The sequence below is a fragment of the Populus euphratica genome, unplaced genomic scaffold (assembly GCF_000495115.2).
Source record: "Populus euphratica unplaced genomic scaffold, PopEup_1.0 scaffold104.1, whole genome shotgun sequence".
Lineage (NCBI taxonomy): Eukaryota > Viridiplantae > Streptophyta > Magnoliopsida > Malpighiales > Salicaceae > Populus > Populus euphratica.
Window position 1 is genome coordinate 569,811 of NW_011499915.1, and position 62,463 is coordinate 632,273.

Sequence of the window (62,463 nt, forward strand, 5' to 3'; positions counted from 1 at the left end):
GGAAATCTAAAATAAAAAAATAAGATAATAAGGGATACAACTAAATAGTCTAGTTTATGATACATTTAGGATTTTAAAAAGATGAAGACCTGTATAGCTACTAAAATTTTTAAATAAAAACTTTAATTAAAAAACCAAACAGTAAAAAATGAGGTTAAAAATTATATTCTAATTTAGTGTCTTAGACCTGAATATTAGATAATTAGATGCTATCTAGTTTGACTAGTACAAACTTTTATAGAAAAGGCTAATGACACGATGTTGAATTTTTTTTTTTTATTAAGCCAAATCATTTTTGAAGGTTATGATTTAGGTCTTTAAGCAAACATACTAAATATCCAAACCAATTCAAGAATCAACCCAAAGAGACTGTGTTATTGTCTCAATCTCCTTGTAGCAAAAAAAGCAAAAAGCTTCCTTTTAATTATTGATCCTCCTCTTAGCTAAATTTTTTTTTGTACTGAGACTACCATTTAGAAGGAGCCATATGAATATATCCACTTTTAAAAGGGCATGCCCTTTCCAAAGTAGAACAGGGGAGGGATAATCCTATAAAGTAGAGAGTTTGTCATCAAAATGGAAACCTAAGTAAATTGAGTAGACACCAGAGCTATGTAATTTTCATATCTTTTTACCTTCCTTATAATAGAAGATTGGACCACGCTTTACCTCTGCAATTAAGCTCTTCCGCAAGCAGAGCTTGCAAGGGTGAAAAGATTTTATTTAAGACATGTTAAGTGAAGTATTAGTTGAGTGACACGATCAAAAAATTGATGTCTTATCCCAAGTGTAAGAGTGCCAAAATAATAAATAACTTGACAAGATCGGAGTCGAATTACAAGGAGGTAAACTATATAAAATTATAAACAACAAATGAAAAAGAAGTTAAAGAGAAATTTTAAGATGTGATATTGATGTGAGTATTAATTAAAGATAAAAGAAATTTTCAAGGTTAGAAGATCCACTAATAGTATTATAAATAAGTATAGTATAAATTTTTTTTATTAATTAATTGGAAACCACACACAAATGAGATTTCAATAAGATAATTTATCCTTAATAGTTCATTATAAATTTTTAACATGATCATATTAATTATCTTATTTTAGTAGTACTATACTTTTAAATTTTGTCATGAATTCATGATGTTAACTTATGTTAACAACAAATCAAGTTTCTTTCATAGTACAAGTGTCGGTTATACCATACAGTAGACTATAAAAGTATCAAGGATTTGTTGTATCATGGGTTATACAATACAAATCTAGATTAATCATTTAACAAGTAAGGTATTAAGAATTAGTTAGATAAAAAGGTAAGATATGCTAATAACAAACTTTCTTAGATATAAATATTAAAGTCTATATTGAGTTTATATTATACATATTCTAACACCATTAATAAAATCTTTTCACCTTGACATAATAAACTTAACTACATGATTAGTACTTAAAAGTGCATTTTTATCATGGTTTTATATCATCATTTTGCACTTGAAGTATCAATAACTCCTTAACTAAAATATGTTTTATAATAATGTATCTAATAATATAAGATACCTATAATTTGTGGTAAATGTTTATTTTTAATGCAGGCCTATCACATAAATGAAAGGATTGATTGATGACTTGAAGAACTTAAATTGCAAGGATAAAGAGATGGCCAAACTTAGAAAAGAGATGTCGGTGCAATCCAAACCGGAACACTGTTCGGTAATTGGGTCATATCTAGAGCTATATATCTCAGATTTAGGTCCAATTTATATGGATGAAAAGGTAAGAAATAGGCCTACAACTTTCATATGGAGCCCAAGATCTAAAAAGGCCATTATCAAGTCCAAATTATAGCAACAACAAAGAAGCCCGAATCTGTCTTCCAGCCCGAGCACTGTTCAGTATTTTGGCCATATCTGGAGTTCTAGAAGTCCAAATGAGCTGAAATTTTTAACAAGAAAGTTGAGACAATTGCCTACAACTTTCATGTTTGTAACTGGCTCCAATTTTGACGTTATCAATGACGTTTTGGGCAGACAAGAGAAGATAAGGATTGTCACCAAGTCAAAAGTTGGTCACCCACTTATCAATTAGTCATCAAATCAATACTTCCTAATTTTGGCCTATAAAAGGAGGCATTTGCCATGCATTTAGGCATCTTGGTTTCCAGATCAAGATTATGCTCTTCCTTTCTCTCTTTGTATTTTTTTGTAATGTTTATGCTTTACTTTCATTAATATTAAGTTTATGCCTTTCATTTCCTTTCCTTTACTTAGTGAACTTTTATGTTCTTATTTTGTTTATCTATTTTGCTTTCTTTCATTATGTCTAGCTAAGTTAATTATGTCAAGGTGAAAAGGTTACACTAATGGTGTGAGAATAAGTATAATGTAAACTTAATATGGACTTTAATGTTTGATACTAACATGTTTTATATTTGTTATCTTGTTCACTCTTTAATACTTTGCTTGTTAAATGACTAATCTTGATTTATGTTATATAACACTTGGTACAACAAATGCTTGGCACTTTCATAGCCCATAATGTATGGTATAACCGACACCTGAGCTATGAAAGGAACTTGATTTGTTGTTAACATAAGTTATAATCATGAATGCTTGACGAGATTTACAAGTATTAGCATTAATTGAATAAGATGACTAATGTAATCATGTTAACAATATATAATCTGATTGGAACCTCCTTTGTGTGTGGTTTCCATTTCAATAATAAGAGTTTATACTATACTTGTTTGATATACCATTAGTGGAACCTCTAACCTTGACATTTGTTATTATTATTGTTTAATCCTTACATTAATTTTCCACCTCCAAGTTCTCATCATCATCTTCTTCTTCTCTTTCTTTATTATTATTATTATTACTACTACTACTATTATTATTATTACTACTACTATTATTATTATTATTACTATTATTATTATTATTATTAATATTATTAGTATTATTATTAGTATTATTATTATTATTATTGTTATTATTATTATTGTTATTGTTGTTGTTGTTATTGTTATTGTTATTGTATTATTGTTATTTATAATTTGTACAAATAACCTCCCTGTGGTTCGACCCCGGTCTTGCCGGGTTATTTATTACTTCGACACTCCTGCACTTGGGAGAAGACAACAATCTTTTCGTCGTGTCACTACACATTATAAAGAAGAGAAATATAAATAAACTAGATAAGAACAAAGTTATGATGAAAAGTATAAATAATATATTCATAAAAAAAAACTTAAAGATTACAAAAATATAAAAAAGAGAGAGCAAGAATATGATATTAATATGAAAACTAAGATGCTTAAATGTATAGCAAATGCATTGTTTTATAGGTCAAAATTCAAAACTATTGATTTGATGACTAATTGTTGAGTGGGTGACTATTTCTTGACTTTATGACAATCTTTATTTTTTTTTGAATAAAATATCATTGATAACATCATAATTTAACAAGATAGTGTTTATGAAAATAGAAAATTGTTTTCGCTTTCTAACAAAACAAATCAGTGTATTTGGACTTCTAGAACTCAAGATATAGGCTGAATACTGAATAATATCTAGGCTGTAGGAAAGATTTCAATCTTCGTTATTGCTACAATTTAAAGTTGAAAACGACCTTTTTAAATCTTGGACTCTTCATAAAAGTTTTAAGCTTATGTTTTAGCTTTTCATCCATATAAAACAGACTTAAATCCAAGTTCTACATCTCTATTTATGATCCAATAACCTAATGATATTCCAATTTGAATTCAACCAACATTTGTTTTCTAAACTTAACCCTCTCTTTGTCTTCTTAATTTTAGTAGTTAAACTCATTAATCAATCATTCAATTTATGTGATAGACTTGTATTTAAGATAAAAATTTACTATAAATTCAATGTATCTTATATTATCAAACTTGTTATTATAAAATATGTTTTAGTTAATGAGTTATTAATACTTCAAATACAAAATAATGATATAAAACCTTGATAAAAATATATTTTTAAGTATTAGTCATTGGGCTACATACATTTGTAAGGCTTATTGATTATTGTAGGGAGAGGTTATAAAGTCTGGGAAACAGAAGCTGGAGAGGGGTTGCAAAGCCTAGCCAATATTTCTCCCATCGCCCACCTTGAACCTGACATTGGATTGGAGAGGAATGACTATGCCTTGATTTGAGAAAATCTACGATACCATGCCACACCAAGTTGGAGATAAAGAACTTGTAAACACAGAAAAATCATTTGCAAAATGAGATCGATATTTTTAAAGGATGAGATCTTGTTAACCTCCTGGCACTTATTTATCAAGATTTCAGAGCCATTTGAAAAGCAAAGCCAAAATTTTATTATTGAGAGATTCCAATATGAGAGATCGCCAAAGGATTTACTCTTAATTACTTTGTGCCAAGCCACTTAACAGATGCCATGAGAATTTAAGGTACCTTTTTAGAGAAAAGAATTGTTGATAGAAGAGATGACTTTGGTAATGCCCTTTAGCATAGGAAAAACAAACATGTAGTACAGAGATAGAGAATTTAAAATTGATTTTTATCATACTTATCTTTCTAGCTATACTAAAAAACTTCCCTTTCCATGTGCTTAGCTTTGCTCTGATTGTGAACAACACTGGTTTTCAAGTGGAGAGCTTACTTGGATTGGCATCAAAAGATAACCTAAGATATCTGACCATAAAAGTAATTCAGTGTGGTTTGAAATGCCAAAAAACATCATTTTGGTGATTTTTTAATCATTTGAAATCACATTAAAAGATTTAGATTTATAAACTAAACAAACATTATCTCCAATTCATATGATTCATAACATGTTATTTGAAGTTTGAAAACAAAAACCATAATTTTAACTATTTTACATGCCTTTTTGAATAACATCTGATTAGTATTTTAAAATTAAAAAATAAAAACAATGGAAACAAAAACATATTTGATTAAAAAGATAAAAATAGATCTAGCAATATTCCGTTTCATTTTATTGATAAAAAATATGATAGAAGTTTATGGATTAACGAGTTTTTTTGTCTTTATTTGGAACAACTCGTGAAAAGAATGACCATAGAAGGGGTCATGACCTATAATCTTTAGGCTCATCCAAATTTTAAGACCATACGTATGTGAGTCTAGCGAGATATCAGACTCATCATCTTTCATGGATTTAACCAAGCGCTAAGTCTAGAGGTCAGTGGGATGCGCTGAGCTTGCACTCTTTTTAACTCTAAAAGTATTTTTAGCTTTATAGTAAGATCATAAGTATTTTATCTTAACAATAAAAAGATATTTTACTTATATGTGAACTAGTTTTTCTTTCATGAAGGAGACCTTAAGGGCTATAAAATGAACCAATGTAACCTTATCTAGCGGATAAATTCAGTTTTTCTCTACTACAAATGTCACACACACACAAACATATGACTTTCTTCTAAAAGAAAGCTATTTTTTTCTCTCTTATGATACTTATTTAATTATTAGAGAGTTTTTAAACTCAAAAAAATAGATTTTTTTTAAATATCAAACATGATTTATCAAAAAAAAATAGACTAAATTGTCAAAATAATAAGATTAACAAATTTATGCAACACATATCTTGTACTTTAAACCCATGAGATATAATTGAGTTTCATCGTAAGTTTTTTATAAATAATTTTTGATGAAATTATTTTTTTCTTGTATTTTTATTATAAAACAGTAAATAAACCTCCACAGTCGAGATAGTCTCCAAAGCATCTTTTAGAATTCCAAGGACTTCTCCAATGGAAAAGCAATACGAGGAGCTTAAAAAACTATAAAAGTAGCTTTTTATTTCTTAATTTTGGATCTTTAAAGTAATAACTATATGGGATGCTATTTTTTTTTTTCAAAATAAATAGTCATTCTTATACATAAAATAAAGGAAAAAATTAAACTAACTTTTCTCTTTAAACTTCACTTGTTTTTTCCTCATTCTATGTAAAATCTAAAATAGTTTATTAAAATGCATTTTTCCTTCGGACCATCTTACAATGTTTGTTTATTTACCATGATATTAAATTATTTTCAAGAACAGGCTTGCTTCATGAAGTGTCTTAAAATTCAAACCTCAACAGTAAACCGATGATCCGTACATGCCAATGTACCCCCACATTCTCTGACAAAATTATGCTGTCGGAGTGTGCAAATGGATGCAGGTTTCTAAAGTCATACATGTACTTGATGTTATTGACCGAAAATCTTGCTTTACCCCTATGGAACGGATCTTTATTGAATAATCTACTCCATTCAATAATTTAAATTATTATTAAATAATATTTTAAAATATAGTTTATTTTATTTTTTAATATATCATTTTAAGTAAAATTTTTGCTGTGTAAATTTCTACATATTTTATTATTTTATATTTAATTTTTATTAAATATTAAATAATAAAATTTAAATTTATGACCATTTTATTATTATTATTATCAAGACTTAATGCTATATTAAAAGGATAACTTAATTTAATAATTTAATTATTATATGAAATTTTAAAATATAATTTATATTATTTTTAATTATAAACAGGGGAAGAATAGAGAAATTTGTGCAGCTAAACAGGCAAATCACCCTTGCATTAAACCTTGCTTCTCTCAGGTGTTAACAACTAACATCTGTGAGGAAAACCAGACCTTATACATCTCAAACCTATGCATTCTTTTCATGGGTTCTAAGTTAGTAATTAATTTGACATAAGAACCCAGCAGGGTTTCCAAGAGAGAATACATGAAAAAAAAAACAGGATCTCGAATCACAATTGAGAATAGATGTTAAAAAAAGAGAAGCTAAATATAGTGTAGCTTCATCTTAAGCCATCTTCTCCAAGCAAGCATGCACCGCCATCACCCTACTGATCATCTTTTCACCTGAGCATTGATGTTAGAGATCGAAAAACTACTTCTTCACAAGGGATAGTAAGGCCCATATCATGATCAAAGCCAAATTCTTCTTCTGCTCTTTGAAGCAAGGACTGAAACTCAGGGTGGCTCAAAAATGAGATTGGAACAATGTATCTACTTCTGTTTTCACCAACATACACAGCAAAGTGCCCTTTTGGCACGTCAAGAGGGAGGCCATCATCATCATAGCCATGTTTCTTGCCTAAACTCGAGCATCTCTTGAGGATTTGCTTGAGGACTGCTGTTTGAGGTAGTTTGTGTGATTTTCTAATAGCCATTTGGAGTTTGAGAGAAGGTGTGGTGAGAAAGGGTTAGTCTTAAGAGAGATAACAGTGTGTACTTGTAGTAAAAGGTGACGGTGGTGATGGGAGGATTGCGGGTGATAGGGGTATTTATGAAGAAGTCAAGGGGGAGAGAAAAAGAGAGACGGTGTGAGATAGATAGGAAGAGGGGTCATGTGGAGTGTGGGGGATAAGGACATGCCACGGGCGTTTTGGGGTATGTGTACGTGAAGCAAGGACATGATGGGAGCAAGCTTACTGGGTTTGCAATTCTATGTTGGCCTTCCTAATGACATTAAGGACCCCCCTCTCGCTCTCAGCTTTAATTTTCAACTTGCCTTGTTGAAAAAAGGAAAAAAAATTATAAGAACTTGCATTTAATTAGATGGAAGAGGTTTAATCTGCTTGTGCTTCTCTTATTTTCATATTTTTCAGCATTTTAGCTTGAAGTTCAGTCCTTCATGCAAATTGTTAGCAACCCTTTCAACTCACCTCCACTTCGCAATTGATTGCTATCTTTTACGCTCTTTCAAGTTCACAAAAACCCAGCTCATTTTGCCTTGTAGTTTTCATTTCCATTTCTGGTGAGAACTCACATATATCATCTTCGAGGAATCTCCATCTTCTCAACTGCTTCGTCCACAATACCTTGGTCTTATGTCCTTGGTTCACTTAAGACAAGATAATGTATCGAGAATAGGGCTACTCGGTTTTTCAGTCTCTACCTAGCTATAAAAGTCTTCATCCTCAGTCTTCGCTATAAAAAACATCTCTATCTATAAGATTAATGTTTATTAATCTCTCTCTCTCTCTCTCTCTCACACACACACACACCCCTGAAATCACGTACACACAATAAGCGTACTGGAGAGTACAAGCCTGTTGACGCTTTGGTTTCTTGTGGTTGCAGGGCTTGTGATTCAGTGGAGCGTGGACCAAAACAACATCTCCTACACAGTACAGTTCGTGCGTCCAAATAGTCGAAAACCTATGTGTATATCACCGCAAGCTATTCAGTTTTTTTGACCTTTGCAGCTTTACCCGCATATTGTAGCATGACACCTGTAACGGGGTTAAACATGTAAGAGGGTATGCGGATGAAAACAATGCTGGAACGACACAGTGGACAGTGATATATAGCTTGTTCTTTGACAGAATCAATAACAGGGGTTAACGATAAGTGATAGATAGTTAAGTTAGATAATATTTATGTAGTTTTATTTATTAAGAGTAGAATAATATTTTTAGTTTAATTTATATATATTTTATTTATATTTAAGTTAAGGTTATATATTCATAATATATAAATTATTCAGAATTTTAGCTTCGTTTTTGTGTTTGATCTTAATTATTTTAACATGGTATCAGAGCTGGTTTTATAAAATGAAGCTTAATTTCAAACACAGCTTTGCAAATCCAACTGAAAGAGATTTTGTCTTTTGCTTCTGCAAAATTTGGTATTTCGTTAGTTTTTGCAATTATTTTGGTATTTTATTTTCCCTTCAACTTTTGTAATTTGGTATTTGCATTCAGTTTCTACAAATTTATTTTGTGTTTTGGAGTAATCGTATAATTTTGAGAAGTTTTTGTAATCTCTGTTCAGTTTCTGCAATTTGATATTTTATTTTTCACTGCTTTTGCATTCTAGTTCTCTGTGATTGTTGATTATGGGTACTAAAAGAGATAATTCGCTTTAATCTGTAAGTGTGAGGTTGGATGGTAAGAACTATTCGTATTAGAGCTATGTAATGATAAATTTTTTTAAGGGTAAGAAGATGTGGGGGTATGTTAATGGAACTTATATAATACCTAAAAATGTTGAGGAGGGGGATGCTTTTTTGATAGATACATGGGAAGCAAATAATGCAAAGATCATTACTTGGATCAACAATTCTGTTTAGCATTCGATAGGCACGCAGTTGGCAAAGTATGAGACAACAAAAGAGGTTTGGGATCATTTACAAAAGTTATTCACGCAATCAAATTTTGCAAAACAGTATCAATTAGAGAATGACATATGAGTTCTTCATCAGAAGAATATGAGTATTCAAGAGTTTTATTCTGCTATGACAGATCTTTGGAATCAATTGACTCTTATAGAATCGGTAGAATTAAAGGCATGCGGTGCTTATATTGAGCGTAGAGAGCAGCAACGATTAATATAGTTTTTAACAGCACTTCGCAGTGACTTCAAAGGACTTAGAGGTTCAATTTTGCATCGTTCTCCACTGCCTTCTGTTGACTCTGTTGTGAGTAATTTATTGGCTGAAGAAATATGTCTTCAATCTTATTCTGAAAAGAAAATTCTTTCTGCTTCAAATCCTTGAGTACTAGCAGTACCTTCTAAGCCATTCTCTAATCATTAGAAGAAACCTTACACAAGGGTTGGCTTCGATGAGCGTAGTTTCTATAAGCAGAAAGGTCATTGGAAGGTTCAGTGTCCTAAGTTGAGACAACAAAATCAAGCTTGGAAGTCTGGCAGTCAGTCATAACTTATTGCTCACAGACCACCTCAAGGTTATAAACCATCACACCATAATACTGCAACAATAACTTCCCCAGGCTTTATTACCGATCCCAATACTTTGGCTGAGCAATTTCAGAAGTTTCTCTCCTTGCAGCCACAAGCAATGTCCGCTTCTTCTTCCATAGGTCAGTTGCCTCATAGTTCCTCAGGTAAATCACACTCTGAATGGGTCTTGGATTCTGGTGCTTCTCATCATATGTCTTCAAATTCCTCATCTTTTACCTCTGTGTCCCCTTTGTCCTCCATTCCTGTTATGACTGCTAATGACACTCCTATGCCCTTAGCAGGTGTTGGTTCTGTTATCACACCTCACTTGTCTCTCCCTAATGTTTATCTTATTCCAAAACTCAAATTGAATCTTGCATCTGTTGGTCAAATATGTGATTCTGGTGATTATTTAGTCATGTTTTCGGGTTATTTTTGTTGTATATAGGATCTGCAGTCTCAGAAGGTGATTGGGACAGGCCGTAGGGAGAATGGAATATATATTTTGGATGAGCTAAAAGTGCCAGTTGCTACTGCCCCTGCTGCTACTACTACTATTGATTTGTCTTCCTTTCGTTTAAGTATTTCATTTTCTAGTTTTTATTTATGGCCTTCCTGTCTAGGTCATGTTTCATCTTCTCGTTTGAGATTTTTGGCATCCTCAGGAGCTTTAGGAAATTTAAAAAATTATGACATTTCTGATTGTAGTGGATGTAAACTGATAAAATTTTCTACTTTACCTTTTAATCGAAGTATTTCTGTTTCTTCTTCACCATTTGATTTGATTCATTCTGATGTATGGGGACCTTCTCCTGTTGCCATAAAAGGAGGGTCTCGATATTATATATCTTTTATTGATGATCATACTCGTTATTGTTGGGTTTATTTAATAAAACATCGTTCTGAATTCTTTGAGATATATACAGCTTTTCGAGCTCTTATCAAAACTCAACATTCTACTGTGATTAAATGTTTTAGGTATGATATGGGTGGGGAATACACCTCTAATAAGTTTTGCCAATTGCTTGCCTTAGATGGAACCATCCACTAAACTTCATGTACAGATACTCCTAAGCAAAATGCTGTTGCTAAAAGAAAACATAGGCATATTGTCGAAACTGCTTGTTGTCTGCTTTTGTTCCTAGTGAGTTTTGGGGACAAGCTGTTCTTACTGCAGTAAGTTTGATTAATATAATTCCATCTTCTCATAGTTCTGGTCTATCTCCTTTTGAAAAGTTATATGGTTATGTCCCTGATTATTCCTCATATAGAGTTTTTAGTTGTACTTGTTTCATTCTTCATCCTCATGTAGAACGCAGTAAGATATTCTCTCGATCCGCTGTTTGTGTCTTTCTAGGTTATGGTGAAGGTAAAAAGGGGTATCGTTGTTTTGATCCAATAACTCAGAAACTTTATGTGTCTCGTCATGTTGTCTTTCTTGAGCATATATCTTTCTTTTCTATTTCATCTATTCCACCCACTACTCATAACATGACTAAATCTGATATTATTCATATAGATCCCTTTTCAGAGGATTCTGGTAATGATACCTCTCCCCATATTTGATCAATTTGTACTCCTAACTTTACAGGTATTGGTACTTTACTCTCTAGCACACCTGAAGCTCCATTCTCATCTACAGCCCCTCAAACTTCATATGAGATTATGGATCCACCTCTACGCCAGTCCATCCATATTCGTAAGTCCACAAAACTACTAGATTTTGCTTATTCTTCATCATTTACTTCTTTTTTAGCTTCTATTCATTGTCTCTTTGAGCCCTCTTCCTATAAAGAGGCAATTCTTGATCCACTTTGGCAGCAAGTTATGGATGAAGAACTTTCTATTTTGCATAAGACAGATATTTGAGATCTGGTTTCTCTACCTCCTAGTAAGAGTGTTTTTGGTTGTTGTTGGGTGTATAAGATTAAAACTAATTCTGATGGGTCTATTGAGGATACAAAGCTAGGCTAGTTGCAAAAGAATATTCTCAATAATATGGTATGGATTATGAGGAGACATTTGCCCCGGTTGCAAAAATGACTACTATTGATACTCTTATTGCCGTAGCTTTGATTAGTCAATGGCATATTTCTCAGCTTGATGTTAAAAATGCCTTCTTGAATGGAGATCTTCAAGAAGAAGTTTACATGGCACCTTCTTCTCGTATTTCACATGACTGTGGATATGTTTGTAAGCTTAAGGAAGCATTATATGGTCTCAAACAAGCACCCCCTGCTTGGTTTGAGAAATTCTCTATTGTGATCTCATCTCTTGGTTTTGTTTCTAGCAGTCGTGATTCTGCTCTTTTTATTAAGTGCACTAATGTAGGTCGTATCATTCTGTCTTTATATGTTGATGACATGATTATTACTGGTGATGACATTGATGGCATGTCAGGTTGGAAGACAGAGTTGGCTAGACGATTTGAAATGAAGGATTTGAGTTATCTTTGATATTTTCTAGGTATTGAGGTAGCATACTCACCTAGAGGTTACCTTCTTTCTCAGTCGAAATATGTTGCAGATATTCTTGAGCGGGCTAGACTTACTAATAACAAGACTATAGATATTCTCATTGAGGTTAACGCAAGGTACTCTTCTTCTGATGGTTTACCTTTGATAAATCCTACTTTATACTGCACTATTGTTGGGAGTTTGGTATATCTCACCATTACTCGTCCAGATATTGCATATGTTGTTCATGTTGTTAGTTATTTTGTTGCTTCTCCTACTACTGTTCACTAGGCTGCTGTTCTTTTTATTTTGCGATATCTTCGGGTATAGTTTTTCAGAGTCTTTTACTTTCATCCACCTCTTTTTTGGAGTTGCGTGCATACTCTAATACTGATCATGGTAGTGATCTCATAGATCGCAAGTCTGTTATCGGGTTTTGTATCTTTTTAGGTGATTTTCTTATTTCTTAGAAAAGCAAGAAACAATTTATTGTTTCTCAATCATCCACCGAAGCAGAATATCATGCCATGACATCTACTACTAAAAAGATTGCTTGGTTACGTTGGTTATTTACTGATATGGGAGTTTCCTTTTCTTATCCTACTCCTATGTATTGTGACAACCAGAGTTCTATTCAGATTGCTCACAACTCGGTTTTTCATGAGCGAACTAAGCACATTGAGATCGATTGTCATCTTACTCGTCATCATCTTAAGCATGGCACCATTGCTTTGCCTTTTGTTCCTTCTTCCTTGCAAATTGCAGATTTCTTCACCAAGACACATTCCATCTCTCATTTTTATTTTCTAGTTGGCAAACTCTCGATTCTCGTAGCTGCCGCATCATGAGTTTGAGGGAAGATGTTAAATAATATTTATGTAGCCTTATTTATTAAGGGTAGAATAGTACTTTCAATTTAATCTATATATACTTTATTTGTATTTAGTTTAAAGTTAATCATTCATAATATACAGATTATTCAGAATTCTAGCATTCTTTTTGTGTTTGATCTTAATTATTTTAACAAGTTCAAGACTTAACAAAAACATTAGTAGCATGAATGGCAACATGCATAGGTAATGACAACATGCATTAGTAGTTATAGATTTGGTAACAGTGTATTCGGTAGGATATGGGTTAAGGTTCGTCGTAAATTTTAACTTAGACTGCGGAGAGTCCAAGGCATGCAAACACATCTATTCTGGCAATTTGTGAGTTGTCATAATAGACAACTGGTTTGTTAGGTGGCAGGCTAGGATGAGAAGAAACAATTGGGGAAGTTTTTGCGGTTGATTGTTTTGGGAAAAACTAATCGGGTGTGTTCTAAGTCTTAGGGGATGATTTTTGTTATAATTTTTCATGTTATTACACTTTAAATAGGCTACATATAAGTGTGTACCTTGCAATTTTTATGTGTAGGTAGAAACCATTGGGCATAGCACACAAATACGGATTGATATGTTTCTTTTGTTGAGATTACTAAAAGGTTGTTATGGTTCCTGTATTTTAAGTGTGCTAAACTATGCATATTCTCTCTACTTGTGTATTTCTGCTAGTGCGAATTTTATTTTTTTTGATGAAGAGAAACACTTAATTATTAAACAAGCACGAGAGGATTAATAAAAAAGAAGGTTAACAGGGAGCTGAGCTGCCGCATAGAAGTTGAGATTTTGATGAGAAAATCGACCCTGTGACAACACCCCTTTATTCTTGAGTATTCGATCTGTAAGTAATCTAATCTCCATATGATTATGATGAAGGTTATTAGCTGAACTTTCATGAAATAATGGCAAGTACAACTGGCTTCTCTGAATCCTATATAATTGCAATGAAATGATTTGACGGGCATGGAACTGCAGCGGAACAAGAGTTGAACTGTTGTTCCATCATATGTTAGATACTAAAGCAGCCGGACATCAGCTTTGGTTTCTAAAGGAGCCGCCATGCGTGCTTAAGCTTGTTTTCCATGATAATCACGATTTTTGCAAAGGGAATGAAGAAGCCAAGGCGGCTCTAGATGGCCAGATAATAATGGAAGTAATTGTGCCTTCTTGCTAAATTTGCAAACCTATCTATCAGATTATCCAGAACAGAAGTACTGTAATGCTTCTAGAAAAAAACAAGGGTTAATATCTCAACAATAGAAGGCTTCCTCCATGGTCCAATACAAACCACTATCACCAGAATAGGAGATATGTATAAATCTACTTAAAATCTGCACCACTGGTTTTTTCCTAGCCTGGCTCCATTTCAGAAAAGTTATGTCTCCATGTTCTGAGGCTGAGAAAGCGATCTGCAAAGAACTAAGTTTAATTCACAATACGGAAATGTCCAGTATATCTGTCACTCTCTCTTTGTTTTCTGAACCTCCCAATGTCCATGACAGTGTCTTTACTCTCAATTCACCAACTAGAACTTTATCGTCGTTCGAATCCCATACTTAGAAACCATCAAAATTTCAAAAAGTTCTCACACACAAAAAAGAAGGAAAATCAACCAAAAAGTAGGAAGTCAAAACTCAAAAGGTAATAACCAGGGAATAACATTTACCACTGTCCATTACTAACGTGAAGGCCGAAACCAGCATGAAAATTTTTCCCCTGAATGGACCACTTGAAATAAATCATAAATACCCACATAGAAATAACTGGCGTGCACAGTACACGCATGCACACTATATATGTGTGACACATACCGTACAAATATAATATAAACGCGTGAGACGGAAAAATTGCTGTACAGCTAAACCAACTAATTAAGAGAAGGGAAAAAAAATTACCCTTAACGTCGCCGTCTTTGAGAGAAGCTCTCCCATGTTCTGTGAACGAGATTGATTGAGAGAATGGACAATGGAAATATGCGACTGCAAAGGCCCACCATTCTCACTGAAATGCGGTGCCCCGCTAAACCAAGAGACTAATGTATTTTCTTTATAGTTGATAATGACCTTGCCTTTTTTGAAGCACATGAAGGCCATGTTACTCTTGCCCCCAAACTCCTGTAAAGACAACATAGTAAGGTCTTTCTTTTAACATCATTTCAACTGCTGCACACGGCTACTTTACCAAGCAAATCATGTCTCAAACTGTAACTGCCTAGTGCCCACTTGGGATCTTTTATGAACAAACCCAAATTACGTCAATACCCTTGTTAGTTGCATCAGTCGTCTCTACTAGCTATTGCCAGAAATTTGGCAAGACCTGGAGTCATGACAGTAAGAGAAACAACTATATAAGATGGAACTGTTCATCTCCACATCCACATGTTATTGGCATCTGATAGCAAGTAGCATAAGAATCGAATGGCATTACATCAGTTTATGCCATCAAGATTTGAAAAGGGGAAAACAACTGACCCTGATATGGAATGAAAGAAAATGCGATTGTTAACTTGAATAATCATGTCAGCATGCTCAGTATGGTTCTTTAGTAGAAATTTTATTTAACACAGCAAGTTAACCTGGTTCATAAGAACAACAATATCAGCTGAAAGATTTCTGTGTTGTCCTCTTCGTTCATGTACTCTATGGTCAGGAAACCGATGGTGATGCACTGGAAACGTCAAACAGTCACATGGGTTGTAAGGAAAGTAGTCAGAAACAAAGGGCCCAAGAACGCAGACTTGCAAGTAATACCCAGCTAAGATTATCAATCAGATAAATATTGAGATATTGATCTGTGAAAGCTAAGGACTTCAAATATGACACCAATTAAAAAACGATTGAGCAAGCATTAATAATAAGATTAGGACAGTGTGACACCAATTCAAATATGGCACGTTGCTGGTGGCTTAGACACCACCACCAATTAAAAAACGATTGAGCAAGCAATGGAATTGAAATCACCACGACACCGTATGTACGATCAACGCAAAAGACATAATGGGTGCCCATTTTCACATGCCTTGCATAATAAAGAATCAAAAGGACAGATACAGTTGGTTTTGATTAATGCTTTGAAGGGCCCTCAGCTTCATTAATATGTATTATACAAGTCATTTGTGAAGAGTTTTCAGCACAAGAATACTCTGAACAAATCCGATAATCATTGAAGCCTCAAAGCCATATTAAGCCACGTACCTCATTGTTGTCAGGTTGATGTATTCAGTGGTAAAACATCCCAAGGAACAGTGTGATACAAACACAAATCAAACAAGAGGTACAGTGCTTGAAAGTAACATCAAGCTGATAATTTGATAACAAAATAGTTGCAAGGCCAGAGATAACCTAATCAGTATACCCTTGCTGTTACCCAAAATCTGACAGTATAAGAAAAGGAATATCAGGCATTGGCAGGAGATAATCTAAAAGCTGTTCAAACAGCAAAAAACGTCGTTCTTTTCTCTATATTAATTTAAGAAGGATAAAAAAATGATTGTGCATCTCATTACAGCTAGTAATTTACTCGCCAATATATTCTAAGCATATGTATTAAATCATAAATTCTAATCCAATATATGCCTTCTGTGCACCACAAGTCTGATGAATCGAAAGGCATCTATACAAATCTAGCTATGTTCTCAAATCTAAAAAAGCAGAGAAGTTTCATGCCTGTTTGGAGTGCCTGCATATTGTTTGGAACAAATAAGCACTAGTCAATGTGTTAACGTTAACGTACACATATCAAATACACTTCCTAAAGCACTTAATGCAGACAACAGATATCTGGAGTAAACTTAATTCTTAATAAAATTTAATCAATTGATACATCATTTTTGTTAATTGATACCGAACTATATTTTCATGTATAAGCACAAAAATTGGGAAGATGGTAAGAAAAAAAAAAAAAGAAGGGGGGGAGGGAGGGGGGGTGGCGGGTGTGTACAAAACTACCCTCTGCTGAGAAAATAAGGATCATTGCTACATGCCTATGCCACTGTGTTCTTCAGCCTAAGCCAATGTGAAGTAGAAATCTCAAAACTCTGCATAAGTAAAGTCACTGGTCGGAGGGAGATTTCAACTGTTGATTCTGCCCATCTATCAAGCTTATCTGTCGTCGGAGTTTTGCTATATGAGCTTGCACCTAACACATTGAATCCACACTGTCAAAGAATAGCTTTACAGTTTTCCATGCAAAATGTGACTCATTGGGAATTAGTGAGATTAAAAAACACGCTGCTAATGCAAAAAAGAACATAGAATTCAACAGCTCTTAAATGTTCAAACATAAAACCCATCCATCAATGATAGAAAAAGTTGGTGTTCAATCCACAATCAATTCCAATTTATTTTTTAATTCAATTTTAAATAAACACAAAAGGACAGCAGTTCAGCACAATTGAATAAGAAATTGTAGAGTGAGAAAGCAATGGATGGCAAGAAATATTCTCTATATGTCGAAGGACTAGTTTTTGATCTGCAGAAAAATGGTAATTAATTAGCTTAGTGAAAATTGTCTGTGACTGAGAAACTATAGCGGTTATCAAATAAATTAACTATTGCTCGCCAACTACTTAGAAGTTCAGGAAATCGTTAGAACTTTTAAGATAACCATATATCTGAATTATGCTTTCTTTTCCACTAATCCCCAGCTCCTACAAGATCAAAATTTCCATGAGGTATTGATATACCAGTTTAATGTATTTACTCTGTAGTAGACAGAGCCATTATTGCAGGAAATAGTGCCCTTGTACTGTTTTTTTTCATTCCTTCTGTCCCAGCTGACAGTTTATTACTAGTTCAAATCCTTCAAACAGGCTAGTCCATTAATATGGCATGTCTTACTCCAAGCCACTGTTGAACAAGCATCAAAGGAATTGATACTTCGCAAATATTACCACCAAGAAATTTTTTTATTCATACATAACAAGCCCGAAAGCTAGTTCATATACACCTGCTTGCATTATTATATTCTTCCTTTCTAATTATTTTTGATATATAAGAAAAGAGAGAACGAAAGAAATTCTTTCTGACCTGCTGACGAGCTGCTGCAAGCTGTAGTAGCTCATCTGCTTCAGAGAAATTCATAAACCACTGGGATAGAGGATGATCTTTAGTGTCACCTCTCTTCCTTTTACTTGTATCTTCAACTGGCACTGTACGAAAACATTAGTTAATTTATTCATCCAAAGCAAGGTGAAGAGCATTTACTGGCAGAAGACAGCTAAAATACAGACCAGGAGGAGGCAAAGTAAAACCAGCAGGTAATCTGGGCAAGTTTACAGCTGGATGACTCTGTATGCGAGCTAATAAACCTTCTGAAGGCTCAGGGAATACAATCTCATCGTATGATTCTACAACAACTGGCTTCTTCATTGACAAAGAGCCAGATTCATCTTCTGGGTACAACTTCAAGTGATGATATCTGTAGAAGACCAATTTTAAACTTTTCATTATACTAGAAAGCACAATATTTTTTGGTTCTAACTGACTAGAATTCATTCAATTGAATACCACCAAAATACACTGTCTCACATATTTCCACTATCAGCAGCCATCACAGTCATTAAACTGGAAATCAATTCAGTCTAGATGTTCGGTCAACTATTTGATTATTCCCAAACAAGTGATTGGAGAAAGGAACATTTGGTTTAAGCTACATGCCACTAATACCTTGCAGCTGATCAATCAACCATCTCCAAGGAGACAAACACACGCACTTTTGGTCTGAATTCCCACATTTCAATCTGAACTGCTTTGTCAGAAATTCCATATCTTTTGACATGTAACTGAGCAATCTCCCTCATATGGCAATGCTCTCTCTCTCTCTAGACACACACACACACACACACACCCACATACACATACACACACACACACACACACACACCCACTTTAAATATGTTATGTTGAAAAAGGGAGTTGGCAAATATGAAGCTGAGTGGGAGTTAATTTACATTATATATGGCTCTATCATACCTTTCCATAATTTTACAGCAGTTCATTTTAGCTATGTACTCCAATGACACACATAATGCTTGTCACAAAATCATCTGGCCAGGTCACTAGCTTCTGATAACATTTTATACAGAAATCAGAACCAAATAATAGACAAGGGAACTCACAAGTTCAAAGGCTTATCACAAACATCACTGTGGAAATACAGAGTAATGGCAATCTCAAATTCACCCCAGCCTGCTTCTGATAACTCAAAAGGTGGTGTCTCGATGACTCTTGTAGGATTATTGAAGCTAGAATGAAGCTGAAAAACAGCTCGTTTTATGACTACACCAAGATCCTCATTTGTGGCTCCACGTACATAGACAGTCCACTTATGAGATTGATACCTGATTAACAGAATATTGAAATCATGATCCAAGCACACAACAGACAAAAGAATGGGCATTATCCTGAAGATTATTTAACAACTTACTCGTTTGCCTTTTTGCCAAGCCAGAATGCTATGTTGCCGTAAACTATTGGAACGCTAATCTCAACATCTTTGAGCTTCTTATTCAAAATCTGTGCCAGACCATACACGATAACACAAGGAAAGTAACAGAACTAACAATGCAATGCCTCATGATTCCTAGTTTATTATTACAAGTATAATGATAAACAACACATCAAGCATCAAGCATGCACTCGAAACCAAATACTGTTAACATAAACCACCCAAAATTCACGACCATAGATAACATCCAATTGAGATAAAAGTTAAAACAACAAAGTTTAAGGCTGGGATAAAAAAAATAGCCTCTGCTTTCTTAGTAAGATCATTAATTTAAGAATAAGCAACCTGTCATTTCACATATGCAATAAAATTTGACACTAACATCTCCTATCATATCAACACTCAACCAGTCATAGAAAACAGAGCATTTTACAGAGTTCCAAAAACCTGCTTTCTAAGAAAACAAATTTTACCTTTCTAGGAAATTAAGTAACGGGAAGCAAAGAATTCACATTCAATCACTACACAAACCCCATTAGCACTAAATTAAGCAGCAGTTACAAAACAGTGTTCTTTTCAATTTGGTTAAAAAACTACAGAACAAACAATTTTGAGCTTTTTTTTTCGCAACAACTGCAATAAAATTTACACCAACAAATCCTGTCCACACTGAAAAACCAATCATTAAAAAACAGAGCTTTATTTTTTTTTGGAGTTTCAATATAGAGCTTTCATAAAAACAAGTTTTACCTCTCTGGGCTCAATAATTTTACTAATTGCAGTAACTATAACTATCCAAATCAAAATTAAAACAAAAAAAAAATCACACTCGATCATGACGAAAGGCTAAACCCTAATGAAGCAAATCAGAAAACAAAATCTTTCAATTGGGTTACTAAAAACCTGCATCAAGAAACGATTCTGAGCATCCGGGCAACATTATTTCATTGATTTGAGAGATGTATGGTTATCAAAATTGGAAAAGAAGATCACAAAAAAAGTTAGTACCTTCTTTTCAGTGTTCTCTTCAGTTTTGCTCATTTTGATTCTCTGTGATTTGGGTATGGGTCCACTAATTTCAACAGGATGATCTTGGCCGTTCTTTTTTGATGACGATGTACTGTTTGTCATGCCCCTTTAACACCACCTTCTTGTTACTAATTTGGTGTTGTTGGTTCAATAAAATTAGGGTTTGTTTTCGGCTCAGTTCGATTGGTTGAAGAAATAAGATTGCCTACTGCAGGTTTTAATTACAGATCTATTCCCAGCAAGTCAGATGGAGAGGTATGATGTTAGTGAGGGGTAATTATGTCAATCAAGGAGAGAGTATTAAGTAAAGTTACTAACGAGCCCTTCTTCTAAAGTCGTGGCAAGTTTGATCTGGTGGTTTATACAACTGTATGTTAATGTAGTGTATCTGATTCTTAAGTCGTGTTTGGCTTGTTGGATCGGGGAGACAAAATGAGGAGGATTTGTTTCCAACCCTGAACAGAATTTTTGAGCATGGTGACATCATAAACTGATTTAATAATATTTACTTTTCTATATGTCTAACTCTACTCAAATTTATAGCATAGTAATTGATTTGATCAAATATTATTACTAATATTATCTTAATCTAATCTTATTTAATGTGTATTTTTTTTTTATTACTATAGATGTTTAAACTAATTTGTGTGTATATCAATTATTTTTATAGATCCTCAAGTTAATAATCATGTAAGTCTCAAATGATCCTAAAACTTATGGTGATCTTTAAAAGTAAATCTAGAATCTTACCAGTTAAATTATATATTTAAAGTTTTATTTTTTTGTACTTATTTATTTAGTAGAAGAATATTGTGTATCCTGATTTTAGCATACATGACATTTATTTATTTTCCTTTTTTATTTGTGAGAGCTTCCCATTTTATTCCTTGTTTTATAAACTATAATTATTGGGTTTGTTGTATAAATTTGTTTTTAGCTATAACTATGCTATTATAAAAGGCTTTGGATTATAAATTTTGATATGTACATTTTTTTAGGACACATGCAAAAAACAAAATACACAACTCAATAAAATAAAATAAAATAAAATAAGAAATAATATATACTAATTTACTCAAATTTAGTTATATTTACAAACAATTATAGAAATTTTTTATTAAGTAATATAGAAATTATAATCAATCTATATTAATTAGAGAACAATTAAAAATTTGATTGTGTGAATAACCTTTGCAGATGATCTCAAATCTTTTTTGTTGTCTTATACTCCACCAACTACGTACCTATCAAATTTTCAACAGAATTGTTGATCCAAGAAATGATTTTTGCATTATTTGCTTCCCATGTATATATTAAAAAAGCATCCTCATTCTCAATATTATCAGATATCATATAAGTTCCACTAATATATCCCTACATCTTTTTACCTTTAAGAAAATTTCTTCTCCAATATGAATAATTCTTCCTATCCTACCTCACACTCACAGACTGAAGCGAATCATCTCTTTTAGTAGCTATAATCAACAATCACAGAGAACCAAAATGTAAAAGTAACGAAAAATAAAATACCAAATTTCAGAAATTGAACAGAGATTGTAGAAACTAAATAAATATATTCTTAAAATTATACGATTACTCTAAAATACAAAATAAATTTGCAGAAACTGAACGCAAATACCAAATTGCAAAAGTTGAAGGGAAGACAAAATACCAAAATAATTGCAAAAATTGATGAAATACCAAATTTTACAGAAGTGAAAGATAAAACCTCTTTCAGTTGGATCTGCAAAGCTATGTCCGGGATTAAGCTTCGTTCCATAAAACCAACTCTGATACCATGTTAAAATAATTAAGATCAAGCATAAAAAGAAGGTTAGAATTCTGAATAATCTGTATATTATGAATGTTTAGTCGTAACCTAAATACAAATAAAGTATATATAGGTTAAACTGAAAGTACTATTCTACTATTAATAAATAAGACTATATAAATATTATTTAACAATGGGAACCATAAATCGCTTCTTCTCACCTTCCCCAATGTAAATTGCCAAGAAAACATCAAAGGACCTTGAAGCAGCTTTATTGGCACCAAAAACAGACTGAGGGAGACTTTGTTTAGCAGAAGCAATGGGTAAACGAATAGCCATTGTCGCTTTGTTAACGTATCTAAGGAAGAGGAAACTTGCTGCAACTTACTTGATCTTGCAATTAGAGATATGATTGCAATAACTAATTTATAGCTCGTAATTAGATGGGACACAGATTAGATAAACTGGACGTAAGATGTTGCTATAGAACCTAATAGGTGTACAAGCAAAAATTAGCAAGTGAAAGAAGGTTGAATTACTAGAAGTTGAAGCATATAGTATTATGATCCAATTGAATGGAAATAAACTTTCAACTTGTCAAAGTAAGTTCAAAACATAATGCATCATTAGCAGAGCTTTCTTTTGACCAAATAATTACTAAGTTCAAGGAAATGATCAGCTTGTCACCAATGTTCCTCTCCCCAAAGCTAAAATTAACCTTTTTGTTCAATCATTTAATTCCCTATTGGAATTAATACATAATACCTTTTTGTTTCTCCACTTGGAATAATTTGAATCCCCATGAATAAAGATTCTAGTTTTCAAATATTGACAAATATTTATTTTAAGAAATTAACTCGAACTAAAATTACCAAGAAGAGAATCTTTAATAGGAACAAAAGTCATTAACTTACATATCATAAATTTAAGTACGAGAATGAACAATTAGCTAATGACATTTGTCTATAAAAAAGCAAAGCATTAGCAAACATTAAAAATATAGCAATCCTTTTGACAACAAATGAACTTCAAGTATGTGTTGTTGAGGGAATCCATACAGGTAATGTACTAATAATTACTCATAGGAGGTTAAACACACTAACACAATATTTAAAGTGGTTCGAAAAACCGTCTACATCCATGGAAAAAGCCAATATTATTAGAGATAGATAGAGAAAGGGTTACAATACACATAGAGAAGGAGGATCACTTCACTCAAATTCTACTCCCGTTATTCTCACACACATTGCTGCACATTGCAGCAGGGCTACTGCCCTTGACAACCCCTCTTTCTCTCCTTTTCTCTTCTCTTCACTCTTACTCACTCTCTTTTATTTTGCTCTCAAATAATGCCTCTATTTATAGGCATCAATGGTACGACAACTTGACCATAAACTATGACACTAATGGTGGTAACAAATGGGCTGTACCATTTTTGTCAATGGTTGGTGCAACTACCATTATAGCCTTTTGACAATGGCAACCCTGCTTTTTATGGTAGGTTGCACAAGTTTCTTTCATGATTGCTGTATATTAATTGCAACAATCCTAATAATTACCCCCTTTACCATCCATGTAGGCAATTGTCCTCTTGCTTATTTAGCACAAGCTTGCATTCTGTAGCTCTTCTAAGCTTACCATTCTTAGAGCATCTATGGCCAAATTTACGGGAACTCACCAAACTTTTTAATCACCAGAGTCACCAAAGCACACTTTTTTCACACCAAAGGTTACTTCAACCATATGGTCTCCACATCACATCTGAAAAGTGTTAACGCTTGTTTAAGGGATCTAACATTCCCCTTTGAGCGTGTCAACCATGCTCGATCTGGAATGATTTATCAAGCCTCACACCAAGGCTTACAATACCCCTTCAAACATAAATTTCTATTTCCATATGCGATAGTTATTATCTGAGTATTTTAATATAATCACGAGCTCACCACTCTTCCAAGAGTCTACTCATTTCGGAGTTGCGTCTTCCCTTTGTTCCACTCTAGGAACCACTCCTTACTTTTTCATGAGTCTCTCACTCTTAGTCCAATAGTCCAAGTAGCTCTACACCTTTAACCATGAAGGCAGCCCATCAAAGGTTGATTCATATCTGTCTTCATACTCTGAGTATTACAATGTCATCACCTAGTTCACCACCTTGACAAGAGTCAACTTGTTTCAGGAACCTACGCATGCCTTCTGCTCCTATATAGTAATCACGTCTTAATGCTCTACAAGTCACCCACTTATTGTCCTAGGCAAATGTCTTTTAGCTTATTGACATTTAGCATAAGGGCAATATCCATGAAAGTCAATCCGAAATTTGTCTTCATACTTATCATAACCACTACATTGGCTATCCATACACTTGTCCACTCATATCCAACCATTATATTGGCTCTAAGGTGTTATAAACTAGGGCTCCTATCATGACCCTCACACCTTCTTCTGAGGTGTCTCCACCTATTGTCATGCGACGATCTAATCTTGGATTTATATCATAGTCCTCACACCTCTTCTAAGGTGTCTTCGCTCGTTGTCATGAGGCGGTCTCATCCTCCTAATCGGGGATGACTCTAGCAACTCTAAGATTCTCTACCACCATGTGGACTTAGAAGAGATCATTGTCACTAACTATATAGAAAGAGAGAGTTGCGGTACACTTCTCGCAATCCTCCATCTTGATTTCTATATTTGGAGCTTCTATACCTTTCTGCTTGATAGCTCCACCCGCACTAACTCTTTTTGGTGTTTTTGCCTTTCATAGGCGGTTGCTTTTTATCACAAACGTTTGCACCCCCTCAATTAAGTGCTTTTGCAACAACTCATCTTTCCATCCTTACATGCATTGGAAAAGTCCTCGCCCGTTGCCTTTATCAAGAGCACAAAAGACTTCCTGTTGTATAAATTTTTATAGTTTCTGCTCTAAGCTTCATCTGGGAACTCATATTCTTCTTGTACTTGCTATCTCATTACAGTACCTCATTGGATCCTACAAGTACTTCTGCACAATCTTTGTATGCCTTAGTGCAATTTCTATTTTTCAGATTTCTTCCTATTTCTTGTTTATGTTTGACATCAGCTTATCCTGTCACAACACCTATCTAAGTTAAAATAAGGTGTCAATCTTTATCCTTTTGCTATATTTCTCTTCTATTATTAGGGTCTTCATCAATTCTCCCTTTGAGAAATTATAGTCACCGAATCTAACTTCTTTGGAGAAATCACCACTTCATCAGATCCTTGATCATACGAAACCCAACTATTCCCCTTGTGCCATCATCCTACTAATCTTTAACAGTTTCATAACAAATTGTTACATATACAAAAATAGTACCTCATAGATAATCGTTTAACTAAGCAAGTTCCCAGGAAAGATTGGAGGGGTCACACTAGTCCCGCTTAAAATCCAATCTCCTAGCCAGAACTTCTTAGACCATATCTATCCATCATACTGTCTTTCCATATATACAACCATTTGCTAGTTTTGTCGTGGCTTTCCTTTACAAGTGATTTGGGGTATCCTAGTTTTATACTTAATTTCTCAACATACATGATTGAATGTTCAGGGTATCCTAATTTTGCCTTCCCTCAAGGCAATTACAATTTCTTAAATCGTCTACATGATCGGATGTTCAGGGTATCCTAATTTTGCCTTCCCTCAAGGCAATTACAATTTCCCCACATAGCAGTTCAACATATGTAATTGGGCAAACATGTGCGACTTCTTCTTCTTCATTTCTATCGACCACCAAGATGACCTTTAGATGGCTTCTAATCAGGCAATTTCTTTTTAATAATTCATTACCACCATTTTCTAGTCATAATCTCAATCATTAGACCGTACCATTGCATTCAGAATGATCAAATTAGCTAAAAACAAGTTTGAAATCATCCAAATCGCATTTCAGACAGTTAATATTTGATCAAAACAATTATGGCCTAATCAATGGCCTAGATTCAATCTTAGATTCGGTTGCACGTAGACTCCGCTACACAAAATCCTATCCCTCAGCTCGCAGCTTGGCTCGTCTCGTGGATGATGACATGGCAAGAGGGTCCCACTTGTTGACGTGTCAGCTAATTGGACGCTGATATGGCATGCCAGCCGTACATGCTGACGCCACGCTTATGCCATAATGATGTCATCATCCATACAGGTCAGTCATGTGGGTTGGGTCATCTGGTATTCAGGTTGGGTCGGCCTATTCGGGCTAAGAAGACTCATGCGACGCGTGGCGCACATCTGTGAAAATAGCTAGCTTGCTCGCCGGCGTGTGGGGGCACGTGCGGCCACATCCAACGTCTGATTTTGACGCTGTTTTCACCAATGGCTTCGTCTCTTCCTTCTCTACACAGTGGTATGGTTAAAACATAATTATGACAACTTTTATTTTTGAGAAAAATCAAACACTTCTTTAAACTATGTGCTCTGATACCAATTGTTGGGGGGGGAATTCAGATCGGTGATATATTGATAATTGCTTATAAGAGGCTAAGCACACTGACATAATATTTAACATGGTTCGACAAATTGCCTACATCCACAGGAAAAGCTAATATTATTAGAGATAGATAGAGAAAGAGTTACAACACACATGGAGGAAGAGGATCACTTCACTTAAATTTTACTCCCATTATTTTTACACACATTACTGCACAGTGTAGCAGAGCTGTTGCCCTTGGCAGCCCCTCTTTCTTTTCTTTTCTCTTCTCTTCACTCTCACTCTCTCTCATTTTGCTCTTAAAGAATGCTTCTACTTATAGGCATCAATGATAAGACAACTTGACCATAAATTATGGCACTAATGATAACAATATATGAGTTGCATTATTTTTGTCAATGATTAGTGTAACTATCATCGTTAGGTTGCATAAGTTTTGTAGACTTTTAACAATAATAATTTTACTTTTAAGTTAAGTTGCATAAGTTGCTTACATGATTACTACATATTAATAACAACAATCTTAACATGTGTTTACATCTTGTTATAGGACACAACAAGGGCGATAATTATCATCATAACTAATATAGTGGATCATAGGATTAACCGGATGCGAGCTGGCAATGACGTCCCATACAGGAGCCGGGCCACATCGGTGGCCTTGGCATATGCATAGAATAAGGAGGTACAGGTGGTCTTCCATACATCGATGGTATAAGGAATTGACCTCCATTAAATGGCCTCATGTATCCAAATCCATTCATAACCACTTGGCTTCCATAAAATGGCATCGATGATCCAAATTCTTGAATAGCTAATTGGTTTCCATAAATTGGCTTATTTTATGACCCAAATTCATTCATAGGTGTCCTTCGAAACTGCCACTTATTGTCAATATGAGCTTTTCGAGCCAGAGATCTAGGCCTCTGCTTGTTTCCAAGAAGTTTTTTACCAAGCCAACTGCACCAGTTGCCCTTCTTGCTGTCTCCTGGGACGTCCTTACTAGAGTTATAATCCAGAAACCCGTTGGCAGGTGCGCTGCGATCTGAATCTCTCTTCCTATAATAATTTTTATTCAAAACAGTGTTATCCTCGTCGTCACTCTCCATGAATTCTTTTCGGGGGCATGGAAGTTCCGCCCTTTTGCCCCACCTAGTAAACTTCTCTAGAATTACCTATTTCTCTACGCCGCCCGAAAGCATTACCAAATCTTTTGCTGTGTCGATGGTAGTAGAATCCAACCCTGGCAAGTATTAGAGACAATTTTTAAAAAGGGAAATTTTGCAAACATATTTTTATGAATTACAGATAAAAAGCCATGCAACTGTAACAAAACAAAACAAAATATAAACTTTGATTTGCTGCAGCTGTTCCAGCTGGGTTCTCGATGGCCATTGTGAAAAGCAACTTATATGCACTTTCACTTTGAATATCAATGTTTATAATGATTTGAAACTAAGTGACAATAAAATGCTCAGGATAATTAGTTGATGCTCTCATTTCTTAGAATCTATTTGTTTTTATGTTTTAAATATATATAAAAATGTATAATTTTTTTTGCTTCAAATTATTTTTTTTGTTTTAAAATTGTTTTAAAGTGATGATGTCAAAAATAACATTTTAAAAATAAAAAAAATATAATTTTGATATATTTTCCAATAAAAAATATTTTAAAAAATAATTATTACCAAATATAATCTTAATTTATATGACTTTGTTTTAAAAATATGCTATTACTAGTGTTCTCACACTCTTCAATCATTTTTGCACCACCATTTCTTTTTTTATTTAGAGTGATGTATGGCAGCTTATGGTGATTGGATTGTTATTGATGGTCATTTAATTTTTTTTTTTCTCTTAACAGGTAATGTAGACTATTGTGTTATTTATTTTTTATTTTTCAATTTCAATCTTCATTCTATTAATTTTTTATTTCATTTATTTTTTTATTTATAGAAGTTTTTATTCTTTTTAATTTATTCCTTTGATTGCAATTTCTTATATGTTTGGTTTTTCATTTCAGTCTTTATTTTTTTAATTTTTAATTTTTTCTTTATCACTTTTGTTGAAGTTTTTTTTTCTTTCAATTTCACCATTCAATAATTTTTCTATTATTTTATTTTATTTTTAGTTTGACAGTCATTCTTTTGGTTTTTTTATTTTATTAAAGTTATTTTTCAATTCAATTAAACCCTCCAATTAAAAATTTTTATCTCTCAAATTAATATTTTTTCTCACCTTCTTTCTTTTCAGTCCTTTTGTGTAATTTTTTTTTCTTGTTTCATCTTTAACATTTAATTTATTAGAAGCTCAACTTCATATAATCTTATTATTCTACATTAGTTTTTTTTTAATATTGGTTTTGTAATTATTTTCAAGTTTTTTCTATAAGTTTATCTTGGTTTCATGACTTAGGTCATGATTTTTGCATGTCTTTTTTTTAATATAAGTTTTTTCTTAGTTTTTCCATTTCTATTTTATTTTTCAAGGCATTATTCTAATTTATCTATAATTTTTTTATACAAATGAAGTTTTTTTTTTAAATTGAAAATATTTGTTTTAAATTATATTGCTGATGTGTTCAGCCTTGTGTAATATTTTTTATGACATGGGTTTATCTAGTTAATTTCATTTGTGTTTATCTTTTAAGTCATGAGTTTTTTAGGGTGTTAATTTATCTTTTATTTATTTAAATAAATAAGTTCAATAAACACAATCGGATGCATGTCTTATTTTATGTTATGAAATATCTTGATCTTACTTGTATAGGCTTTTTAATTTATATGTTGAACTTTATATATAAAAAAAATCATTGAAGCAACCTACATGCCTAGTATTTTTTTTAAAAAAATTTATAACTTGCAATAAAATACAGGTTAAATAACTAATAAAATTATAAAAAGTGTGTACAAAACACTACCCACTTGCATTGTTTAACCTCTTATATTTTACTATGGATTTACTATTCAACTTTTTTTTAATAGTAAATCCATAGTAAAATATAAAAGTTGAGGGTTGATTCTCCACTCTTAGCTTTAGAGCTTTAGAGGACATAATATATATATATATATATATAGAGAGAGAGAGAGAGAGGAAGTATTATTAAATTAATCTAGTGTTGTACTCTCTAGATTAAACATTATATATTGCTGTATATGTATAAATAGAAAAAATTGAATAACTAATAAGTGAAGTTTCCAATTTCTCTTCAACTGGTAGTATTTATATTTCACATAAAATCATAAAATCAACCATAAAATCATGGTTTCACCTTATTTTAAGTGAATTTATTTAACAATTACTAATTACCGAGCATTTTTTATCTAATGATGGATTATCCATTTGTTTTAATTTAAGAGTGGTCTTATAGTTTTTCAGCATAGGTATCAAGATTTTTAAGTCAGGATCATAGATCTTTGAGACAATTTCCTAATTTTGAACAATGATATTGAGAAAGTGAGAGCAACTCTGCAGATCTGTATTAATAAATTCTCTTATGGGTGGACATTTCCCATCCCATTTGTCTCTACCAAAAGTAAATGATGTACAAAAGTTTTGAAGCAAATTAATTCCTGCTCTGTGTTATGATAAATTCAAGCCTGAAATGATGTCAATAAAGGTATCTTCTCGGCAAGGAAGTGTAAGACCGCCCATCGGATGATTATATCCGAATTCTTCTTCGGCTTTTCTTAGCAATTCTTGGAATGAAGGTTGATTCAAGTATGAAATTGGAACAATGAATCTTTTCTTTTGGCTCTCTCCAACATAGACAGCAAAGTAGCCTTTAGGAACTTCGGTTGCTTGGTTAACAAGCAAATTTGATCGACGGAGAATTTGCTTAGCAGTCATGATACCCTTAAGAAGGATGGCCATTGTGTGATCTGTATTATTCTGGTAGAAAAAGAAGATCTTAGAGTAATGTGGAGGAGGATTTGCTTTCTATGAGAGAATGTGAGGACTTGCTATGGTTGTGGGGAGATGTATTTATATATACAGATGGATTTAGTACGTGGAAAATCTATGAAGTGTGGATGAGAGGGGAAGCAGCCAAAGTGGGGTTTGCGTAGAGACATAAGCAGCTGAAGGATCACATGGTCCTGTCTTGCAACTCATCATCAAGAAATTATAGTGAATTAAGTCAGTATACTTTGGTAGTACACATTATGGCTAAGCAGTTCTTGGAGACAATCATAAAAGGGTGCCCCACTACAAATTCATAATTGCAGAAAGAGCATTTTTTCTGTGGAAGAAATTAGAATGCAGGACATGCTTCAGACATCTAGTTTGTTATTGTTGGTAATGATGTGAAGGGGTCTCCGTGACCAAATTTGTCTTGTTAGAAATTTCCATTGAGATGTGTGGTTGAAAACAGAAAGGTTTGCCTTGATAAATCTGCAACCTTCACCAGCATTTATTGCTTTAGCAAAAACTCATACATGGATAACCAGAAAAACAAAAGGAAAAAAATAAAAATAAAATCTTGGTAGACAAGGCCTTGTGAAGAGCATGTGAAGCCGGTGGCTATGCCCCTTCCTTTCAGAACCTAACCCACATTTAAGATATCTTGTTGGCGCTGCAGATGATTAAATTAATGCCGGTCATTGACAATAAATATAACTGTTTCAAATCATCAACTATCATAAAAAAAGAAAAAGAAAAAGAAAAAAAGAAAAAAGAAATGTGATTGCCACCAAGAGAGAAACTTTTTCCTGTATGTTGACAGAAAGCAACAATGCTAACCCCAGGAAGATTTATTTGGCCAAATATGTTGAGCCTTGTTGTGTATTCATTGTGGTACTGGCCATATCTATTTAAACATGAACTTCTGAACAGTATTAGAGAAAGACTGACCAAGGTTAAACAAACATAAATAAAAGAGGGCGTGAGAAGGGCAAGGCAGAGTATAAGCAATCAATGGCGACATGGAATCTTATAGGTCAAACCAAAAAAATATTTGATTTAATATTTTCGTGCCATTTCTATCAGTTAATGCAATCATCATATTGATAACATTCAATGATATTGGACTGATGGTGGATATAAGTTTAATTATAAGAAACTGGGGAATCAAAGAAGGTTTCTCATTTGTTGAAATTGTTTGATTCTATAACAGAAAGTATTTACATCAAATTGGCAATTTATGCCATACAAATTTGTTCTATCTGGTTAGTATAATTGCCTCTATTTATGATCTGCTCAAGCTAGAAAGGACATCATTGAATTTATCTTCTCTGCATGGAATTGTCAAACCACCCATTGGATGATTAAAGCCAAACTCCTCTTCAGCTTTAGTAAGCAAATCTTGAAATGAAGGCTCATTCAGATAGGACACTGGAACTACAAATCGCTTCTTCTCTCTTTCGCCAATGTAGACAGCTAAGAAACCTTTCGGTACATCTAAAGATCTTGAAGCTGGTTTATTTGCATTCCATACAGATCGTTGTAGAATTTTTTTGGCTAGAGCAGCAGCCGGATGTCTAGTCATGGTGTTACTGTTGATGTATTTTTCCAGAAAAGAACTGAAGAGAGTTTGTCACTTAAGGAAAAAATATCAGTGGAGAATGTGATGACTTGGTTGAGACACCAGTACGTATCTAGGTATATATAGAAGAAATAGTATGAATAAATTAAAAAAAAATAAAAATCCTTCAGCATTTGGAGTGGTTTTTAAAAATAAAAATCCTTCAGCATTTGGAGTGGCTAGAAATCATTTGCTAGGTTCTGCTTAGGACATCTCATGAGGGATCATGTGACCTTGCCTTCTAATTAATCAACAACAGTAGCGTAGTGAGGATTCATCTCTCTCCTATTATGTCTACACGTCTAAACACCAGAATGCCCTACGACCACATAGATAAGCCTGATTGAGGTCCAGGCTAAAGATTGTAAATTGGATGGTAGGACATGAAATGTTGACACAACGCAAAACTGACTTTTGGAATAGGGACATATGCTTGAGAGACATGTTCAGGACATTCAATGAATGAATGATATGTGTAGAAATAAAGATTATAGACGAGCCGCAGGCAAGCAAGATACAGCCTACACGGAGAAGGAAAACTCATTAAATGAATAGGATGAGTTTCTATTGGTTGAATATAACGTGGGAGACAGTGAAAAAAGCAATGGTTGTGACTTGTCATGTACTAACAAGGAGTCCACAGCTTGTCTGATAATCGAAGGGTAAATTGATTTACCAAACTTCAACCAATTGTATCCAGCATATACCTAATCCGAGATCACTAGGTTTTGCATCTCTGTCAGCATTAAATACCCTTTCCGGTCCCAGTTTAGTTTTTGTGGAGGTCATCTTGCTTCCCAACAATACGACGGAACGATATTGACGGTATGAATCACTATCGGTCCCTATATTTCTTGACCAGTTGGAAGACCAGACCATGTGATGCTCTTAAGCTATATCATGAGCAGATCCCAGCAAATGATTGCTGTGCATTCACCATATTATTTACAGAATTTTGTACAAATGTTTTCCTCTATATGTACCAGCACATTTTATCACAACAGCTCAAGCATTCGCATTGTATATTGATATCAATTCCCTAGCTCTTACATAGTTACGTTTCTTCAGAAAAAAAATATCTCAGCAAGAAGAGCATGGGTGTTCGCTTGCCTACTGTTACCGCTAAACGAGTTCCTCGACAATCTACAGCTTCCACATCATTGGATGTTCCAAAAGGTTCCTTGACGGTTTATGTTGGAGAGTCCAAGAAGAAGCGATTTGTTGTTCCCATATCCTACTTGAACCAGCCTTTGTTTCAAGATTTACCAAGTAGAGCAGAAGAAGAGTTCGGTTTTGACCATTCAATGGGTGGTTTGATCTTTTTATAGAATAATTTAAATTATATATTGGGGCTATTTAACAGCTTAAATTATAGCCCTTTTATTCATGAGTGTTTTTTATTTTGGTCCTTAATTTTAGATTTTTTTAATTAAGTTTTTAATTAACTATCAAATTTCAATATTTATGTAATTAAACCCCTGATTTGATCAAATTAACTCTTAAAAATTATAATTTGACTCCAGAAATTTAATGTTTTTCAATTAAAGCCCAAATTGACTTCAAATAAATTTTTCTTGCAATCAAACCCTGCATAAATTCAATTAAACCTTCAATAACATTTAATTGAGTTTATAAACATCTGATTTTGGATTTTTCTTCCTCAAATTGAATTTTCTTTGTCAATTAGGCTCTCATTAGCCAACGATATATTATCAAATTTCAATCCTTGTATTTTTAAACTTTCTTAACCAATTTTAGTCATTTTCTAGACACTTTGGCATCCTTTTTTTACTGTTATTATTTTTTTTAGTTTTTTTAAATATATATATATATATATATTTTGTATTTTCCTCTTTTTTATGCGTGGACCTAAAAATAAGTTACAACAATATAAAAAGGGATATGTGATAGAGGCACACCAAATTGCCTATACCACACATCCTAGTTCTGACAAGATGTGGACTTGAGAGGGTGTTGCGGTGGAATAACATGGAGAAAGACATTACAGAGTTTGTATCCCGATGCTTGACTTGTTAAAGGATTAAGGGTAAGTATTAGAAGCCACCGAGGATTTTGCAGTCATTATAGATTCCTACATGGAAATAAGAGAGGATCACTATCAATTTGATGTTAGGATTACCACAAAGTTAGGAGGGTTATAGTTAGGAGGGTTATGATTCAACTTGAATGATAATTGATCATTTGACTAAGTCAGCTCATTTCTTTCTAGTAAAGATAACACATGGGTTTAAAAAGCTAGCAAAAATATATGTCAATGAGATTATGAGGTTATATGATGTGTTGATCTCCATTGTGTCTAACACAGGTCTATAGTTCACTTCTTAATTTTGGGTGAACTTTCATTAAGCAATAGGGATTAAGGTTAAGTTGAGCATTGCTTTTTATCATGAGACCAATGAATAGTCTGATATGACTATACACATTTTTTAAGATATGCTAAAAGCTTGTGTGGTTGATTTTGAGGTCAGATGGAGCAAATATTTGTCTGTGGTAAACTTTACGTATGATAATAGTTATCATGTGAGTATTGATATGACTTTATATGAGGCTATGTATGGTCAAAAGTCTAGATCACTTAGATATTGGTATAAGATTGGTGAGAAGAGATTGATATATCTTGAGTTAATACAAATTACTTCGAATAAGATCAAGGTAATCTAAGATAAGCTTTGAATAACTTAGAGTATGCAAATTACATGGGTTGGAGGAGGTATAATGTAGATATTTCAGTAGATGACAATGTGTTCCTAAAAGGCTCTTCCAACTAAAAGAACATTTAGATTTTGGAATAAAGAAAAATTAATTCCTCAATTTATAGGGCCCTTTGAGATTTTGAAAATAGTAGGGGTAATGGCATATATGCCTTTTCTCTCTCCTAATTTGTCCTTCATACACCCGGTGTTCCATGTTTCGATGTTGAGAGAGTAATTGCAAGATCCATCTCATGTTCCAGAAGTTCAACTGGTTTAGGTGAGGAAGGATATGTCATATAAAGTAAAATCAATAGGAGTAATGGATCAACACGTTAGAAAGCTTTGGTTGAAGGAAATTGCATCATTTAAGGTTGCGTGAAACGAAATTCCATGCAAAGAGGCAGCGTGGGAGCTTGAGTAGGAAATGAGTGGCAAGTATTAGTACTTGTTCGATCATGATAGGAAGACTTTTATCCTTAAAGTTTAAATTCAAGGATGAGTTTTGTACAACAGAGGGAATGTTGTAAAACCCATGTTTTAGCCCATTAGATTTAAATTCAAGAACCCAAACTAAGTTATATATTTAAAGAGATTTTTGTTTCTAGAGAATTGGTTTTCCCTTCTTTTTTTCCCTCCCTTACGATAACTTTTCTCCCAAATATACCAAAGAATTCAACTCTATCTAAACTTAAAAGTTTTGGTTTTAAAAAGGATTTGAAGAAACAAGTATCATGACTCCTTTTTCCGTTGTTTTTGAATGTTGATTAAACATCGTATCTCTAGTAGCTCTTGAATGAGTGAATAAGCAATATATGGATAATAGCTAGAGGTTAAAGACAGTCTGAATCGATTCATAAGAAACATGTTCAAGGGTGATTTTGATAGTTTGTGGGATATGTTGACTTTGTAATTTGATGATTTAAGATGTTTAATTAATATTTTAAGGTCTTAATTTGGCTTAAAGCGAACTGATTTGAGGATTGGAGCTATGGGTTTTTAAGGAACACATTGAGTTTTAAGGATTCGTAATTTTGAATTAAGACTAACAAATCAGGATTTTGAAATCCTAATCAAATAGTCAACTTGTTTGTTTGAACTGATTAACCGATTGGCCTGATGATATCAGTTGAGTGGTTGATCAATATTGGTTGACCGCTTGACAAATTTAAGGACTAGAGCTATATGTTTTTTAGGAACACATTGAGTTTTAAGGATTTGTGATTTTGAATTAAGACTAACAAATCAGGATTTTTAAATCCTAATCAACTAGTCAAACTGTTTGTTTGAACTGATTAACCAATTGGCCTAATGATATCAATTGAGCAATTGATCAATTTTGGTTGACCGGTTGACCAAGTAGCGGGAGTTAATTGGTTCTTTTAGATTTGGTTAGTTTGGGAAATGTTTGTAATTTATTAGGTGGATCTATTTTGGGTTTATAATTACATTTTGGTCTATAATCTTATAATTATAATCTTTTATGTTATCTGCTTCAGGTTGTTTTAAGTATTTTCTGTATTTGTTATAGGTTTTGTTGACATTATCCCTAGCAATCTTTAGTAATCTCTAGTTTTACATTTGTTTGTTTCTTGCTTCTGTTTTTTAGGTGAGTAAGATAATTGTTAATATACATGTAACATAAATAATTTATATATGTTGATTATATGATAAATACAAATGACATTCTTGAATATTTATATAAGTTGATTTATTTTCCAGGTACAAATTTGAATTCAAATTTTATTGATTTAATTCTATTTGGTATATTATTCGTTTGCTTTGATATATATATATATATATATATATATATATATATATGCAAATATTTATTATATCTAGATATTAGGATACTTGTCAGAAATTTTATACTATTGGAAAGTAGTTAGTTTATATACACTTAGTATTTTGAATTCCTAGTTGGTGAGAGAGAAACTAGACTATTATGATTAATCGTCCCATGGTTATTGAGATCGCAAACCTTTTCTGTTATATATAAATGTTTAGGTTTTTATACTTCTATTATATCATAATTTATGATTTGTAACTTATAAATATTTATAATGTATATTAAATGATATTTTTTTAAATGATATTTTTTCACCAAATTAGTTAAACTCACCCTTCTATTTTAATATCATTTTTAGTCTCTTAGCTTTTGTTATAAAACTAATTTTTAAATGAGAGTTCCTCCTACTTCATTTATTGGTAGGCATTGTTTGTTTTCACTAGGTTTTTCTTTTTATTTTTTTATTTGATATTTTAAATACTTCACTATTATGTTTTTATTCTATTTTTTATTCTATTTTAATATCATTTTTAGGCTCTTAGCTTTTGTTATAAAACTAATTTTTAAATGAGAGTTCCTCCTACTTCATTTATTGGTAGGCATTGTTTGTTTTCACTAGGTTTTTCTTTTTATTTTTTTTATTTGATATTTTAAATACTTCACTATTATGTTTTTATTCAAGTTTGGATTGTTATTTCAAAGATTAAAATTTATTTAATGTAATAACACTTATTATTATTACTTTTTTTTCTATTTAATGATGAGAAATTTTGATGTTTTTATCTGAAAAGATAACAAGACAGAGAGCGCTTGAATTAGCCATTAGTGCAGTTTTGTCTAGCTAGTAGGCACTGCCGATTCAATCTAAATATATTATGTACTAATATCAAAAAGATTGATGATTGTATATTTTGTGCTTGGCAGTGTTTTCTCTGAACTTATTTTCTTTTTTTCTTCGGTGATCATCTTTGAAGCAGTAAATTTAATTTCTTGATATATAGTAAGCTTAGCCATGAAATCGTGGAAACTAAATGAATAAACAAATCGAAGAGGATGAAAAGATTTGTGAAAATTTAAAAGATTTCATAATAAATAATCTCTTGAGACACTGCTTACAATCTGTACATGATATGTAAAGTATGCTACAAAATTGTTTTCCCTAATATATGTTAATCTGTCCTTTTTATGACGCATTTAAGCGAGAAGTGAGATCGATGAAGATGTCTTCCCGACAAGGAATTGTGAGACCACCCATTTGATGATCAAATCCATATTCCTCTTCAGCTTTACTTAGCAGCTCTTGAAATGAAGGCTGGTTCAAGTGTGATACTGGAATCACAAATCTTTTCTTCTCTTCTTCTCCAACATATACTGCAATATAGCCTTTTCGAACATTCCTAGCTGGAGATGATCCTCGAAGAAGATTTTGCTTAGCTTGAAGAATACGAGGCAAGCGAATAGCAATCATTTTGTTTGGATGTAAATGTAAGAACAAGAAAAAGATTGTTAGGATTTTAGTAAAGAACAGAAAAATCTGATTTTTGATGAGAATGTGAAGGCTTGAGATGGATTGACAAGGTAACTGTGTGCTGTATATATAGAGGAAAGATCACAAAAACAAAAGAAGAGCACCATTGTGGATAATGGATCTACTGGTATGGTCATTTGGCTGGGGTCTAATGAGAGACATGAAGTAGTGAAGGATCACATGGTATTGTCTCAAAAGCAAGACTGATAACATAGTGTCCCCAGCATTTTTTGAGAAAAACAATCTACTCAGGACCCACTTGAAATTCAAGGAGTTAGCTATTATGAAGTCTATCTTAAGTTGCCACTTGAATACTGCCGACAACCTTGAGACATCTACCCTCTTGAATTAGAGTTGTACGATATAGAAGGATCATTTCTGTGGAAGTCCTCTTAAGAGTTCAGGGCATGCTTCAGACGTTAAGTTCTTTTTTTTTTTGTTGAAATGATGGGTAGAGGTCTTATCGACCACATTTGTCTTCTAAATTATAAAGCTTTTCTAAATCAGCAGTATGAACATGGATTATCAGCATTTATTGCTCTAGCAATATATTCGAACATGTATCAACACGAAAAGTAAAAGGTACAAACTTTCTAGACAAAACCATGTGAAGTGCATATGATGTGCGTGGCACTGGTTCACCCTTGATGCAACTGCAAACGACGAAGTTAATGTCGGTAATTGTTTCCAGCCATTCAATTTGAAATGTGGGTGCCACCGGGAACAGAAAAAGAGCATCAATGCTATCCTCTGGAAGATTTCAACCTATGAGGCCAAATATGTTGCGAGGCCTTTTATTTATTCACTTTGGTAAAGCAAAATCTCCATTTAGTTTATTCATTTCTTGAACAGTGTGAAAAGAAAAATCAACCAAGGTGAAAAAAACATATAGTGAAAGAAGGAATGAAAAGGGCGAGGCGTGCATGCTCAGCTGAAAAAAATAAATAAAAGAAGAATACTCATTTGCAACCTTATAGTTGAATAGACCATAATTGCAGTATTTTATATGCTGGAAAAACAGCAGTTTGGCAGCTGACGTTTTAGCTAAGCTTGCAGGGTATTCACAACGAAGTGGTTCCAATGGAATTTCCTGATATCTACTTTCTTTTCTTGTAATCATAGAACACAATGACTTACTGTGCATAACAGATAAGGTGAAATCAATTTCATTTGATGATTTTGGCCACTGAAATCAGTCAATTAAATTATTACTGGGATATCTGTTGATTTTAAAACTGCGCAACTAAATATTTCCCAGCAAAGAGGCTTTTTGGAACTAATTTCCATCATTTCAGCTACTGAACACAGGTGTATATATATAGAGCTAGAAATACTAGAAGTTTCATGGAGATACACTTCACCTAAACTCACCTAATACATACATCCTACCCCTCAACTTATGTCAGTAAACAACCCATATTTTCTGCAGTAAATCTCTGCAACAAAATCTCAGCAGCTTATACACAATACAGAGGAACAACATTTTTGAAGTGTCTAGCAACAGTGTCGTTGCGTCAACTATATCATAATAATGATACTGTATTGAAAAATTCAGGTTCAATAAAAAGGAGGAAACTACACTCTAAAAGGAATGGTCCAACCGCCCATTGGATGATCAAAAACCAAACTCCTCTTCAGCTTTACTTAGCATAGCTTGAGATGAAAGCTTGCTCGGATAGGACACTGAGACTAAAATTGCTTTGCCCTCGAAAAAGTCCTTGGAGCAATAAATTTCTTGATGTTGAGTTTTGGCCGCGACAGTGTACCAAAACAAATATAACAACAAATCCTGTTTTATCTATGCATATAATTAATATCTATGAAAACTTCAGTAATTTGCTTATGTAATGTGACCAAATTGAGAGAATAAATTCTGTACATGCTGGTAATTTATGCTACAAAATTGTTTCTTCTAATCTATTTAATCCATCCCTTATGTCTTAACTCATTTATGGATTATTCTTCAAATTCATCTTTTTTCTTTTCAACATTAAAAAAATAAAAAACTAAAATAAAGATTGATATTTTGGAAAAACAAAGCTGGGAGGATTTCACATATAAAAAAAATCAAACTGCAATTTTGGATAGAATTAGGAGCCTAATTGTACTTCATTTTACCCAAACAAAGTTGGGAGGATTTCACATATAGAAAAAATCAAGCTGCAATTTTGGATAGAATTAGGAGTCTAATTGTACTTCATTTTACCCAAAACTAGAAAGATAGTATAAATTCAAATTTAAGTTATATAATTATTGGATGAATCTGCATAAAAATTAAGCTTAGAAACGTAATTAGATTTGTAATAGACCAATTTGATTTAATCATGAGTCAAATTAAAGCTTCATTATTTTTAAGGATTTTTTTGGGTCCAATTAAAAGATTTAATTAAGTGCAAGTACTTAATTATATTTTAAATATGTCAAATTAATTTTATTAGAGGTTTAATTGGTGAAAAATTAAGTTTGAGGTCCAATTTGAGCTTAATTGAGAAGATTATAATTCTAGAAAACCAAATTTAATTTTTCCAGGTTAAATGATTCAAATCAGGAATAAAATTTTAAAAAATTAAAATTTTAGAATTAATTAATAGTTAAATCGAAGAAATTCGCAATAAACAATTATTTTATAAAAAAATTCAAAAAGTTTAAAAAAAAGTCCAAATATAAATCGAAAAGAATATTAAGATACTTTAATTACATCGAGATGATGAATATTTAGCTAAGATTTTCAAATAACCTGAATTGGTCATTGGTAAAAAGTCCAAAACTCTGAATGAGATTAAGATATTTAACTGAAAATTTTCAGGACTGGAAGTTGATGTTTAAGCACATCATGTGCCTTGGCAACGATCATCATAGCACATGATCGTTTTTAAGTAATTAGCCTAAACATCTTTTCTATAAGAATTGTAACAGCTGGAGGAACAGAGATTTACAGCTACTCGTAAATTTTCCTTGCTTGGTTTTGAACTATACAGGGATGGACGCAAGTTTTTGATTTTTAACATTATACAAGCAAAAAAGAACTTGACCTGGGCCTTTGTCTATGATGAACTGATGCTGACACCATAAAAGATGCTCACTTAGTTGTTAAAGTGTGATCGGAATATATTGTTCATTTGTTTTCCTTTGAGGACAACGTCTACAGCAACATGAAAGACTGCTAAAATCCATTTTCAGATGAAGAATTTTCATTTGTGGTGCTGGAGGAACACAATTCGAGTAATGATCATGGCGTAGCGCATTTAACATAAGTAAGAACTCACAAGCGAAGTTTCTATGAGGAGAAAGTATATAATATATGAGAAAAAGTACTCATTAATTAATGCTTGTGCTTTCTAAATTGAAATACAATTTGACAAAACAGCAATAATGCTGTGAAGCATGTTCATTTCCTTGAAGAAAAAAGGTATCCGAGAAAAGGTCTGTACATGGTACTCATTAGTGTCTTCTTTACAGAACTGTGTTAGAGTTGATCTATCTTACTCTCTGCTTTTATGATTAACTTAAGCAAGAAATGACATCCATGAAAATCTCTTCTCTGCATGGAAAAGTGAGACCGCCCATTGGATGATCATAGCCGAATTTTTCTTCAGCTTGACTTAGCAAGTCTTGAAATATAGCTTGGTTCAAGTATGATACTGGAATTACAAATCTCTTCTTTTGTGTTTCTCCAACGTAAACTGCCAGGCAGCCCTTTGGCACACTTGAAGCTGATGGTGATAGCTGAAGCATTTGCTTAGCACGTACAATAGCAGACAAACGGAAACCCATTATTTCAAATGGATGAGCAAGGAAAAGAAATCTAAGCAGACTTATTGCACAAAGGAATTTTGATTCTCAAGGATGTGAAGGTTTGAGTTGCTTGTGAACCTAAACATGTTGGTATTTATATATGTGAAGATTTAGAAGATAGAAATCCCCTTACGCAAGAAGCCGGTCGTCAAGAGGCCCTTGGATGTGGTCTCGTCAAGAAATTAGCTCGAGCCATCACATGTGGTTGTCTTCAACCTAATTATCAAGAATAGAGGCCTGACTGACCATTATTAATTTCTATGAAACATTATGACCCCACTGCTCTATTAACTATAAAGTTGTAGTTAAATTTGAAGTTATTTAAAGAGGATAACACTACTTATCCAAATCACAATAGACTGATATTTTCTTTTCTTTTTTGTCATATCAGAGACCTGCTTAAGTCATCTGCTATTTCTTTTATAATATTCAGACAACATGTCCACTGAATTTCTTCTATTCATATTATCACATGTTTATCAAATTCAAAGATGTGAGATAAGCCTGTCCAAAAAAATAAAAAAATTGAAGTAAAATTTCGTGGAAATTTGCTGCATCCTCAATTCAAAGTCTATACAAACAAGTCAGGTTTCCTGCAATAAGTGATATAGAACCAGAAAGTGATAGCTAAGAACCTTTTCTACAGGTAAAATAAAATTCATCGATAGCAGAACTTGTGTAGCTAGCAACTTACAACCACATCATATCTGACACACTAATTTTCATATCAATGAATAGACTTGCTGGACCGGACACCATGAAGTTCACATGTCCTCGCCCTACTGCCAGCAATGATGAATAGCCACCTCAATAAATCATCGTACGGAGATGCTTTTCCTTTGAGGAGCGATCACCAACAACAGTCTCTATATATGATAGATGAGTGATCATTTTCAAGAGGTTTCCTTTTACTGTTGTGCCAAATGTGATCACTAACGTCCCATAGGATTGCCTAGAACTAACAGTCAGCCAAGACTGGCTTCGTGGTCATAATTGTATGAGTGTCAATTTGTGATCATCGAAAGATTTGAAGATAAAGTTCTGCAGTATTTCTCTTTTCATGTACAAACAATTTGTGTGCGAAGCTGAAATGAATTCGAGCTCAAATGCTTAACAGAACATAAGCAAGTCTGATTTATTTTTAACCGAGTACAAAAAGGTACATGAAGATAAAGGAAATATGAAATTTGAGACTCCGTTCATTACATTTGACATGTTAATTCTACAATAAGAAAAGACCCATTACATTTCACTTTTCTTCGTTTTATGTTAATTGAAGTCGTCAACTTTCCGGACTAGATTTTTCCTACTGAAGTCTCCATCACCACTTGCTTTGCACGACTAATGTACGAAGCAGTCTCACTGTAATAAAATTAAATAAAATTATCAGTTGTCAAAACAAATTTGAGTGCAAAGCAATAATTTCAGGTGACTGTTGTTGAACAGTTGCTGTAGATGCTCTCCTTACTAAATGACCCCTCTATATCAGATGTTACTAAACTGAACTTGCTTTAGCCTGGTGGTCTTACACGTACTATTTTGGGCCAAATATTTAGATGGGGATAAGATCAGGGCTTCCATGAGAGCAGTTTAAAGCAGAATCTGTTCCTTTAGGCATAAGTGATGGGTTCTTATTAAGAACTTGTTTAGGATTTTGGTAATGTTAGCAATTTAAAAATATATTAATTTTTTTTTTATTTATAAAAGAATTATTTTTTATATTAGCACATCAAAATAATCTAAAAACATTTAAAGAAATTATTTTAAGCAAAAAAATTATTTTATGAGAAAAAAATGCAAAATTTTTAGGAATACGGTTTGCACCATATTTCCAAGTACACCCTAAGTCGATGGTTATAATAATATAGAGAACAATCATTATTTGTTAAAAATTCAATTCAATCTAAAAGTTTAAACTATTAGGTAAAATTTCAAGATATGATTTATTATATTATTCTCTTACACAACCCAACAAGTAAAAGCCTTTTGGGGTTGAAAGTTGTACAACCTCATACTATCTTATACTTAATTTTTTATCAAATAAATAAAAGCGTTGAGACTCGAACTCATAATTGTTTGGTTATCAAGACTTTGGCGTTGAGACTCGAACTCATAATTGTTTAGTTATCAAGACTTTGATAGCATATCAAAAAATCAATTTAACCTAAAAACATAAGTTGTTAGATGAGATGTCAAGATAATATCTCTAACAGTATTTTGAAGATATAATTTATTATATTTTCACAGTATTTTCTGTATGTTTTGATCATATATGATAAGTATAATTAAAATCTATAAAAGTAAACCTTAACAAACATTACAACCAGTTATATAGGGAACTATGGTTGAAAATGGAACTAGAGTGGTTCCAAACTTGGTATTATTTAAGTCTATCATCTCACAGGACAAGCCTCCTGAAGTTGTGTTCCCTACTTAAACAACGTTTATCACAATTCATCTTCGGTGTGATGTGGATAGATAACTCTTAACCCAAAGCAGTTTCAGTTAGCCCGTGATGACAATTTTGTTGGAAAAAAGATAAGTATAGTAAAAGATCAAAACATAGTAATGCAAAGTCAAACTCAAGAATATAAAATTGAGAGGAAAATATGTTTTTATTAATTTTTTTTCTTTGAGCTCTCTTGGATATTCTTGCTCTTTGTATTGCTTAATAATGCTAAAGTACAAGATTTTTATATGCATAAAGTCCTAATCTAAATAGGAATTGTATTCTTCCAACTGAACCGATTGATCGTTTCTTAACTGGTCAACCACTTCAACATATTCTACCTAGTTGCTCTGCTCAACCAGATAACATGTTCCCAACCGATCAATTGGGTCAACTAATTTATAGTAATTAGCTTACTTTTAATGTTCCTCTTTAAACTTGATTTCTTCATAACTCTTAACATGCCTCTAATCTTGATAAAAATATCATATTTGAGTGGCTTTGTGAAGATATATGTGACTTGGTCTTATGTCTTTACATACTTGACTTCAACTTTTGTGTTTGCAATGCAATCTTATAAGTAATGAAATCTTGTGTCAATATATGCTTACTTCCATCATGAAATAATGGATTCTTGGTTAGTGCAATAACTGATCAGTTGTTAATATAAATTTTAGTAGGCTTCTCTTGTAGCATTCACAATTCTTTCAATAATTTTCTTATCCATATGCAATGATAAACAAATAATATAGTAGTTACATATTCAGCTTCACATGTTGATAAAGTAATTATATATTACTTCTTTGAACTCCATGTTAATGTTGTGTCACTCATATAGAGAATAAAACTCGTAATGAAGAAAAGAAGATAAACTTTATAACATTCAAGAGCTTAGTTAGGAGTTTGAGATATTTGTCATGCACTCATCTACATATAAGTTTTGGAGTAGAATTTATGAGTGGATTTATGGAGACACCAATTATAACACTTTAAAGCATTGTAGGGAATTCTTCGGTATATCAAAGGTATTGTTGATTTTTCCTTGTTCTATGATTATTTTAGTAGCTTTGAACTTGTGGGTCATAGTGATAATAATTGGGCTGGAGATATAAATAATAAAAAGAGCACTATAAGTTTTATTCTCTATATAGGAGACACAACAATCACATAGAGTTCATAGAAGTAATCTATAATCACTTTATCAATATGTGAAGCTGAACATGGAGCTACTACATTATTTGTTTATCATTGCATGTGGTTAAAGAAATTATTGAAAGAATTGTGAATGTTATAAGAAAAGCGAAAAGCCTACTAAAACTTAAATAAACAACTCAACAATCATTGCATTAACAAAGAATCTATTATTTTATGATAGAAGTAAGCATATTGACACAAGATTTCATTATCTATAAGATTGCATTGCAAATACGGAAGTTGAAGCCAAGTATGATAAAACATAAGATCAAGGCATGAATATTTTCACAAAATCATTTAAATATAATTAAGTTGATTTAAAGAGATGTAGGTTTTGGTTGACATGTAGGGAGTTATGAAGAAATTAAGTTTAAAGAGAAGATGTTGAAAGTAAACTAGATTTTGGTTATGAAAAATAAAGAAACAGGTCTATTGGTTAAGAAATAGTTGATCTGCTAGAATAAGTTGAATCGGTTAATTAGTTTAGTTAGCATAATACAATTCATGTTTAAATTATAATTTTTGTTATATTAGTTTAATTCTTTTATTTTCTAGTATCTAATACCTATAAAAAGGCTTGTAATTTAACATTATAAAAAAGCATAAAAGAAAAAAAAATATCTAAGAAAACTCAGAGAAAAATACTTAATAAAAATATATTTTCCTCTCATTTTTTTCTTTATTTTTGAGTGTTTAAATTTGTATTATTATTTTTTATAATATTTTACTGTAATCATCCTTTTTCCAACAAGGATCCAGTACCACTGATGAAAAATGATTTTTAGTGCTATTTTTTTCCCGCTGTATTAATATAGCCTTCACCTGAGACTAATTATATTGAGATGTTACCGTTACAGACCTTCAGGTACATGCCCTTGAGTTTAGATGAAGTTCAGTATCATCTCTCTTTTCATAGGGCACCAAGGGATAATTGATGGTGTGTTTGCACTGCATATCCATAAATTTTAAAGAATTGCTTCATAAATGCTTAGGATATTATTGATTAATTCATTTCCCCCCTATTCTTTGTTAAAAAAATAAATTTTATAGCTTTCTCTAAAACTATTTATTTTAAAACGCAATAAAAAAAACAAAAACCTACTATGGTTTCAAACACAAACCGAAGCTAAAATGGAGCTTGAATGAAATGCTTAATAAAAATTCATGTAGATAAGGAAATAAGAAATAAGAGAAGATCTATCTATATCAATTGACAAATCAGTTGAAGCACTTTCTTCACCTTTCTTATCAAAAGCATCAACTTTCCAGGCTAGAGATGTCTTGTCCAGCCTTTAGTCTCCATCACCACTAGGCCTATTGACACAGGCCACATGGTAGATTTTTCAAGTCTATTTATTTTTTATTTATTTTTAAATAGAGTTTAATTTTATTATTATAGTTTCCTGTTTCTACTCGTACTTACTTTATTGGGTGTATGTGAATAAGTATTTATGTAGATATTCATTTTGAACGTATCATTAATGATTGAAATAAAGAATTTAATTTTTTTATAAGATGAAGTGTTATTTTTTTTGGTCGAGTCTCTTTTATTGGTGATTTTTTTTGTCGAAAAAATATGGTTTCCGTACGACAAGTGTCGTGAGTTCACATGAAGCGGTATTCGCAACTTAAAAGAACATTTATCACCATTTACCTGCCATGTGTAATGTGGATAATGCTCAATCAGTTTAGGGTCCCATGTCTTGAAAACTTTGAACAGTAGTAGGTAGATCCTACAAGAGCAGGTGATGAGATATGACTACAGAATTATAACAGAAACTGTTACTTCAGTGATTAACATCAAACCGGTTCTGTAAGACTATGTACAGATGGGAAACAGAGATATTTAGAGTTATCATACTCCTGAAATGTCAATTTCCCTATTTTGTTGTAACTAGCAGGCACAAGAACAATGGTCTGATATTGACATTGTGAGAACAGAAGTAAAATTTGCTAATTTTGGTTTGTCTGTGATGAAGCGATGCTGATACTACAACTGATGTTTGCTTAGTTTGTTTCAATTTCTGTCAATGAATTCTTAATTTGTTCTTACTTTGAAGAAAATATCCACAACAGCATGAAGGACAGGAATGGATCATCACAAAATAACAATCCTGTTTCTGAAGAAATTTTCTTCTTTGAAACATGGTAATATAAAATCATTCTTCAGATCTTATCTAACAATTTAAGTTCTTAGTTGAGATGTAGAACACAATTCAAACAAAAATGGAGTAACACAATAGAAAAAAGTAAGGTCATGCAATGAAAATTTGCAAGAGGACAAGAATGTGAGAAAGAAAGATTTCTTTGATTGACTCTTTCAGTTTCCGAATTGAAATACAATTTGGCAAAAAAATCAATGACATCCGGTTTCCTGATACTTTGAAAAATGTATCAAAACATGACACTAAAAAATGTCAACTGAGAAACTGTGTTAACTTGCTCTATGCCATTGCCGATTTTCACTGCTGATTTAAGAAAGAAATGACATCATGAAAATTGTCTTCTCTACAAGGGATTATGAGGCTACCCATTGAATGATTATATCCGAATTCTTCTTCAGATTGATTTAGCAAATCCTGAAATATCGGTTGTTTCAAGTATGATATTGGAATTATAAATCGATTCTTTTGGATTTTTCCTACTTAGACTGCAAGGCAACCCTTTGGAACATTTGAAGATGCTTTCCTCCCTGCGGATGGAAAGATCTGAAGAATTTGCTTAGCACGTACAATAGCAGACTAACGGAAACCCATTGTTCTGTGAGTGAGGAAGGAAAGATCTTGTAGAACTTGTTGAAAAAGAGAGCTTTTGATTATCAAGAATGTGAGGCTTGTGTTGCTTGTCAAACTAAATGTATATGTATTTATAGATGCAAGGGTATTGCTAGGGATCCCGTAAAGCAAGTAGCCAGTGATGAAAGAGACAATGCATGAGCCATGAGGTGCAGTCAAGAATTAGCTTATGAGAAATAACATGCCAGATCTCCCTAGAATTAAGAGGACCAGAAAGCAGTCGCTCAGAAACTTGCACTACAGTAAATTAAAAAAGAAAATCATGATTACCAGGACTTGTTTTACACCTGGAAACACAGAGATTTAAACTCTCTATCTTATCTAAGACTGATTTTCGGACGTGAATGAATGAACTTGCTGCACCGACACCATGCTCACATGGTCATGCTGTCACGACCCGCTCTTCGAATTTATCTGGCATATATAGACGAGTTTTCCCTCCAGGTTCTTTACCAATGAATCCAAATATAAATATAAATTTTTTCTTTTAATTCAATCAAGTTCAACATAACATTTATATCATAATTAATTCTATAATATAAATCAATTATCTTGATAAAATCCTTAATACATTCTGTAAATATAAAAAATAATTTCAATTATAATTAAAAAAATAGGCTTGAAAGCACCAAATAAACAAAAAGGAATCTTTCTTCATTTCTCTCTCTTGTCATATTTTTTTATTTTCTATTTAATTTTTTTTAATCATTGTATCTTGAATCCTATCTTTTGATCATTGGATATTTATAAAAACAAAATTATTAACTTTTATTTAGGTTAATTAATTTGTAAAAGAAAAATATTTTGAAATATTCACTAAACAACTGCTATTTCAAACAATAATTGTGTAAAAAACTATATTTTGAGACGCGTAGTTATTCTAAATAGTGGTTATATATAAAAATAATATTCTAAAATGTAATTATATTCAAATTGTGCTATTTGCTAAATAAATTTTCAATATATGTTATTGTCCTGAAACTTTTAACAATCTCTGTTATTTTTCAAAAATAAACAAATCCTTAAAGGGTAATCACAAACATATCTAGTATGATGCATGAGTGATAACTTTCAGGCACTTTTTCCCTTCGTACGAAATATAGCCTTGTATGATTTACAGGATATTAAGCTGTCATCGACATAGATCTGCAGGTACGTTCCAAGTACTTACAATGGTATGAAGGTAAACTGGTTTAAGATAGAGTTCGGCAGAATCTCTTTTCATGGAAAAAAAAAAAAAATGGTGAGTGAGAAGCTGACATGAATTTGAGCAATAATGCTTAGCAGAAGATGATTAAGATTGTCAGATTTATTTGTAATTGCGTACCCTAAAGTACACCAAACTGAAACACATGTAACATGTCAATTCTGCAATGAAAAAGATCTGTTTCAAATGACATATCTATAGAAACACCTAGTGCCCCATCTTCCGTGACTATGCTTATCCTACTCTGGTCTCCATCACCACTTGCCTAAAGGCGTAAAGGACTATCGTACTAGGGACCCTTACGGTAATGAAATTATTAAAGTCATCGGTGGGGACAGCGAATTTTGAGTTATATCAGATGTTACAGGACCTGCTTTAACCTTGAGGTCACTCTTACAACTAGCAGGTGCTAGAAGGATGTATTTTATATATTGACGGAATAACTCCTTTTAGATAGAGTTTTACTTTTACAGAAAATCAACAAAATCTGCTAATTACATGGCATGAATAACAACTTCCTAATAACAAATCAATAAAATCAAACAGCATCTTATTCCTTGGTTTTCATTCATATGTAGAAATATTCTAGTTGACCTGCTCCTTACCAACACTTCAGATCATGTACTTCTTTTTTAGGCATTTTTTCAACACTCATCCTTGCCTTAATAGCTGCAGACACCTAGTTTGCTTCTTAAGGCTTCAAAACTGGCTTTTGAAAAAGCTTTGGTGAACACATCTGCCTGATCATTGGTTCTGCAATAAAGCAGATTGACTTCACCCTCTTTCTACACTTCTCTTAAAAAATACAACTTAATCTTGTAGTGCTTAGTCTTTCCATGGAAGACATGGTTATTTGCAATTGAAATTATAGTATGGTTGTCTATATAAATCTGTGTAGGCTCAAGTTGCTTCATATGTAAACCTGCAAGTATTTTCTTATCCAAATTGTTTGATTCATAGCACCAGTGGCCGTTACATATTTAGCTTCTACTATGCTTTGAGCAACCACATCTTATGTCCTTCACACCATGAAAACACTGTTGATCCAAATCTAAAACAATTACTTGTTGTACTTCTCATATCATCAATAGAACCTCTCTAGTTAGCATAAGAATAACCATGAGCATAAAATTTTGAAAATTAGAATATCTGATACCACAATTCATTGATACATCTTACAACCATTTTAGCAACATGGAGATGTATTTCATTGGCATGATGCATGAATTGTGAGAGTAAGCTCACTGTAAAAGCAATGTCTACTCTTGTTGTTGTATGATATATTAAACATCTAATTAGCCTCCTGTAATAACCTTTATCAACTCTGTTTATTCCATCATCCTTACTGAGTTTCTCCTTCTGATTCATAAGAGTGTTTTTATTTTTGTAGTTTTCCATGTGAAACTTTCTAAGTATTTTTCTTGCATACTTCTTTTTTCATATGAAAATTCTATCATGATTTTTCTTCACTTCCATTTCTAGAAAGTAGGACATCAAACAAAAGTTTGTCATCTTAAATACTTTAAACATTTCAACTTTAAGCTTTTTTGTTAGCTTCTCATCACTTCTTATTACAAGCAACTTATCAACATAAATAGATACTATAATCAAATTAGCACCCATTCCTCTTACATATAATATGGCTTCACTTTGGACTTTTTAACAAAGCCAAGTATGTGAAGATGTTCATCAATGTTGTTTTATCGGCCCCTATTTAAGACTATAGAATGTCTTCTTTGACAAATAGACCTTCTCTTATTTCCCCTTGACTTAAAAACCATTAGGTTGTTCTATAAAAATCTTTCCATATAGATAACCATTCAAAAAATTAGATTTTGCATCCAATTAATAAATTTTTCTTCCCTTATATCAAGTTGTGCTATAGGTACAAAAATTTTTAAAAAATCTACTCCAAACACTTTAGCATAACCTTTCATAAATAATCTAACATTTTATTTATTTATAAAACCATTATATTAAGTTTGGTTCTATAGACCCATTTAACTCCAATGATTTTTTTATGTTGAGGTTTGTTCATCAACAACGTATCATTCTTTTCAATGATTTAAACTCCTCTTTTATTTTTTCAATCCACTTATCATTCTTCATTGCCTCCTCAAACTCTACAGGTTCACAAATAACGATGTTACTTCTTTCATAAATATCAAATAATAGCTTTGACCTCTTATTGGTTATCTATGTTGTCATTAGCATTTTGTCAAACAAGTGATTTATGCTTCTCTTCTGGTTCCTTCCATTTACATTGTTTATCCTACATAAAATTAACATCCCTGCTTGCTTAAGTTTTTCTATTTTGTGATTAAAAAATTGAATAAATTTTGGATGGGATGATGTATCCAATAAATACTTAAGTTTTTGCATTCCTATCCAACTTGTTTTTTTCAAATCTAAGGCACATAAATGCAACAAAGACAACCAAAGGTCTTAAAATGTTACAAGTCTGGTTTGTATCTAAATCATGATTCAAATGGACTTCTTTTTTGCAAAGCTCTTATTGGCAACCTAATCATCAGATAAACTAATGTGTTTGTAGCCTTAGCTTATAGCAAGGTTGTCAATTCCATTCCATTCTGTTTTGTCCAGAATGACCGAAACGTTTCATATCAATTAAAAAAACAAAACAGAATAATTTTCATTTCATTTTAAATTTTCATCTGTTCTAAATTTTTCAGTTAAATTTCATCCAGAATATTCAGGTTTCATTCCTTATGTTCCGTTCCGATCTTGAAAAGTTATTGAATCAAATTACACCTGATTCAATTTAATTAATTAAATCATCCAAGTATAAAAAGTTCTTTTTTATTACTATTTTCAATAAAAATGATATTAATTTTTTAAAATCAGATTTATCATTAATATATATAGTTCATATTCATGTTTTTTTTTTTTCGTGTTTATACTTTGTAGGAATTTAAGAAAAACAATGGATGTTTTAGATCCCATTAGCCTTGATAACGTGTTTGTACTTTGTAGGAATTTAAGCAAAACAATGGATGTTTTAGATTCCATTAGCCTTGATAACATTGACATGACTTTATATTTAAAATATTTGTGTTAAAATATTTTACTTTCATAATATTTTGATATTTTGTTTTAATTGAATTATTTTAAGTTAAAAATCTATTTAATCTTGACTATTTAGAAATATTTTAAATTTTTAAATTATATTTGTTTGACATTGTGTTTCTATGGCATAATTTATAATTAATTTAGCTTGAATTTGAATTATATTTGTTGAATATATATATATATATATATATATATAAATATATATATATATAACCCCGAAATAGCACACTGAAATACTCCAAAACTAAAACATTCCATTCTAATTGAAAAAACAAAACACCTATCAAAACAAAATTGACAACCTTGGCTTATATTTTCTTTAGTAGCTCCTTTTCATACAGCATACATCTAGTTATCTTCATAATAATCCTATTTTTTCTCTCACTCACACCATTTTGTTGTGGTGTGTATGATGTTGTAAGTTGGTACTTAATGCTAGTTTCATCACAGAACTATTGAAAGCTTTATTGGTGTATTCTTTCTTATTATTAGATTTTATAATTTACATTTTTCATCCTTTTTTATTTTCCATTCATGTTTTTTGCTCCAAAATACCTTAGCAACTTCATATTTGAATTTAAGAAAATAAATCCAACATAATATAGTATAATCATCAATAAAGGCTATATAGTATCTATTACCATTTAATGAAGTAGTTCTTTGAGATCCTCCAATATTTATGTGCACCAGTTGAAGTTTATGGAATGCTTCCCATATAGTTTGAGGAAAAGGTTTTCTAGATTACTTTCTATATTGACAATCCATATAGTCTATTAACATGTTCTTTATTTGTGGAACACCTCTCATTAGATTATGGCTCTGCATGTATAATAGTCCATCATGATAAAAATGCTCAAGCCTTCTACGCCACAATTTTTTATTGTCTATATTGATAGAAAAAACTATTTTAGATTTAGAGCAAATGAAAACCAAAATTCTCTCCATATGTCCTATCTAACCTCTATTAAGCCCCTTCTTCCCTTCCCTTCCCTTCCCTAATGAAAGAGTCCACCACCCCTGAAATTTGATCTCCACCAACACTTTCTTTATAGGTGATTTTTTTCAGTATGGACATGGTGGATATGATTCCTCATTATTTCTATCATTTTCAATTTTTTTTCTTTTTCTTATTGATTCTCTTGTCTCTACCTTTTCTTGAGTTTTGAGCATTTGCTTGGAAAGCACCCTGCACAAATTCCTCTAGTATCGTCAATCTTATTTACTCTTGTGCTTGTCATGCATTCACCAATTCTCATAAGGATATATTATATAAATCTTTTGACTATTTTAATGATTAAATCTTAGACTTATATTCATCAGGAAGAATTTAACCAAGCAATCTCACCTTGTTTATTATACTCGGCAACTTGTTAATGTAGTTTTTGATTTTTTTTTATTCCTTTATCTTTTGCATTTCAAATTCTCTCATCAAATTAAGCACATGTACATTTTTTATTCTTTCATTTTTCTGATATTCCTCTTTTAAATAGTCCCAAACGCCTTTTACAGACTTTAGGTTCATGATTCTTGTAAATATTGTACTTGACATAACAACATATAAACAGGCTTTAACTTTAGACTTTCTTGTATTCTTTTCCTTGTGAACCTCCAGTTGAGTCATTATAGTATTTGCAAGTATTATAGGAATGACATAATCTTCCTCTAAAACGATTATAAAATTTAATAATTTTATTAATAAAAAATTTTATGTTAATATTTACTGATAGATATAAGAAGAGAAAATTTTATCAGTAAAGGTCATTTTAATATACTAATAGAAAAATTTCATCAATATTTATGTTAGTATTTATCAATTTTCTGACAGGGAGCCTTCCAAAGATCTAATGCTTCAAAATTGATGGACTATCATTCTAATAGCCGAGGCTTCATAGTTATCACCATAAAACATTGGTGATGAAATATGTGAGTTAGTTGTTTTGATTTTCATTGTTTGGTGTTTTGGTTTTTGTACCTGTGATTTGGTTTGTGTTTATCGGTACTCTTAACCCACAAATCCTTCGAGATAAATGCTCTGATACCACAATTTGTTTATAGAGATTATGGACAAATTGAGTAAAGAAGGATAACTATCATAGAAGAAAAGAAACTAGCTAGTATAAAACAACATCTTATTCCTAAGGACCTGGTCTTTATTCATACGTAGAAATGTTCCAGGTGACCTTCTCCTTAACAACACTTCGGATCATGTACAACTTTTTTAGGAATTCTTTCAACACAGTATCATCAACCAAAAATATGAGATAAGCAAACTGTAGCGAACATTACAACCTGTTATGTATTAAAATGGTGGTTGAAATAGAACCAGCGAGCAGATTCCACTATTCCAGCCTTTCATAATCATTAATTGCGTCGACTTACAAGACAAGACCCCTGAAGTTCACATGACACTCTCTACCTGTACCTGTCCCCATGACAACCAAACTTTTCAAGCTAGTGATAAGCAGTGCTGAAGCAGAAATCAAAACTTAATAACCTGCCATTATTGTCTAGTGTATAGTTCTTAATTCATTTTTTGGAGGAGCAATGACCTGTATGGTGCAAATTGAGCTTCTGAAGTATCCTCATATGACAACTCTTGCCCAAATATAATTTTGACATGGAAGTAGGCGAAACAAATCGATACCGAAAGACATCACCAGGTCAGTTATCTTCAATGAATGCATATATTTTCTACTGTAGACTGTCACAGCAGCCTAACTGTGTAATGCGGTGAATGGATTCAAAAGAAGAGAGATCTAGATTAGTTTGTGGTGAAGAAACACAATTTAAGCAAGGACAAATAGTATCATATTTGACAGAGGATCATGCACAATCGAATTGAAGTTGGTAATTGATAATAGAACAGAAAATGAATAAAAAAATCATTGATTAATGCTTGTCAATGCCCTTTCCAAATTGGAAAACGGGTTTGACAAAACTGCAATAACACAGTTTTCAAAAACTGCGAAACATATTCATTTCCCTGAGGAAGAAAAAAGGTAATGCGCAGTAGTCCGTACATGATGATCCTAAATGTCTAATTCAACAGTGTTCGCACACGATAAAAAAAAAAAAGCATTAAATTTGATCTTTGCCATTGACTGCTTTCACGACTGACTTAAGCAAGAAATGACAGCTAGGAAAATGTCTTCTCTGCAAGGAATTGTTAGACCACCCATAGGATGAACATATCCGAATTCTTCTTCAGCTTGACTTAGCAACTCTTGAAAATTAGGCTGGTTCAAGTATGATATTGGAATGACAAATCTCTTCTTTTGGATTTCTCCAACATAAACTGCTAGGCAGCCCTTTGGGACATTAGAAGCTGCTTGGCTTGCTGCGGATGGAGAAAGCTGAAGGACTTGCTTAGCACGCACAATTGCTGACAAACGGAAACCCATTATTTGATATGAATGAGCAAGAAAACAAATCCTCAATAGTTGAGCAAGAGAGTTATCAGAAATGTGAAGATTTGTGTTGCTTGTCAACCTAAATATACATGTATTTATAGATGCAAGGATACTACATTGCTAGAGGTTCCCAATGCAATAAGCCAGTTGTGATGAGCCCATCATGAAGTCTAGTCATGAGATTAATTAGCTGATGAGACTATCACATGGCTTTGTCTTCAATCTAATAATCAAGAGTACAGGTCTGACTGATCTCAAGTTTGCGTTTCTGTGGAAAATTATGCCCCACTGCTTCTAAGTACCACATAGGTTCACTTAAATTTGAAGTTATTTCTGAGGATAACACTAATTATATAATACACAGATTTTAGGGTACTACATGTAGTTTTCTAGCATTTATTCTATAATATTAATACAGGTTGTCGTATCTTCTATGAATTCTTCTATTCAGTTTGGCTTATGGTTCGTCAAACTCAAAGGTTTCAAGGCCTTAATATTTTCTTGAATTACTACTTAGAATCAAATTAAATTGAATTAATCCAGTGCCCTCAATTTAAAGTCAACAAAACCATGCCAGATCTCGCTGCATTAAGTAGCATAGGACCAGAGAGCAGTAGCTAAGAACCTTGCACTACAGGAAATGGACAACAAAAGAGATGTTATATTTATTGAATTATATTATTTTTTAATATATATTTTCAAGTTAAAGACATTTAGGTTTAAAACTTATACAAACCCACATTACCTTATATTTAATTTTTATTAAATAAATAGGAATAGTGAGATTCGAACTCATGATCACTTGGTCATTGATTAGTACTAATAAATGCATTCTCATTAAAGTTTTATATCATGATATTGCACTTAAAGTATCATTAAATTCTCTAATTTAAGCATATTATAATAATAAATTCGATAATATAAAATAGCTTAATTTATGGTAAATACTCATTTTAAATCCATGCATATTTCACAATTCAAAGGATTGATTGATGTGATTAACTATTGAAAGTGAAAAGACAAAGAAAAGGCTAAATTTAGAAAAGAAATGTTGATTCAATTCAAACTAAAACACTGTTTAGTTATTAGGTCATATCTAAAGCTATAGATCTTAGATTTTAATTTGGTTTATATGTCTAGAAAGCTAAGACATAAACCTAAAATATTCATGAGAGTCTAAGACTCAATTCTGCTGTTTGGAAGTCCAAATCTTAGCATCAAAAAAGAAATCTAAATCTATCATGCAACCCAAATACTGTTCGGTGTTCAACCCATATCTCAAGTTTTAAAAGTCCAAATGCACCAATTCTTTTTTTGTTAGTAAAGCTGAGACAATTTTTCAAAACTTTTAAGAAAGCTATATATTCAAATTCTGACGTTAGCAATGACATTTTATTCAAATAAGAAGATAAGGATTGTCATCAAATTAAAGAGGTGGCCACCCATTAAATAATTAGTCATCAAATCAATAGTTCTGAATTTGAGCCTATAAAAGGAGACATTTGCCATGCATTTAGGTATCTTGATTTTCAGATCAAGATCATGTTCTTGCTTTCTTTATTTATATTTTTATAATGCTTAGGTTTTGCTTTCATCAATCTCTTGTTTATGTTTTTCATTTCATTTACTATACTTAAATAATTATATTCTTATCTTGTTTATCTATATTTCTCTTATTTATAATGTTCAGCTAAGTTTATTATGTCAATGTGAAAAGGTTTCATTGATAGTGTTAAGATAAGTATAATATAAACTTAATATGGACTTTCATGCTTATATCCTAAACAACTTGCTATTAACATGTCTTATCATTTTTATCTTATTAATTTTTATTACCTTACTTGTTAGATGGTAAATCTAGATTTGTGTTATATAACACCTGGTACAACAAATACTTGGTACTTTCATAGCCAACCGTATGATATAATCTATATTTGTGCTATGAAAGGAACTTGATTTGTTATTACTATAAGTTAGCATTATGAATTTCTAACCATATTTAAAAATTTGGTATTACTTAAATAATATAATTAATATGATTATGTTAACAATTTATAATGAGCTATTAATAACAAATCATCTGATTGAAACTTTCTTTTTGTATGGTTTCTAAACTCTTTTGTGTGTGGTTTCCAGTTGAGTAATAAAAAGAGTTTATATTATATTTATTTTTAATACCACTAGTGGATCCTCTAACCTTGATAACTATTTTTATCATTGGTTTAATCCTAATATTAATTTTATATCTCAAAGTCTCTTTAACTTATTATTATTATTATTATTATTTGTAATTTATATAGTGAATCTCGCTATGGTACAAATCTAGTCTTGTCGGATTATTTATTAGTTCGACACTCCTCAACTTGAAAGAAGACATGAATCTTTTAGTCGTGTCAAATGATCAAGTAGGGATCAAGCTAGATGACAAGAGAAAAATATGATTTTAATAGGCTATGATCAAAAGTCTAAAGGATACAAGCTTTACAATCCCAATGAAGGCGAAACTATGATTAGAAGAGATATCAAATTTGATGAACAAAAAGCATGGGATTGGAAGGTAGATGGTGATGAGAAATATAATTTTCCATTAGTTCTTGATGAAGAGGAGAAAAGATATGAAGATCATTAAAAATCTATAGTTACATCTCAATAATCACCAACGAACTTAACTTTACCTTTATCTTTTTCTTCAAATGGAAGTTCCAATAGTGGCATCCTACCTAGTCCACAAAGAAAGATAAGGAACCTTGATAACTTGTATAAGGTAACTAATCCAATTAATGATAATATAACACTATATTGTCATTTTGCCATATGTGAATCTATAGTGTTTGAAAATAAAAAAAGGATGAAAATTAGAGAATTGCTATAGATGAGAAGATTGCATCAATTGAGAAGAATGATATATGGAAATTGGATCCAAGACCAAAAGGAAAGAATCTAATAGGTGTCAAGTTGATTTATAAAGAAAAGAAGAATGCTAAAGGAGAGGTGGAGAGGTACAAGGCAAGATTAGTGACAAGATGCTACAGTTAAAAGTATAGGATTGACAATGATGAAGTGTTTACTCCAGTTGTTAGATTAGAGACCATTCAATTAATCATTGCCACAACTGCCCAACATAAATAGAAGATATATCAAATAGATATCAAGTTAGCCTTTTTAAATAATTTTCTTAAAAATGAGGTTTTAAATTTATAAAGTGAATGACCATGATAACAAGGTTTCAAAGTTAAATAAAGCCTTGTATAGCTTGAAAAAAGCTCTAAGAGGTTGGTATAATCACATTGATGGTTATTTCTTAAAGAATGAATTTGTAAAATACCCATATGAATATGTTATCTATGCAAAGCCTTGTAGTGATACTCTTATTGTATACTTGTATGTGGATGACTTGATCTTTATAGGAAATAATTCAAAAATGATTGGAGACTTCAAGCAAGCAATAATTAAGGAGTTTGAGATTATTTATATTGGTCTTATGACACACTACCTAGGGATTAAGATCAAGCAAGGAGAAGATAGAATCTTTGTCAATTAAAAAAAGTTTGCAAAAAAATTTCTAAAGAAGTTCAAAATAGAGGATTGTGCAAAAGTGAATACTTTAGTCGAGTGTGGAGTGAAGATGACACAAAATGATAAAGGAGAGAAGATAAACTCTATAAGCGTAGTTGAGAGTTTGAGATAATTGACATGTACTTGTACAAATATTCTCTTTGGAGTAGGATTTGTGAGAAAACTCAGAGACACCAACAATAATATATTTCAAAGCAATGAAGAGAATCTTTTGATATATCAAAGGTAATATTGATTTTAGCTTGTTTTATCGATATTTTAACATCTTTGAACTGTGGGTTATAGTGATAGTGATAGTGATTGGGCTAGAGATATGGATAATAAAAAAAGCACCACATGTTTTGTTTTCTACATGAGAGACACAACATTCACATGGAGTTTAAAAAAGCAATCTATAGTCACATTATCAACTTGTGAAGTTCAATACATAGTTACTGCAACTTGTGTTTATCATTCTATATGGCTAAGAAGATTATTGAAAGAATTGTGATTGCTACAAGAGAAGCCTATAAAAATCTTTATGGACAACATATTAGTCATTGCCTTAGCAAAGAATCATATGTTTCTTGATAGAAGTAAGCATATTGACACAAGATATTTCATTATCAATGAGATTGCATTGCAAATAAGAAAGTTAAAGTCAAGTATGTAAATACTTAAGGCCAAGTCATAGATATTTTCACTTAGCCACTCAAGCATGATGTTTTTGCCAAGATGAGAGATGTAAGACCTAAACCTAAGCCCAAGTCAGCCCAAACCCAACTTAAGTTAACCTAGGTATTTAAGGAAGAGTTATAAGAGAATTTATTTCCTCTCCTCTAATTCTTATAGCCATCATAACCCTCCTCTCCTCAAACTAAAGATTTTAGTTTTTGATCTTGAGTTTTTGGTTCAAGAAATGTGAAAGTAACAAGTAAGTGGTTCTCTTTCATATTACTTTCAATTATAGTTTGTTTATGGAATTATTAAAAAAGACATTGGTCATTGCCTTGGCAAATAATCGTATGTTTCTTGATAAAAGTAAGCATATTGACACAAGATATTTCATTATCAATGAGATTGCATTACAAACAAGGAAGTTAAAGTCAAGTATATAAAGACTTAAGGCCAAGTCATAGATATTTTCACTTAGCCGTTCAAGCATAATGTTTTTGCCAAGATGAGAGATGTAAGACCCAAACCTAAGCCCAAGTCAGCTCAAATCCAACTTAAGTTGACCTATGTATTTAAGAAAGAGTTACAAGAGAATTTATTTCCTCTCCTCTAATTCTTATAGCTACCATGACCCTCCTCTCCTCAAACTAAAGATTTTAGTTTTTGATCTTGAGTTTTTGGTTCAAGAAATGTGAAAGTAACAAGTAAGTGATTCTCTTTCATATTACTTTTAATTATAGTTTGTTTATGGAATGATTAAAAAAAAGAGATTAGGGTTTATAAGAATTAAAAGTTCATGTTATTAAGATTGATTGATAATTATTAAAGGTTTAATGTTAGGTGATTAATTAATATGTTGTAAGAAATAAGGATTTGTGAGTTGATTTGTTTAAATTAATTTTTATGGGTTAAGAAATTAATTTTTATCTTGCTGTAAAATTTGGACAGAATGGTCTTGAGGTTGAAGATGACCATATTTTATTTTGGTCCTTAAGTTATGAAAGTTTTAGTTTAGTCCTTAAACTTTGAAAAAATTACAATTTCATCCCTAAATGTATTTTGAGATTCTGGAAAGTGTTATTATGAGATTAAGGATGATGAATCTTAGTTTGATAATTGATTTAGAAATTTTTTAGTTTGGTCCCTTAATTTTGGGAATTTTCATTTTAGTCCCTAAACTTTTAAAACATTACAGTTTGGTTCTTATTTCGTTCTGGATAGAATTAAGGATGTTTTATGGGGTTACAGTTTGGTTCTTATTTCATTCTGGATAGAATTAAGGATGTTTTATGGGTGGAATTTAGTATGGTTATGTATTCATAGTTTGGTCCAGTTTTGAAAAAATTATATTTTGGTCCCTGTTTTGGATAATTATCGTTTTAGTCCTAAAATGTAAGAAACTAAACCTGGTTTTCTTTTATGCATTGTAATCTTTTATTTGTATTGTTTTGAGTTGCTTTTGAGTATATTTTATATATTTATTATAGGTTCCTCTAACGATCCTTAATAGGTTTTTCGGGTCTTTTCTCTTATTTTCGGGTCTTTCGTCTGACGTTCCTTTAGTTCTATATTTTCCGGGTGAGTGGGATAATCTTTAATATGCATATAATATAAGTAAATATGTATGTTGATTATATGATGAGTACGATTAGTTAATCTCTTGAATATTTATATATTTTGCTTTATTTTCTGAGTACTTATCTATTCTTGAATTTACACTCGCATTCTGTCGAGCTAAATTCTATTTGATATAATATATGTTTCTTGGATAATTTTGTAAATATCTATTATGCCTTGATGTAGGACTTGTCAGTAACTCCATGCTAACAGAGAGTAGTTAGCCTATGTGCACATAATATTCTGTATACCTAGTTAGTGAGAAAGGCATCAGTCTGTGGCAACTGATCATCCCACAGTGATCACCTTTGAGTGTCATCTGGTCACTTTTGAGTGTCATCTGGTCACCCTCGGGTGTCATCTGGTCACCTTCGGGTGTCATCTG

The 62,463-nt window shown here is 32.2% G+C and overlaps 3 protein-coding genes and 1 pseudogene across 3 annotated transcripts; all 4 read right to left on the bottom strand.

Annotated features, from left to right (window-relative positions):
• Window positions 1–6,568: 6,568 nt before the first annotated feature.
• Window positions 6,569–7,302, bottom strand: LOC105134500 (auxin-induced protein 15A). Its single transcript, XM_011038938.1, has one exon. It carries the CDS (start codon window positions 7,199–7,201, stop codon window positions 6,887–6,889), a length of 315 nt encoding a protein of 104 aa, XP_011037240.1. The 5' UTR covers window positions 7,202–7,302; the 3' UTR covers window positions 6,569–6,886.
• Window positions 7,303–16,819: 9,517 nt separating this feature from the next.
• On the bottom strand, window positions 16,820–20,686 carry LOC105134499 (transcription initiation factor TFIID subunit 14b-like). Its single transcript, XM_011038937.1, has 6 exons — window positions 20,512–20,686; window positions 19,483–19,571; window positions 19,175–19,396; window positions 18,287–18,474; window positions 18,084–18,205; window positions 16,820–17,193 (listed from the first exon to the last, which is right to left on the bottom strand). The coding sequence occupies exons 1-6, from the start codon at window positions 20,632–20,634 to the stop codon at window positions 17,107–17,109; spliced, it is 831 nt and encodes a 276-aa protein (XP_011037239.1). The 5' UTR covers window positions 20,635–20,686; the 3' UTR covers window positions 16,820–17,106.
• An 11,078-nt stretch (window positions 20,687–31,764) lies between these two features.
• LOC105134501 (uncharacterized) lies at window positions 31,765–38,446 on the bottom strand. Its single transcript, XM_011038939.1, has 2 exons — window positions 37,954–38,446; window positions 31,765–32,234 (listed from the first exon to the last, which is right to left on the bottom strand). Exons 1-2 carry the CDS (start codon window positions 38,229–38,231, stop codon window positions 31,928–31,930), a joined length of 585 nt encoding a protein of 194 aa, XP_011037241.1. The 5' UTR covers window positions 38,232–38,446; the 3' UTR covers window positions 31,765–31,927.
• A 3,125-nt stretch (window positions 38,447–41,571) lies between these two features.
• LOC105134547 (uncharacterized) lies at window positions 41,572–56,222 on the bottom strand (annotated as a pseudogene).
• Between the last annotated feature and the right edge of the window lie 6,241 nt (window positions 56,223–62,463).

Bases quoted from the DNA above. Each gene is read 5' to 3' on its own strand.
- LOC105134500 (XM_011038938.1), bottom strand. From the start codon at position 7,201: ATGGCTATTAGAAAATCACACAAACTACCTCAAACAGCAGTCCTCAAG.
- LOC105134499 (XM_011038937.1), bottom strand. From the start codon at position 20,634: ATGACAAACAGTACATCGTCATCAAAAAAGAACGGCCAAGATCATCCT. The intron at 18,475-19,174 runs GTGAGTTCCCTT...GGTCTTCTACAG, and splicing joins TGTGATAAGCCTTTGAACTT to ATATCATCACTTGAAGTTGT. The intron at 18,206-18,286 runs GTCTGTATTTTA...GTTTTCGTACAG, and splicing joins TTTTACTTTGCCTCCTCCTG to TGCCAGTTGAAGATACAAGT.
- LOC105134501 (XM_011038939.1), bottom strand. From the start codon at position 38,231: ATGATTGCTATTCGCTTGCCTCGTATTCTTCAAGCTAAGCAAAATCTT. The intron at 32,235-37,953 runs GTCATAAAAAGG...ATACATCAACAG, and splicing joins CTCACTTCTCGCTTAAATGC to TAACACCATGACTAGACATC.